The sequence below is a fragment of the Mya arenaria genome, chromosome 17, assembly GCF_026914265.1.
Source record: "Mya arenaria isolate MELC-2E11 chromosome 17, ASM2691426v1".
Classification (NCBI taxonomy): domain Eukaryota; kingdom Metazoa; phylum Mollusca; class Bivalvia; order Myida; family Myidae; genus Mya; species Mya arenaria.
In genome coordinates, this window is record NC_069138.1 from 33,762,235 (window position 1) to 33,822,286 (window position 60,052).

The 60,052-nt window shown below is 34.4% G+C and overlaps 2 protein-coding genes across 2 annotated transcripts; both read left to right on the forward strand.

Annotated features, from left to right (window-relative positions):
* The first annotated feature begins 397 nt into the window (after positions 1-397).
* LOC128223405 (uncharacterized) lies at positions 398-28,727 on the forward strand. The gene is made up of 24 exons (XM_052932684.1): positions 398-452; positions 2,519-2,557; positions 2,868-2,900; positions 3,683-3,814; positions 5,044-5,160; positions 6,097-6,264; positions 7,277-7,447; positions 7,929-8,102; positions 8,690-8,814; positions 9,927-10,023; positions 10,675-10,839; positions 11,424-11,673; positions 13,936-13,994; positions 14,474-14,512; positions 14,850-14,882; positions 16,304-16,435; positions 17,242-17,382; positions 19,059-19,226; positions 20,702-20,857; positions 21,318-21,491; positions 24,115-24,239; positions 26,525-26,621; positions 27,494-27,658; positions 28,330-28,727. The coding sequence occupies exons 1-24, from the start codon at positions 434-436 to the stop codon at positions 28,587-28,589; spliced, it is 3,039 nt and encodes a 1,012-aa protein (XP_052788644.1). The 5' UTR covers positions 398-433; the 3' UTR covers positions 28,590-28,727.
* Positions 28,728-30,795: 2,068 nt separating this feature from the next.
* On the forward strand, positions 30,796-47,039 carry LOC128224086 (uncharacterized). Its single transcript, XM_052933740.1, has 9 exons — positions 30,796-31,489; positions 34,979-35,169; positions 35,793-35,972; positions 37,507-37,608; positions 39,360-39,427; positions 43,260-43,450; positions 43,824-44,003; positions 45,271-45,372; positions 46,824-47,039. The coding sequence occupies exons 1-6, from the start codon at positions 31,454-31,456 to the stop codon at positions 43,343-43,345; spliced, it is 663 nt and encodes a 220-aa protein (XP_052789700.1). The 5' UTR covers positions 30,796-31,453; the 3' UTR covers positions 43,346-43,450; positions 43,824-44,003; positions 45,271-45,372; positions 46,824-47,039.
* The last annotated feature ends 13,013 nt before the right edge of the window (positions 47,040-60,052 follow it).

The following is a 60,052-nucleotide window of genomic DNA, read 5'->3' on the forward strand; positions in this document are numbered from 1 at the left end:
TCATCTTGAACACAATCTTTGATTTCTTGGTCCTTATCATCATGCAGATATAAATAACTGAAGTCCGGAAAAATATGCCGACACAAATAAGGAATGTTAGTTTTCAAGCCTTTCAGCAGGTTTCACAATATTCATGATTTAGGTTTCTTTGTACTTAAAAGTGAACACTCATTGCTGCCGTAAATGCTTTATGTTGATGAGCAATTGTTTGAATATCAATATTATACGTTCAACATGCTATCACGTTTACAGTTTTGGTATTTTAAGTGCACACTGTTTTCAAGATATTAATAGTATATCTCCGCCACACGGCAAACTTTGTTTTGTATAACATTTTTTTCGGAAGTCCGATTGTAGACAATGCGCGATAATGCAGTCCAAATCTTATCTGATGACAAGACAGTCTTTATCTCACATAATTATTTTCGACAATATGGTGGACTTGTTGCCAGGTAAATTTGATTTTATAAATACACATGGAGATGGTATACTTGTTATTATAATTAGTCATCCAATACGTTTCCAAATTCATAATTGTTCCAAATATCTTAAATATTCCTATAAAACATTGCGCAAACAGTTTTCGATATATATTTTTAACAGTCCTTAAACAACAATATGATAATAAATCATACTGAAAAAGTGCGCTTTAAAAACAGTACGATACAAGTATGTACATAACACGAAATGAACTATTGACATGGTATTTTTTGTAAACGACATGCACACATAATGGAAAGTCTTCAGTTGCGACAGACCGCTACACATGTAAGCTACAAGGCATATGAATTCGATTCATCTAAAAACGGTACGCAAATAAACGCTACGTAATGAGCAGTTGTCATCAATAATGGTAATTTGGAAGCGCTACACAAATAACCACTACGTGTTGAGAATTCGCCATCAGTAATGTTAATCTGGAAGCGCTACACAAATAGCCACTACGTGTTAAGGATTCGCCATCAGTAATGGTTATCTGGAAGCGCTACACAAAAAGCCACTACGTGTTAAAAATTCGCCATCAGTAATGGTTATCTGGAAGCGCTACACAAAAAGCCACTACGTGTTGAGAATTTGCCATCAGAAATGGTTATCTGGAAGCGCTACACAAAAAGCCGCTACGTGTTAAGAATTTGCCATCAGTAATGGTAATCTGGAAGCGCTACACAAATAGCCACTACGTGTTGAGAATTCGCCATCAGTAATGGTAAACGTTATAAACTGTTGTACCAATCAGTACCAGTAATAGAAAATAATACACATATAGTAGTTACGTTGTAAAATGTCGTCTCAGTAAGAGTTGTATAAATAGTAACCTAAAAACGTAACACAAAGAGATGTTACGTAATGAACTGCCAACATCAGCATAAGAAGTAAGAGTAATTTTAAAACGCTACTCAAAAACGTGTTACGTAATGAACTGTCGCCATCAGAAAGACTAAGGTTAGTTGATATTCGCTTACTTTTGTTAGTTTGCCTGACATATCACTGCATACCTGGATGCCGCTTCACTTAAAACACAGCAATAACATAATAATTATACACGTACAAGTAGCGTTTATGATCTCCTCTATTGCATCCTGAATCTGTCTTTTACCTATTATAATTTTCTTTATTTTGAGACAGGTCTCAATCATTCGACTCGGTGTTATGCCAATTGACTTAAGTTCAATGAAATGCTCGTGTCTTTCATATTAATGGCCAATTGCTTGGCAGACCTTTTTTTATCAATTCTAGGTTATCACTTTAATAGCTGACGGTAAAATACTTATTATCATTTAAGGTCTATATACTTGGTTACATGAAGTTGTGCAGCATGCCATAATATTAATATATTTCATACGACCCCAGTGTACAGTTAAATCACGCCTCCAACATGAATGACGCAACGCAATTGGTCCAGAACGAGTCACATGGTGACTCCATATTTTTCCATATTTGGTCTATAAATTATATCGTACCAAAATGGTTTCTTTTTTACGATTGTAATGAGTAAATTAAGCTCTCTCGCTCTCAACCAATATGGTTTCCTCTACCCCCCTCGCCCCCTATAAAGGATCACCTACTAATTGTGTGATGACACTGAACAACAGTTACTGTGTTAAGCATGATATCCATTACATGAACATTATTTTAGATCTGAGTTAACCCACTAAGATGCCCTAAAGCTCGATCAAAGGCAATAGTATACATTTAGGATTATATGGAGTTATGTAAACTTATCGAATAACCGTACGCCTATGCCGAAGCCGACGCGTAGGCGGGAAGTGAAGCCGTACTTATTCTTCGAATACTCGAGCTTTTTATTCGACCAAAGTTACAACTTCACTGTGAATGATATGTTGGCGATTCAACCTTTAGGTACGTCAAATGAAACGTTGTTCAATATGAATATCTAATATGCTTCAATAAAAAAAAATGAAAAATGCTGTAATCCAATCGGTCCCAAAATGATAACAACCATACAATCTTGATATATAACAGAATATGTGACGTTTTTTTGTTTTCTTCTTTTCAGGGGCAACACTGTTCGTTTTATTGCTTCGAACAAATTCAGGTAAAGTTGTTCTAAACTTTCTTTTTGGTAAGAAAAGCAATATTTTGTATTAGGATTGATCTTATTTTTATGCGTTCATGTAGAATGAAGGCTCGGTCGCGATTTTGCAAATTCATGAAGCGCTCTAGAAATTCTTAGAAAATTTGCAATACTATTACAATAAATTACACATCTTTTGTCAAGGATAATTATAGTAACGATACTATGTAACATTTTGAAATTCACAAACTGAAATGTGGACCCATTTTCCTGATTAGAATTAGTTGTCATATGCATCGTGTGATGACGATCGGATATCTCTTTGTTTTAGCTTTTCTGTTGAGCAACACTGCTGGCGATGTCAGTAAGTACTGACCTTATTTTATTCCCGACCGAATATAATTTAGCAATAAACTGCTTGTCTCTTTCCAATGCAAACAACGCTATGATGAAACATAACTTCGTATTGTTTTCGACATTACGACACCAGTTTACATAGGTGCAAGCATATGTGTATATGATTATAAATAAAACAAATTAATGTCGATTGAAACTCTCGCCTGTGGCTTTTCACGTATATACACGGTATATTAACGATGAGCTCAAGTGAAATGGTGTAAAGAACAAATGTATGTTTTTCTACCACTATTAAGTCTTATTTTATAAAATTTACTTTTGTGTAAAATCAGTTTTCCCCCTGAAACAGTATGATTACAGTATGTATATCATACTTTATTTTTTGTCAAAAGATGTAAAAGGGTATAAAAGCCAAATAAATTCCGGTTATGAGAAAGGGGCGCAAGTTACGCTCCTAAGTTACGCCCCCTTTAACGTCAAATCCTGGAGCCGCCCTTGTATACAGCCATTTTATCCATCCAACATTTTGTAAACGTCTGCATAAATATAAACGTTTTTCAAAACTTCTTTTCTCTATGTGTTACTTATTTAAAACTATATAATTATATATCCAGGTCACCAATCCATTATTATGCATTGTTATATTATGTATGTATGCAATTCGTGTCGGAAAATAGTTCATTGAGCTTATTATGTTTACATAAGCATACACATAACAAAACTGTTCTCCATAGTGCATCTTCCTTGTATTTCCTCATTGATGTACTTGTAATTTCTTTCATTACACAGCTTTGCATAATTGCACGGACAAGCTGGACAATTGTGACGAGTATGACGGTGGAAACTTGTGTACGGACCCGACGTTCCATGTGTGGGTGCTTGACAACTGTCAGGGCTACTGTGGACTGCATGGGTGCAAAGGCAAGATGATAAATATGCAGTCGAAACTCGCTATGTCTCTTTATCTCGAATGTCTTCGGGTTTTTTATGGATGTGTTCTATTTACATTAAATCGAATGTTGGCTATCTTGGAGTTTTTTTCGAGAGCCCAACGACTTCGACATAGCGTGTTTTGACTGTATTAAGGAATAGCCCGATTGTTCATAACTTAATTTTAATGTTTACAACGTGATTTAAAGGTAATATTTTATGAGGTGTGCAAATATTTAAATAGAACAAGTACAGCTGAATCAGTTGTCTCAAATTGTGTTTGAATACTGCAGAAGATCATAAGTGTTTCCGTGAATACAACGTTAACTTGAACAAAGTTCTGGATAATCGAGCCATTTTATTGTTTTCAGCTAGTTATTCAATTGCAAGGTTATAGTTAAAATAGCAATTGAACATACGTAAGGTATGGAGCATTCTGGCAGTAAACAATCGTGTTTTGTAGTTATACTAATGCAGTAAGACTACAATTAATGACTTGTTTGACCTTAACGGACTAATTGCTTAAAAATAGCCATGACCCAAACTATGCTTTACCTCTTCAGTATTAACAATACATATACATTCTAACCCAATATGCTGGTAGGACAGGGTCAAGCCAAATATAGTTCACTTCTGGCCTAATTCAAAAATATTAATTGATTTCTGTAAAGAATGCAAGAATCGGAATGTTACCCATTTACTTTTAATTACGATCAAACGCAGAAAACATTTAGGCCAACTGTTCAGTATGCAGTTAAAGTTAACAACGTGAATAACGCCATCGTTGTTTACTTTCAAGTTGAACTAGTGCTCACATATTTAAATAGAAACAAGTTCAGTTGTCTCAAATCGTTTCAGAATTACAGAAGAACACAAGTGTGTCCATTAAACTTCCAGCTCAGTAAGGATTTGAAAAGTGATAGCGATGATGTTAAAAAGGTTAAAAACCTTTACAAATTTTAGAACAATCTTATATCATTCGAGAGCGAAGCTCTATACATATACATTTGCGTAAGAAACAGCGAGTAACAGCTGTAGAAAGCCGTTGGTGAAACCTGCTGACGGGCTGCATCGTGGTGTTTATAAACTGAGGTTTACCATATATGAAGACGTGTCCCATAAGGGAAGATTGTAAACGTTATCATGAACCATAAAGGAAGGCAAATTTGAACGCGTGATTCATTAGAGGTTTTGAACAAAATGTTATGGTAATCTTTTAGAGGCGTGTGACGACAATGAATTCCTCCCCACATGCGCTGATATTAACAGACCACTTAACTGCTCCGACGCTTCAGTAGCAAGGAATTGCAGAAGATCGTGCGGCTTTTGTTCCTTTGGTAAGTCTTACAGACACCATTTGGTCATATGGTCTTAATATAGAATCATTGTAAATATCAAGCCCCATTTTTATTTGACTAACTGTTGAAGTTTTGTCTTCTCGTCACAAATATATAACTTGACGCTGAGCCATTCTGCTAATGACGATTACTTGCGACAAGATACCATAGTTGTACAGTGAATGATATTGGGTGTGCCACAGAAAAATTACCAGTCATGTTTTGCTACTGGCTACTGGCTACTTGTCGAACTTGATATGCGTTGTTTGTTCTGTCCCATACGCACAGGGCCACTATGTGATAACTTAAAATTAATGTTATAACATTTGAATATTGGGATAATCAAACGTCCATTTCTGAAATATATGTGCATAAGATTGTATTGTTATCGTATGACAAAGCATTTTCGGCAACCACGGTACTTTCTGCCGTTTCTTTCCATACATACCGTGGGGCAATTGACTGACAAAATCTCGTTTTATGAATATGCATGAGGCGGGAGAGACAACTCTTCTTCTAATGAATTCGAATGTTATACTCAAATACTGTTTAATAACTGTTCTGTGTCTGTAGCCCCCGTTGCCTTGTGGTCTTAACATTACAAAATATTATTGCATTGAGAAGGCGGAGTCGGTTCAACTCCGGCAATTGGTAGGACAATTTTCAACCATAAAGCATCAGGTACTCTGAGGAACCAATGAAACTGCCTCATTAATTATTCATGATTTAATGATTACGAGATTTTCTTAGCCAAATTGCCCACGGAACACAACGAAGCGTGGAGTAGTGTATATCGGGGGTATCCGACGATGATGACACAGTAAAGCAAGTTTGTTCGCGTATGTTTCTGTCATATAACTGAACAGTCGAAAAAGATGTTTATAGAAACCGAATCACCTTCATAAATTACACGTGCAATCGGTATCTATTTTTAAGATGATGGTGGCTGGTCCGAGTGGGGCACTTGGAACGGATGTGACGTCACGTGCGGTACCGGCACGCGCCAGCACGAGCGCTCGTGCACCAACCCTTCACCGCATTATGGGTTACCTTGCCTTGGGAGTAATAGCGAGACAGGCGTGTGTACATTGTCGCCTTGTCCGGGTAAAAGAGCATGTCATTTATTTCAATCGTACTGATAGTGTATGTGATTCGGCGTATTCATATTGTATTCATAAAGCTCATTATTTGTTTGAATCTTAGTGAGCAATGTCTTATAGTTTAGTATGCTATATTTATTTTTTTAAATATTTTTGTTAACGGCTTACACATCAACTTTGTCCTCGTTTTTCACTAAATCGAGGCTATCGGTTTCAGGCGAAAAGTATCGTGACAAGTCAGATTGTGTATACTAGATATTATTACATGATCTTTAGAAAAATAGTCCATGATTGGACGGAGAACAATTTTAAAAGACAAAATAAAACTTGCCTATTTATAGACCAGAATCAATTTACCTTATTACGTCATATTTATAGAATAATACATGGTTGACCATCGCTTTTGGTTGATAATTGCCCCAGTGGGAATAATTATTGCCCGCGGGCTGTAATAATAGTAATACAAATGCTATGTCATTTGTCAATGATTTGAACTGGTTTTGAAAGTTCTATTGTGGAATATTAAAGGATGTGATTAACATGATCTCTGAAAGTTTATAAGGTTTTTCATGGCATTAGCTGTGAAGATTAACGACTGTCTGGAAATTACAAATGCTAACCTTTCTTTCGTGTTTTCGCAATAAGATATTTCCATTCTTTAAATATTTCCGGTTTTTATATCGGCTGATTTGTATGTACATTTCAATAGAAGACACTGCTAGGGTCGATCAAGCCTAGGAGCAGTTTCATAGTAATCTCGAATGAAACTTTAATGGACATTTTTGAGGGAATGAATTTCAATAGTGAAATGTTACTATAAATAGTAGCATGTGTATTATTATTTTATAAACGCCATAGTGACATGTCTATTTAAAGAAGGGGAAACACTTTATCATATGACGTCGAAATGTATCATGCTTTATAATGTTATAAAACAGCTATTTATTAATTTCGCAGGTAAAAAGTGAATAATTGTATACAATATACTTTTCATTCACCGTTTCGCTATTCGAAAGGTATGACAGTAAATGGTGTATGGAGTGCTTGGGGCTTGTGGGAGTCGTGCTCGGTTACATGTGATGGGGGAATGCAGATGAGAATGAGGAGTTGTACAAGTCCTGACGCCGGGAACCATTGCCCCGGGAAGCCATCAGAGCACCGTGTGTGTAGTCTGCAGGCGTGTCAAGGTATTTAGAACAGAGATGCGTAAGACACTGTATGAAATCCATCGTACGGAAACCAGTAATTCTATAAAGATTTGCTCTTAAAGTGTGTTCTTGGTGTAAGTGTGAATTTAGATCGATACTAACAGGACAAAGCCGTCGACAATTCGATCACACTATTAAATACAGGTTGTCTACTTGCATACCAGCTTTGAGATTCTCTTAAAGAACTATTTTGTATTTGTGTGAAACTACAGACCGTATTTTTATCAGGATCTTATTTATAAGGATATATATGTGTATGCAATTTCTGTCATTTTGTCTGGCCAGGTTCGAAGAGGGCTAGACGATATGTCAATACAATAAACATGTACATGTATTTGAGTATATGCAAATACAATATGAACATAAATCTAGTAAACATATATTTGATATCTTTTAAAAAATAATTATGCCAATAACCTTTGGCCCATCAACAAATATATGGAATTCAACTTTTTAACAGATGGAGCTTGGTCTTCATGGGAAAGATGGAATGTGTGCTCTATAACATGTGGAGGAGGAATCAAGCGCCGGCAACGACATTGCAATAATCCCCCACCATCCCCGTCAGGGCGATACTGTGACGGAAGCTCGGAACAAACCCTGATATGCAACAACAATCCTTGTCCTGTCAAAGGTAAGGTGTGCATTTCGATGCAGAATGATTTCAAGTAGTTTCTGTACTATCGAAAGGAAACAAAGCATTAAGCCGGGTTGACAACAGATCAAAGTTTATAAAATCACATTGGCCATGTTTAAAGTAAATATATATTACCTTCCTTGAGGAGAACAGTACAGCTTGTAAATCTTAAGTCACTTTAAAGTAAGTATCATTTTATCTCTGGTATGAGACCATAACTTGGTATAGCAAGCAAATCGAGGATTCGAATTGCTTCTCCAGTGCATTTGACTTAGAACGTTTTCGCTATTACCTCTCGATGTACTAGCATAATATTATTATAATTGTCCATACGTCTACTATATCCGCAAATTTTAGCAATTCGAGTATGAACGGTCCTTTCTGCGTCTTTGTGAACATACGTAATAATGATACCGAGTGAAAAAACAAACAACAGTTCATGCAGTTTGACGCTAAAACTGTTTTTAACTTTCCTAAATATGTTAATGTTCCCCCTTCTTTTGATAAAACACCCATTTGCGTTTCCTTCTAGTCCACAAAGTCTTGCGTTGCGCCTTCGTGTCGGGCTGTTCTTTTTTCTGTAGATTGCCGAGACATTATGAAGTACAGTGTTGGGGCTTCGTCAGGAGTATACACGGTGTATGCGCCTACGACCTATACGAGAGTTCAGGTGTTCTGTGACCTAGATACAGATGGAGGTGGTTGGACTGTGAGTATATTTAGATCAATTTATACTTATTTTGTTATACTTTTGGTATACCCAAGCCAGATGTAGAATTACTTTGCAGATTAAGATTTAAATTTCTGATCTGCCTTATTTGCCCTTTTATTAAACCCTTTGCACCTAAAAATTGCATTGATCTAGCATTTTGATCAATCTATACAATTGAACTAGTTATGGCCCCTTTCGAAAAAGCTGTGGGATATTGCTTACTTGTCTCTTGTCGTTCGATCGGTCGGTCGGTCTTTCGATCGCTCGATATACCAAACATGGTGTGATTGATAACAAGAGAACATTTGGGCTTTAGGTCCTTAAACCTTGAAGGGAGGTTGATGATGACCTGCAGATGTCAGCAGGTCAGTGTCTTATTGGCTTTGAACACAAAAACCTTGTCCTGTCAATATAAATAGATCGCTCGGATCTTCGATCCTTAAACTTGTTAGACACATATTATTCATCACTTCAATCAGTCATTTGGTCAGTTGGTCCCTATATTGCAAACATGCGTTGCTTCGTTCATTGTCTGATGCCGTCATACCGCACTTTGACGTTCGGTATGTGTCGCAGGAAAATTGTATGCAAACAAATAAAAGGGTCCCTAAAAGGTTCAGCAAAAAGGTTTTGTAAGCCAACCATAAGCAAAACGTTTTTCTTTTTTAACGAAATTGTCAGTCGAAACATTGACGCCCATGTGATCCAATGCCGAACTCGATTGAGAAATGATGTGAAAAATATTTTCTCTTTGTGAAACTTGTTTTCTTATGTCTTGGTTTTGCCGGCAGAAGTAACCCCCGGTGTCCGTAACGATAAACACAATGTATTCATATAGATATATACATTTCGTTATTATCGGAAATTAACTTAAGAAAACGACTTAAGTTAAGAAATTAATCAATATATTTTATGAACACCAGCCCAGGTCAATAATTGATCTGCCAGATCTTCTGTATAAATACTAGAATCGCAATGGGCAGCTTCCTCAAAGTAACACGTAGACGTGGTCGCTTGCATTTTGCACTGCTATTCATTCCTGTATTAAACCAAAGTTTAGAGTTGAAATAATAATGATACCTAATGGAATATTTTGTTGGTACATTTAGGTATTCCAGAAGCGATTCAATGGTTTAGTGAATTTCTACAGACCATTTGCAGACTACGAAGAAGGTTTCGGAACTGTTCATGGTGAATTCTGGCTCGGTAAGTGGTGACTTTATTAAAATATTTGCAGCATAACATTAAAGGTGTTCTTTAAGTATAGGCTCGTTTGCATGTTCGACTGAGGAAGCATCTTGCATCTTGTTATGTTTTTCCTACATTCTGACCTTCAGGCTTGCGACAGTTGAACGATCTAGTTATTTGTTAAGATCTCAAAGAAATGTGCCAATGCATTTTACCTTGAAAGCAATAAACAGTGTTCGCCACCTGGTTACATGTGCAGGCTTATGATTTTTATTATTTATAAATAATAAGGTCATCCATGGTGGATCCGTGGTCTAGTGGTAAATCATTGTGAATTCGAGTAGTCGGAGACAGGTTCAAGTCCCTCTTGTAAGATTTCACTGTATTTTCTTTGGCGGTAGCCCCGCCATTAATCGATAAACGTTTTATTGAGATTAGAATGGAATGCGGGTTTTTTGTCATTCAGCTTTGGTTGTCGTTTTCCCATTGAAAATGTGCCTTCAAATGGGATATATGCAACGTGGCTCGACCGTATTAATTTTTTTTTTCAATTCAATTATGTATTGAGGATTGATAACACCATGGATCTAGGTTTCGGTTTTTCTTCCGGGTGATTCACAGTACAGCAACTGTAATTTAAAAATAGCAATGAATAACTAATTATTTCAGGGTTGAAATGGTTACACGAGTTCACTGCGTACGGTTCCTTTGAATTACGGGTTGACATAGAAACAGCTAACGGCACGACGTTTTCTGATCACTACCGCTCGTTCAGAGTAACAGAAGGGTCAAATTACAAAGTTTATCTCGACAGATGGGATTGGTCTCCTGGTGGTAGGTGGTTGCCAAATGAGTATTTATGCATCAGTTATACCATTTACATAAAATAACAGGGCTTACCTGAACTCGGTTTTGTACAAATATGATTTAATTTTATTTCCGGACCGTGGATCGCCTAGGTTGACATAAACTTTCACAGGTTCATCGACAGCCATTGTTTGAAAACTTGAGGTATGGTTTTCAATCTGTTATCTGTTAATCACTTATAAAAAGGTAAGCAGAGAAATGTTAAGGTTACCCCCAAAAATAAAAATCGTAAAATATGTTAAAATGAAACACCACAGGAAATAAAAAGCACCACAGGAAAATAACTTGCCTTCTCAAACAGAGCCATATTCTGCTTTTAATTCTATTGCACAGTTTTCTTTGACCTTCTTTTCCCAAAGCGATATCCCAATATATGTTCTAATATTTTTGGCCTTATAAAGGTCCTTGACCTTACGTTTTAGACGTTTGAGCAAATAAAAAAAAATATATTGAAATTGAAAAATTGTCTTTGGAAATCGAGGTAAATCTTTATGGTTACTATTTTAAATAAAAAAATGATGTTTTTAAAAACAATCACAGATTGATTTCAGTGACTTCAAACAGTAGCCTTTCGAACATGAACCGGATGAGTTTCAGCACGTATGATCACCAAACGCACCATGTTGCCGGTAATAACTGTGATTTGCAGTACGAGCCTGGCTGGTGGTATTATAGCTGCTACAACGCCAACCTCAACGGAAAATATCTTGTTCCCGGCACCCACAGCATAGTCGGCATGTGTTATGAAAACTATGACGGAAATCAACATGAAAGTCTGAAATCAAGCAAAATGATGTTTCGGCGCAACTAATATACGTTATTTGGTATTAAGACAAAGGTAGCTCACGTGTGTAAACATTAAACGATTGACAATTCATAAATTGATTAGTCTCTCACTTGTAATTGACTTTTAAATAACATTTGCGATCAATAAAGGGTTATATAGGTATGTTGTGTGTTTATTAAATAACGTTGCACAACAAATAATGATAATCGATTTTTATTTCATGTAAAACATCAGCAGCCAAGTGTAAACAACTGGTTATTGCTTTGAATTGGTTTAATTTAGCCAACATGTTTTTTGATTGGTCAATCGTTATTAAATTATTAGACACACTTAACACGAAAATGTGCACATAAGTAATAAATAACCTCTTGATATCTTATACAGCTTTATACAATTTGGTACAGTGTATTACTGTTTTATAGTTGCGTAATTCAATAACAGACTGACAACGGGATACCATTGTTATGAAAAACAATGAATAAAGGTTTTTATTCAATTAAACGATGAATAAAATGTCTTGTTTTAAGCGAGCAAGTACAGAGGATACTGTTACGGTGGACCGTCAATAACTTATTTGGTTATGTTGCATCATTGTTATAAAATGTTATAAAAAAATGTTATAAATATTGGGTGTTCCTTAAACGTCAAATATATAAAATACAAACAAAATTCATAACTGGTAATTTTACGAGGACAAACAGCAATCCAGTTATCTGTGTTATTACCAACTTCTGAATAAATTACTCAAGTACTATTAGAGTTCAAGTCAAGCTAAATCCGGAAATTTGTATTACTAGACGGAACATACACCAAAGAAACAAAAGCCTTGCAAGGGTTTTGAGCCCAACAAAAACAAGATACATTACTTTGACATTTAACGTATTTATTAAAAAAAAACTGTAAAACATCGAAAAGGTTGAAAAAATATCGAAAACAATGATCCTTATGAACGATACCGTGTTGAATTTGAAAGAAATGTGGGGGCAGAAAACACAGGATTTCTACCTCATTAGACGATAATTATTTGATCACTATACATATTATATCATTCATCAGTCATTTAATAGTTGTGCGTATTCAGCTATAAAATACACTGCTACAATCTTGTTATTAATAATTAATATGTTCCATAAATGCATTATTTAGTAAGTTGTTTAAGATTTATTCCTCAAAATTTGTGTTTGTTATATATGTGCATATATTGATTTTAAATACGAGTGTCACTTAAAGCATGCACAATATTTAACTGACAAAGACAAGGCAAGTAGGTAGCAAATGATGATAAAACAAACAAAAGGAGCAAAGCAGATACAATGGCATGGCATGTATTACAGAACAAAAAGTACATATACAAATCAAACTAAAAACAATTGGAGACATACGTTTTGTAAAGCAGGCCTTTGAACTAAACTAAGTAGGCATCACCCTCCCTGCTATGTTACAGCACAAGATGGGTATGATCACATGGAACTGTCCCAGAAACTAATCAGTAATTTGAATTGAGACAGGTTTAATTGTTATCTAACATGATTAAGCAGCGATTTCCATAGCTGCTGAACACTTAAAAGGATTTTAACTGTATGAAAAATGGGCTCATCGAAAACAGAGCTTAGGGTTAATTTTGAGGAAACAAAAAAATACCGTGTATAAGGATTAAGTTGAATCAAGTTTGCGATTTTTAATGGGGAAAAATGGATTAATTTTATATATGTCAGAAACATGTATTTTTTCATCATTACACCTCTCGTCAAACTTTACTTTCGACTTGTGGTCAAAAACCGTGTTGATGCATGTCATAACTTGGAAAAACAGCATTTTACACGAACAGCCTAACGGTTTAAACGAGAAAATAGATAAAAAATATTCGCTGTGTTTTCAGTTTGGCTGGTCGTCGGTAATACGTGTTCGTTATGTTAGAAATATTCCTCTCTTTCTGTGAAAAGGATTTATTTACACGTGGTGCTAGTAAGAAGGCATTTCAGAATATACGGATATATTCTGAACAATATTTTATCTATTTTATAAAATGCTTGAACACGAAATTATGATGAGCAATTGTTTATACTCGAGTTATATACTTTCAACATGTTAACACGTTAACAGTCAGATTATCCATTATTATCGAAGTATTTTTTATTTTATTTTAAGTGCACACCTCCTTCATGATATGATTTTAATAGTTCTGTCACACAGTGCATTTCATTTTGGATAACATTTATTTCGGACGGCAAGTTTTTTGACCATGCACGATAATGCAGTTCAGGGGTTATCTGTAGGACAAGACAGTACATATTTCACCTAATCATTTTCGACAATATGGTGGACTTGCTGCCAGGTAAATTTGCTTTTATCAATACATTTGGAAATGGTATACTTGTCGTATGATGTTAATTAAATTATTCATTCAAAACGCTTTCAAATTCACAATTGTTTCAAATATTTAAAATAGTTCTAAAAAACGTTACACAAATGGGCAATATATTCCGATAAAGGATAATGGAGTAATAAGTGAACATGCCAACCTGCCCTGAACCTTTTACCAGACACCAGCGCCGACACCGACCCGAGGGCCAGAAGCTTTGCCGTCCTTATTTTTCTATTAGTCAAGCTTTTTATTCGACCAACTACAAAGATACAACTTCAATATGAACCTTTAAGTACATCAAATGAAACATCGTTCAGTATGCAAATTAAACATCATTAAATCGATTTAAAAAAAACACACTGTAATCCCATCGGTTCAAATATGATTACAACTATGAAATTTATATATAAGAGACAATAATTTGGCGTTGATTGTTTCTTTCTTTTCAGGAGTAATACTGTTCATTTTATTGCTTCGAACATGTTCAGGTAAAATTGATATAAACCTTTTTTTGATGGAAAAGCTATATTTTTGTATTAGGATTGATTCTTATTTTTATGCGTTATGCAATTTAAGGCTCGGTCGCAATTTTGCAAATCCATGAAGCGCTCTAGCAATTCTTTTTGGAAAATTTGCAATAATTTTACAAATATTTACACATCTTTTGTCAAGGATAATTATTTGAAAGATACTATGTAACATTTTGAAAATCGCTTTTCTCTGTCTGATTCTCGAACTGAAATCTGGAGCCATTTTCCTGATTATGATTAGTTGCCATGTTTCATATGCATCGTGTGATGACGATCGGAATTTTCTTTGTTTTAGCTTTTTTGCTGAGCAACCCTGTTGCCGACAGCAGTAAGTACTGGCCTTATTTTATTCCTGACCGAAAACAATTAACAAAAAATGTCTGTTTGTCTCTTTTCAATGCAAAAACATCGCTATGATGAAACATGACTTCGAATTGTTTACGACATTACGACACCGGATTACATAAGTACAGGTAGTATTTGTCAGAGATATATGTGCATATGATTATAAATAAAACAAATCAATTACGATTGAAACTCTCACCTGTGCCTTTTCACGTAAATATACGGTAAATATACGGTTAATTAACGGTGAGCTCAATTGAAATCGTGTAAAGAAACAAATTGTATGTTTTTCTATCACTTATTTTACCAATTTTTCCTTTTTTTGTAAAAGTTAGTTTTCGCACTACAACGGTCTGATTTCAGCATGTAGTTCATATATATGTTTATCACCTTCGATTTAATCACTAAACATTTTTACACAGCGATACGTGCGGATTCTGTCAGGGCAGTGGCCTGGCAGAGATTTGATGGTAACCTCAAAGGCCAAACTTGACCCAATCATTGGAGCAACCATGTCTTTGTATATAACTTTTTCTCTTAATTTGGCAAAATATATAAGCACCTTAGATTACATAATTGAATAGGTTCCTCGTTTTAGGAATACTTTTCAAAGACACTTTTTTATCAAGCAGCAATAGAAAAAAAATAATGACAATTCTTTCCAACTTAACACTACTAAACCATGCTGTTTGTCGTATGTACATACTGCTACTTACAACTTTGCTTTTCAAAATGTCCACCTCTTTTATTAATCTAATTTTTGAAAGAAACAACCTTGATATAGTTGTTTCTCAACTATCGGAAGCGTGCGCTTGTGGACTGGCCCTACAGCCGGGAAAAACTAGTGGATGTTAATATTGTATACCACTAGCGAATCTAGGTCGGCTGGAGCTCACCTGGCGCTCCTTCCACTGAAATCGTCCAAGTCTACTATTTAGTTTCATTCAGGATAAAAAAGTAAACAAATAAACATAAAATATTAAGGCACCATTTCGGACTATAAGTTGTAAAATATATCCCCAAAATCCTCTGCCAACTCTTTAAACCAAATAAAATTTGAGAAGCGCAAATTACGCCCCTAGGTTACGCCCCCTCTAACGGCAAATCCCGGGGGCGCCCTTCTATACAGTCATCTTGTACATCTAACAATTTTTCATTGTCTGCATGAATATATTATAAAATATTTTTATGTATGTATTACTTATTTAAAACTATGCTCATATTTCAAGGTCACCAATTCATTATTATGTATGGTTGTGTTATGTTTGTATGCAATTCATGTCGGAAAATGCTCATTGAACTAATAATGTTGACATTTGCATACACTTGACAAAAAACTGTTGTCCAAAGTAAAACTTCCTTGTCTTTTCTCCTTGATTTGTACGCGTTTCTTTCATTACACAGATCTGCTCAATTGCAAGGACAAGCTGGACAATTGTGACGAGTATGACGGTGGTAACTTGTGTACGGACCCGACGTTCCATGTCTGGGTGCTTGACAACTGTCAGGGCTACTGTGGATTGCATGTGTGCAAAGGCAAGATGACAAATATGCAGTCGAAGCTCGCTTTGTCGAAATCCTTTATCTTGAATTTCCGATTATGACCATTTATGTTGAGTGTTCGGTTTTGTTAGAGATATGTTGTATTTCGATTATATCGAATGTTCGTTATCTCGAAGTATTCCTCGAGGTCCATATGATTAATCATGCTGAAAGCAAGCACAAAATTTTATCCAGCCGAATATTTATTTTATCGAGATATTCATAGAATGTTTCTCTTTAATTGCAGGTATTTGGCTGATTCAAAGCATAACAACTATAAATTATGTGCAGTACTCCCTGGACCACATCTGGGCACTTGGCATTTAATTATAAAGAAAATCCAATCAGCGCCGATTAGTTTTCTTCTGTGGTTAGATTTATAAGCTACTTGACTAGCGGATTCGTGATCTAGAGGTTACACAATTGACTGTCAATCTAGGGATCGAACTTTCGATTCCCCACAGCACCACCACACTGGTGCGAAATAAAAAAAAACATATAAGCTTTAACCAGGGTTTAATCCTATCTTTGCACTATGCTCCAACAACCTAAAGTGACTAGCAATCTTATCGGATCACTCGCCGAATGAGCAAGACCAGAGTGCGAGTATGGATAAGCCTGTATACCCGATTCATTTATTTGACCCATATGTCTTTTATGATTAACGTTTCATTTACTGTCCTGTTGTTTGAGATTTCTTTAGCAAGACCAATATTGAATAAATTAGAAAAGATTTAATACATAGCTTTAACGTTTGTTTTTAATAATTACATCTTAACTTATGAAGTTCTTCTCCATAGAGCTCAATTACCAGCTGAATTGCACAGACAAGCTGGACAATTGTGACGAGTATGACGGTGGAAACTTGTGTACGGACCCGACGTTCCATGTGTGGGTGCTTGACAACTGTCAGGGCTACTGTGGATCGCATGAGTGCAAAGGCAAGATGACAAATATGCAGTCGAAACTCGCTATGTGTCTGCGATCTCGAATTTCTGTTTATGTCATATTTTAGAAAGTGTTCGGTTTAGTTAGAGAGAGACGTGATGTGTTTCGATTTTATTAAATTTTCGTTATCTTGAAGTATTTCTCAAATGACTCCAAATGACTCCGACATAGAGAGTTTCGACTGAATGAAGGAATGTCCCGATTGCTCATCACTAAATGTTACCGTAAACATTTTGGACATCGATGTTAACTTTATAAAGTGAAATATGGTGTGCTCATATATTTGAATTAAACAAGTATAACTGAAACAGTTAAATTTTGGTTGGAATACTACAGATCATAAGTGTAGACGTGAAAACAACGTTGTTTTCTTTAAGTTCTGGGCATTCGATCTATTATATTGTTTTCAGCTAGTTATTCAGTTGCTAGGTTGTAGTTAAAAATAGCAGTTTCTTTAAAAACGTGTTTTTTTCCGTTCTGAATTGCCAGAGGAAAAGCGAAAATAATGTTTCAGTATCTCATCAACAGTCCGCTAACAACCGACCTCAACAATCACTCGCCTAGAATGTTCTGTCACTCTGCATGATAATGACACTGGCAAAACCATTCGCCAGTAAATCTGTGCACTTACCCCACCCACAAATGCTAAAAAACTGTGCAGCGTTCAAAGATAGTATATACCATTTCTGTGGTGAATGAGAAAAACTTACTACAGAACTGAATTTTCTTTTTTGCCGGAGCAGTTCTGAACATCCAACACTTTACCCGTTAATATCGACATGAATAAAACCATTTTACATATGGCGATTGTTTGTACACTCGTGATTTTGAACCATGACCATTGTAATCTGTGACTTGCGGACTAATTGTTACATTATTGGAGTATGTTTGATGGCTGGTCCATGTTCATGCACTATTAAAATCTTAAATGTTTTGAATTTATAATGACGTATTAAAAGCAATTACTTTGACAATTAGCGTATCTTTTTAAATTGAAACGTTTTGAAAACTTTTTTGTGTGCTGATGTCAACAGGGAAACTATTTGTCCACCTTTTCGAAAAGGTACTTGTTAATTTTGTGGTAATTTATAGTGTTTTAGTAACCAAACTAACCAGATAAATAGAAAATACTAGGTTAGTGCCGTAGATGGAGAAAGTTTATCTGGCTCGGCTAAATATCCCAGCCCTGCCAGATAAACTTCCTGTATCCACGGCACTCACCTAGTATTGTCAATTTATTTGACTTACTGTTGCTGTTTTTGTCGTCAAAATATATCACTTGAAGGTGAGCTATACTGCTAATGGCAATTAATTGCGACATGAAACAACATTTGACATTGGGTATGACATAAAAATTAACACTCAATGTTTGGCTACATAATGGCTACAGGCTACTGGCTACTGGTCGTACTCGACATGCCCCTCTTTTGCAAACGCACAGTTAAATCACTTAATTTTATTTAATTTGAATATTTGGAGAAACAAACATTATGTTCCGCACTTTACTGGCGTAGAATGGTGCTGTTAACGTTTGACAAAGTAAAGAAAGTTTTCTGTTTATTGACAATTATGTATGTGTCTCTCATATACTTTAATAGTCGAAAATGATGTAAATAAAAACCGAAACACGTTCATAATTCGCAAGTAAAAAAAGCATCTTATTTTTAAGTTGATGGTGGCTGGTCCGAGTGGGGTGCGTGGAACGGATGTGACGTTACGTGCGATACCGGCACTCGCCAGCACAAACGCACGTGCACCAACCCTTCACCGCAGAATGGGTTACCTTGCCTTGGAAGTAATAGTGAGACAGGCGTGTGTACATTGTCGTCTTGTCCAGGTTAAAGAGCATATCATGTCTTTCAACCGACTGCACATGTTTAACAATTTAGATCTTAAGATGTCAATTGACCATACTCTCCCCCAGGGAGAATTTGAAGGTTATGATATCTTAAAGCTTAAGCAAAATGCCACAAAATGAGATATGTTAACGCTCTGAGTGAGGGGGCATCAGTGAGTAACAGTCTTTTAAACTGCGGTACCCTAAGCAGTTACTTTTAAGTTTTATCTGTACTATTTCTTCTATGTTTAATGATCATTAATAAGATAAAAATTGGTAAATCATTAATCTTAAGTTCTACGAAAGTTTTCTTATAATTCGTACCGCGCGAATTGGTGTAAAGTACGTTACTGTTTAAACGTTACATAAAAGCAACGTTTTTATAAAAAATCATATGTTACACAGAGTGATTATACTAATAAAGTCAATATATTTTGCTTGATGAAATATACATCCCATATTTTAAACACGTATTAGACGATTTTCATCAAGAAATCCATTAACTAACTTATGATGGTGCAGATAACGCATGTGTATTAACGTTAATGTTAGTTATATTGTGCATTACACACATTATATTCTGGTTTTATTTCTTATTTGAACCTCTGATAAAACCTTCGTAATGATTACGTTACTTAGGCTAAAGATTCAATGTTATTGTTAATTTTCATATAGAAAATGAGTAAGAACAAATAGAGTTGCAAGCAAGTAAATATTAAAACGCAATAATATAAATATAAAGTATTTGTTCAACAGAAATTGTAAAAATGCATATAAAATAGATTTGACAATTACATAACCGAAATGTAATGTGTACCTGTCGACCAGTGGAAACTGATTACTTTGCAGAGAAGTTTTGAGACTCTGTTGTTCTAAAAGAAATATATTTGGAGTGATAAACCTTTAACTACATAAGCAATAATGCATTTTGGCAGAATAATAATAACTGACAACACGATTGTAATAGTGTGTTTAGTATCTTAACACACAGTTTTCTGAGATTGGTGACCAATAAAGATTTACTGTGATATACTTTCGTCTTTTAAGGTAGAAATACCGTGTTATGTGCACCTTAATTTCAAATTAAACTTGGTATCCTTCATAAGAACAATTGTTTTCAACATGTATACATCCTTTTTGGTTTAATAAAACATTTGTATTATTTGTTGTAAATCTTATATGGGGGTAAGAGCACATCTTTTTAAGTATTACTGAACATTAAATGAGGTTACTTGACTTCATGGATTGCAGAATGTTTTTCAAAAATTAATTATATTGAATTATTTTAGAAACGTGTAGACACGTTGAATGAAATGTCAAATATGGAATTCAAATTGATCGCAAACTCATTATTGACCTCGTCTTTCGCCTCGGAGAAAAATGATTTTTTGGTCAATATGACAGCATATTTACCAGATAAGTAGTAAATAATTGTATAAATTTCACTCTTCATTAACCTTGTCGGTATTCCAAAGGTGGGTGGAGTAGTTGGGGCATGTGGGAGCCGTGCTCGGTTACATGTGATGGGGGAATGCAGATGAGAATGAGGAGTTGCACCAGTCCTGTCGTCGAAAACCATTGCCCCGGGAAGCCATCGGAGCACCGTGCGTGTAGTTTGCAGGCGTGTCAAGGTATTTAGATCAAAGCTACGTTAAACATTGTACAAAATCAATCATGGACACCCAGAATCCTTTAAAGATTTGCTCTTAACGTTATCTTTACGTGTTTTCTTGGTATAAGTGTGAATTTAGATCGATACTAACAGGACAAAGCTGTGGACAATTCGACAACAGTATATAATACTGGCTGTCTACTTGCATACTAGCTTTGAGATTCTGTTTAAGAACTATTTTGTTTTATTTATTTGCGTGACGCTACGGACCTTTTCTTGTATCAATTATTTATAAGAATATCTATATGTGTGTAGTTGCTGTCATTCTGTCTGGCCAAGTTCGAAGAGGGCTAGACGACACGTCAATTCAATAAAAATACAAATACAATATGAACATAAGTCAAGTAAATATATATTTGATATCATTTAAAAAAATAATCACGCCCCTCAACACATATATGAATTCAACATTTAAACAGACGGAGCTTGGTCGTCTTGGGAACGTTGGAATGTGTGTTCTATAACATGTGGAGGAGGAACCAAGAGCCGGCAACGACATTGCAATAATCCCCCACCATCCCCGTCAGGGCAATACTGTGACGGAAGCTCGGAACAAACCATGATATGCAACAACAGCCCTTGTCCTGTTAAGAGTAAGATGTCCAGTATGAGGCAAAATTATTTCAAGAAGTGTATACTAGCGAAACGATACAAAACATTACGCCATGTTAACAACAGAACAAAATAATCACAACATTACACTGGCCAGGTTCATAGTACATGTATATTAAGGGGAACAGTGCATATTGTCAATCCGGGGCAACACTGTCCATCGATGCATTTTATTATACCGTGGAATGACTTTATTTATTCATTTATTTCTATCGCAATTGCTGTCTGCAACCAAAATAAGAATAAATCGTCTGAACTGCACAGACGAATGACCCCGTATCAAACATTACTATGACGTCATCGGGTAGGCTTCGCGTTACATTGTGGGGTAAAGTGAAAGCTGATGCTCGCCGATGTTCACAATATAGTGTATAGGGTACAAAACAAGTCAATGTTGTATCAGAGTGGGTCACGTGATCAAAGTGGACCAGCCAACATTATTCTTGCAATATAAAACTATAAAATAGGTTATAATAAAAACAACCTTTATAAACAAATAATTGTGTAAACTGATTAAAGAAAAAGGCAACATCAAGATATAATCACGTATGTTTTACCGTTTTAATAAACCTTAGGACATATATGAAAGGCATTTAATAACTTGTCCCCAAACTTGCAGGCTACGGGTTGATTACAGCTTGGTTAACGAACCGGTTTCAGATCAATATATGAACACATTACGTATGACCCAAGTCCCTCAAACTTCGTAGGCATGTTAGTCACACCCAGCAGATAAATCCTATGGCTTTAGAGGTCAGTGGGTCAAAGGTCAAGGTCGTTGTGACCGTAAGCTAAAAATACGCAGTTTCCTATCAATGATTGAAATGCCTTTGCCTAGAGGCCTCGAACATTGTCAAGGTCCCTTTAACATGACCAACACCCTTACTATTTTGACCTCAGTTGGTCAAGAGTCATGGCCGTGGTTCCCTTGAGCTGCAAGTCCGATTTGTTTTCAAAAAATGAAGAATGCTTGTATCCAGGTACCTCAAACTTGGTATACTGGTGAACTGCATCTGTTTTCTTTTAATCATGTTTTAAAATTAAACGCGGCGTCTTTGATGCTTTGCATCAAAATTAGTCTTATTAGCTCTGGTATGTGACAATTACTGGGTCTATCAAGCATATCGAGAAGTCATAGTGCCCCTCCAGTACATGTGACTTATAACTTTTTTGCTATTTTCTCTCGATATATTCTATTATTATACGCAGTTGGAGCGTATTTTTTAACTGCGATAAATTCATTATGTATAAAAAAATATTTTTAATTATACAATGACAACTAAGGGGCCTAGACAGATATGTATTTAAGATATTATGCTTGATATAGTTTATTAAACAAATTGCATCATAAAGTATTGATTTTGAAATAGTAAGAATTTTCATTAAATTCCCCATAAGATGTCAAATGTAACTAACTTACCTACATGTTCCGCAATAATACCTGAAAAAGAAGAGAAACTTAAAAGGGAATAACTCGTGAGTTAGTCATGTACATCAGTTTAGAAATGCTATACGAGACTACAACGTTCTAGGAAGTCATGCACTTAGAAGCCTGAAACAGGACAGGGGAAGGCTGACTATATTAACATACGGAATATTGTTAATAGAGCATGATAAAAAGCTGAAATATATTATAAGTTTTCTACACATACTGGATTATCGAACTTTGCTGATGATAATGATGTAGAGTTTTTGGAAAAGTACTTGAACCTGTGGTGTATGTCAGAAATGTAAGAATTGTAATACACTTGCACTTGTGCTGGGCGATGGGATGTTTCCCACAATGTTAGAGGATTTATCGGGGAGATGGATCAATGATTTTTTTCAGTTTTTTAACCAATCAAGATTCTACTCCAGTGTCCAGTGTGTTTGTAATAATGTTGGCGCAATTCATCATCAAGAATTCAATAGGCCGTTGTCAATATTTGAAGTAAAAGCAGCCATTGATCGACATAAGCCATGGTGGTACATTGTCACATCTGCTGTTCAAACTCTTCTTGAACAACTTTGCATATAAAGACTGTTGGTAAAGGAATTATGATTGATGGCGAACTTGTATGTTTTTGGTGTTTTGCAGATGATCGTAGGTTAATGTTTACAATGTACATGTTATGAATTTTAAATGTAATTAGCCAATGGTGTCTTAAAAAGTATGGCGGTAAACATAAACAAAAGTAATATTGTACATTTCAAACCAAAACATGTGCCAAAATCTCATTTCATATTTAATTGTGGAGAACATGTTTTGAACTATTTAGAATGCTACTCTAATCTAGTGTTTTTTCCATAACATTTAAATAATTCTGTAAAGGCTGTTTCAAAGCATGCTTGTTAAGTCCTTGGTTTGCTTGTTGTAATATGTAGAAGTATAAGATGAATGAGGTTTGCAGTGTTTGTCATATTATTTAACTCAGATATATTTCATGCAGCAGCTATTTGGCCATATGATGTTTATTTGTGGTAGGAATTAGAGTTTTTTGTTTCTAACTAGTCGACAAAAACTTGCACCCACTTAAAATGATCATTCCTTTTTTCGTCACTTTCTACAAAATAAATGAAAGATATTAGTTGCGCACTCAATTTGGCCTGTTATATTTTCTATAGATTGTATGGACATTCTGAGGTACAGTGTTGGCGCATCATCAGGGGTTTACACAGTGTATGCGCCTACGACTTATAAGAGAGTTCAGGTGTTTTGTGACCTAGAAACAGATGGAGGTGGTTGGATTGTGAGTATCTTTAGATCAATTTATACTTATTTTGTTATACTTTTGGTATACCCAAGCCAGATGTAGAATTACTTTGCAGATTAAGATTTAAATTTCTGATCTGCCTTATTTGCCCTTTATTAAACCCTTTGCACCTAAAAATTGCATTGATCTAGCATTTTGATCAATCTATACAATTGAACTAGTTAAGATACTCACAATCCAACCACCTCCATCTGTTTCTAGGTCACAAAACACCTGAACTCCCTTATAAGTCGTAGGCGCATACACTGTGTAAACCCCTGATGATGCGCCAACACTGTACCTTTATTCTTATTTTGTTATATTTGTAGTTTACCCAAAGCATATAAAGTAAGAATGTCCAACTTTAGCTTAAAATGTCTCAACTACCTTATTTGATCATAGATCAATTCTTTTGCATGTAAACATTGCATTGATACGGCATGTTGATACATCTATACAAATCAACTTGTTATTGCCCCTTTCGAAAAAGCTGTGGTCTATTGCTTGCCCCTTGTCAGTCTGTCGGTCGGTAGGTTTGTCATTCGGTCGATATTCCAAACCCTGTGTGAATAGTAATTAGAGGACGTTTGGGCTAAAGGTCCTCAAACCTGGTAAAGGGGTTGATCATGACCTGCAAATATCAGCAGATCAATGTAACATTGACTTTAAAGAAATAAGTCATTGTCCGATCAATATAAAGATAACGCATGGTCATTAAGATTCTCAAACTTGTCATGAACAAATTGGGTCACCACTTAAATCTGTCTCTCCGTCCGACAAGACCAAAACAGAAACATTTGCCACGTCACCGTGTCAGCTCTCGATTTGTATGGAAATTGTTGTCACGAAATACTAGATGGTAATGTACTGGGGCTGCGTTTATTCCAAAATGTTTATGACTATTTTCCTCCTTGCTACTTTGCCAAATGGTTATTAACAAATAATTATGAGAGTATTTGAAATGCCATGATTCTTCAATTTATGCTAAATCAACAATAATTTTACTTCTTTCTTAATCAGAACAGTAAGGAAGCTTTGATATCATTCCACTTGTCTCATGTTTTAAGGTTAATCTAAAGTTTCATTTAGTAATGAAAACAAATGAACTTATCGCTAGAATAGATGGTTCGATACGCAACCCCTAGAGCAGACCGAGTAATTTAAGTCAAGCAGAAAAACACGGCCTTGCTACTAATGCATGCCGGAAACTGCTGAGTAGTTTTGATATCCACCCAATGAATGTTAGGTCAAAATTGTCTAATTTAGTAGTAAACTACAATTTACAACTTTAATTATTTGATGCCTTATCTCCAAATACATTTTTTTTTGAGTTATGGTTCAATTTTAATTTTTGAATAATAATTAGTGATCTAATAAATCTAACGATTTGCGTTGATAAAGAAAGAGGTCACCTTTACAAAATTATCCGCATCAAATATGTGTGAGAAGTGTAACTTTCTCGGAACCAAAATTTATGTTTGTGAATACTTATTTTGTAAATCATCATCATCTTCATTATCATCATTATCATCATAATCATCATCATCATCATCATCGTCATCATCATCATCATCATCATCATCATCATCGTCATCGTCATCATCATCATCATCATCATCATCATCATCATCATCATCATCATCATCATCATCATCATCGCATCATCATCGTCATTATCATCATAATTATATCATCATCATCGTCATCATCATCATCATCATCATCATCATCATCATCATCATCATCATCATCATCATCATCGAAATCATCTTGTCAACTTTCTCATGTAATCGTTTACACCACCAGCACCATCATCAGTATCAGCTTTTTAAGCAAATTGCACCAATTTGGTTGTGGCAGTGGTGCTGTTAGTGACATATTATTAGATCCATCTATTTAATGGCCCAGTCGTCGGATTTTGTTGATTATTTATTGTCGTTGTTGTTGTTGTCGATGATGAATCATAATCAAACAGCGCCCAATATATAATTACAATGGTCTTGTTAACAGTTAGCACCGTCTTTTATTGTTAACGTTAGTATAGTTGGTTCAATAATAGGTTTTAATGATATCACTACCCAAGTGTACATATAAAAAGTGATAGTTAGCCTTCCCACAAAACCAATCGAGATATGTTTTGAAATTCTCTTAATTTATGGAGGTCATGTGGTAGAATAAATGGACTTAAAATCATCTTAAATGATAGGAGTTCTAGCCCTAGTACCTGATAACGATTTACGCAAACATTCTATATAGCAAGAATATTTGGTTCGTACTTTTAGGTATTCCAGAAGAGATTTAATGGTTCGGTGAATTTCTACAGACCATTTGCAGACTATGAAGAAGGTTTCGGATCTATTTATGGTGAATTCTGGCTCGGTAGGTGGTAAATTTTTTACCATATTTGTAGCATAACTTGAAGTGTGATCTTTAAATGAAGTCTCATTTACATATTCGACTGAGGAAGCATCTTGTTATGTTTTTTTCTTAATTTTTACCTTCAGACTTACAACTGTTGGACGATCTAATTATTTCTTAAGATCTCAAGGAACTGTGCCAGTGCATTTAACCCTACAAGCACATGCACAATGTTCGCCAGAAGGTTACAGGTTAATGGCTTTAATAATTTATAACTTATAAGGTTATGCGTGGCGGATCCGCGGTTTAGTGGTAAAACAGCTGCAAGTCAATCCAAGGTTCGCAAGTTCGATTCCCCGCCGCACCAATAAAAAAACTAGTCTTCTACCGGGAGGGCTGTTAAATGGCAGTATCGTGTGACAGTGTTATACACTGGCGCACGATTGTGCACTTTGCTCCTAAAACATAATACGAGTTACATTTGTATCGGATAACTCGCCGAACAGGCCTTGTCCGAGTGCGTATATAAATACACATATAAACACATAATGGCGTCAGTGTGAATTGGGATACTCGGAGACAGGTTGAACTTCCTTCTGCAAGGTTCCACTGACCTATCTTTGTATATTACTACACAATTAAATAATATACGATTCATTGCCATTTATACGGAGTGTGGGTTTCTTTGTCATTCAGATTTGTTTGAGGTTTTTCGTTTGAAACTGTGCCTCTAAATAGATATATGCAAATTGGCTCGACCTTATTACTTCGAATTGCATTATGTATAAGCAAATTGATAACACTATGGATCTAGGTTTCGGTTTTACTTACAGGAGACTCACTGTACAGAAACTGTTGTTTAAAAATCAGCAATGCATAACTATTTATTTCAGGGTTGAAATGGCTACATGAGTTCACTGCGCACGGTACCTTTGAATTACGGGTTGACATAGAAACAGCTAACGGCACGATGGCGTACGATCACTACCGGTTATTTAGCGTAGCAGAAGGGTCAGATTACACAGTTCATCTCGGCCTTAGAGTCTTTTCTCATGGACGTATGTGTTTACCAAATAACTATGTATGAATCATTTATACCATTTCAATAAGTTACACGGCTTACTTGGAAAGCGCTTTGTACAAATATGTTTTATTGAATTTCCGCACCGTGGATCGCCTAGGTTAACATTAACTTTCACGGATCAACATCACATGCTATCACCTTCGATGGGATCAGTTATCTTTTTATTTATTATACCAAACAAATAAAATCAATTATATTTCTAAAATCATTGTTAAAAGCATTGAGGTATTTTTTTCAATATGTTTTCACCTATAAGTCAGTTAACAGAAAGGTGTTTAAGAAGGCTAACACCAAAACTAAGAATCGCAAGATTTATTTAAAAGAAACACCACAGGAAATAATTTTCCTATTAAAACAGAGCCATATTCTAAATAACACCTGAACAGACTCAAATAACAGGGTACAGTTTTCTATGATCTTTTACTTCAGAACTGATAGCCCCACACCGTATTGATATTTTAATGTATTTTGTACTTTGTAATATTATGTGACTTATAACAGACCTTACGTTTTAGACGTATGATGAAATGAAAATAATAATTATTGAAGTTGAAAAATTGTCCGTTGGAAAATGTGGTAAATCTTTATGTACATTTCTTCAAAAATAAACATGTTATTTTGATTACATTTACAGTTTTATTTCAGTGACTACAGAAAATCAGCTTACGTACATGAACGGGATGAATTTCAGCACGTATGACCACGACAGAGACAATGCTGGCGATATTAACTGTGCTTTTTCGCACAAGGGTGGCTGGTGGTATAATAGCTGCTACCACGCCAATCTCAACGGACTGTATCTTGTCCCTGGCACTCATGACATGAACAGCATGTGTTATGGAAGCTATGATGGATTCCATCACGAAAGTCTAAAAACAAGCAAAATGATGTTCCGGCGTGTCTAAAAATTGTTATTTGGCATCTAGACAAAGGTATTTCACGTGTGTAAACAAAGAACGATTGACAATTTAAACAGTACATTTATCTCTCACGTGTAATTAACTGTTAATTAAATGTGCGATCAATAAAGGGTTACATATGTATTTTGTGTGTTTATAAGGTAACGTTACACAACTATATAAATAATGAAAGACTAATTGATACTTCATCTAACACACCAGCAGTCAAATGCTATCAGTTGGTTATTTTTTTTGGATAGGTTTAAATTAGCCAACATGTTTATTGATCGGTCAATAGTTATTTAATAATAATAATACACACACTGCACACATAATGATACATCAGTCAAAAATAATCTGTGTATAACTTAAACAGCTTTTGATGTTATTGTTCAGAACTGTTACTTCTTTGAAGAGGTGGAAATAAGCCAACATGTTTTTTATTGGTAAATAATTATCTAATAAGATATGTGCACATCAGTCAAAATATAACCTCTGAATAACTTATACAGCTTTATACAATTGGCTACAAGCTATTAATGTTTTAAAGTTGCATAATTAAATAAAAAATGACAATCACATATGGAATACCATTATTATGAAAACCAAAGTATAAATTCATCAATTCATTTAAATAATGAACCAAATGTATTGTAATAAGCGAGAAAATACAGAATATGCTGTTACGGTTGACCAACAATAACTTATTGGGTTATATTGCATCATGTGTATCCTATAAATGGTTGAGAAAAGCATCGATTCGACGACATGTACCATACACGTAATGATCATAAAGTCCAAACAAATTTTCATAGCTTTCAATTTTAAGAGAATAAAAATCAATCCAGTTTGCTGTGTTATTATTTCATTACTAAGGTCTGAACTAAGTTCTCAGGTTCTAACAAGCCATGTACATTTTATAACGAAATAACGTTGCTATGTGAAAGCTTTACAACAGCTTTAACGTTTAAACATCAATAAAAACATATTTGGAATTTTCCAAAATTCAACCGTTAGATGTTCAACTAGTGAGTACACTCAATAATCATATATCAATATTCAATGATACCCATTCAGTCGCGTCTTTGATGCTTTGCATCAACATCCGTCTTGTCTATCGCTGTATTGCTAATTTCATAACACAAATGCCCAGTGCCTAAGCTATGTACCAATGATTTATATGGTCAGTGTCACATAATTGTTTCTTGGCCCTGCTTCTTCTGAGCTGTTTAGTACTGCATACATTTCGTCACCGCATACAGTTTGCAGCGAACAATATATATGCATTATATAGTCCTATATGTGGCGAAAAGGCTAACACAGCATAAAAAATAACTATGGACTATTTGCTTCCTTCATAAAAGGTAAGGAACGGTAACTCTTCCTCATATAACGAATGTATTTATACGCGTTAACAGAAATAACCACTCACTGTAAAAAACGTTTTCGTAAAATACTTTAGGTTATTGAAATTTGTAGAAATAGCAGGTTTTAATGTTTTAGTGATGATGATCATGATAATGCTGCTGCGGATGCTGCTGCTGCTGATGATGATGATGATGAAGTTGATGTTAATGATGATGATGATGATGATGATGATGATGATGATGATGATGATGATGATGATGATGATGATGGTAATGACGATGATTATGATGATGATGTGGATGATGATGATGATGGTGATGATTATGATAATGCTGCTGCTGCTTCTGCTGCTATTGCTGCTGATGAAGATGATGATGATGATGATGGTGATGATGTTGATGATGATGATAATGATGATGATGATGATGATGATGATGATGATGATGATGATGATGATGATGATGATGATGATGATGATGATGATGATGATGATGATGATGCGACACATACCACCGCAAATAGGGCACCACGAAATATTCATTACAGTTCCCCCAATTAAGTTCACAGACGGTGACAAGCCGTATTCTGCATTACTATGTTCGACCTCGCTTTTTTCAAGCACATTTTTCACACAATGTTCATTTCAAATGTTTTGTGAAAGCCCCCGATAAAGCATTGTGATTGATCTTCATATTTCGTTTTCTGTATCAGATAAACAAGACCATCTTAGCAATTAATGATGCATGACAAGACAAGTGTATGATTAATGCACTTAAATACTTGAAATAGTTTTTCCTGTACCATAATCTTGCAGTCATATATATTAAGAATTTAAGTACTCATCAGCATTTTGTATATTGCAATTCATATTTATAATTTGATGTATTTGATACCATGTTATGCTCAATAAACGGAGTGCCCCGGTGTCAAAAACCAAAATAACGGAAAAAATGAGATTTTTGTGTTTCCGTGTAATAGAAAATGTGAATGAATTCAGTGAGATAATCTAGAAAATTGGTTAAAAGCAGGAGAAAGTGATGAAATTGCGAGTGTCTTACATTTGTCTCTGGTGCAAACAGAGCAAGACATTTTCGGTTTAAAAATCTTAATTTGACACAAAATTGTAAATGCATTATAATCTATACTTAAAAATGAATGGATAACAATGGAATGTAATAATAGTGGTTTTCATCTTTTTAACATACAGCATATACAGTTAAAATATTAACGTTGAAACTTTTTTTAAAATTCTGGTTGAAATAATATTGGATGTTTTGTTATATATTTTATTGTGGTTTACAGAGTCAACAATTTAATTATGTCAAAACTGTCAATCTGTGAGAGTGTAGCTTTAAGACATAAAGCTAAGACACACTCTATACGAGACAGCACAGACTTTTTGGAGAAATCTAAACCCAGGGGCAAATAAACCCCACGAGAAACGGGCCATATCTGCCCCCGTTGGTAAATTTACCTCCGTGGGTATTTACCCCACCTCAGACATGATGCAAATTTTCCCCGTCAGCATTTTATTTCATGTATGTGCAACAATTCATACTACACGTGGGTATTTCATTTTTTGCAGGGTTTTACATTGAATAATGAACAAAAAACATGAAGAAAGGAATTTGTAAAACATGCATCTTAATTTATTGTATCAAACTCTTTTTACATATTGCTCGGCAGACTGTTTCTACACTAACTGAAAAATCATATTTTTTGTTCTATTTTGTTTTCAAGTTTGGCTTTTTGGTCTTTATTTGATTCCTTGACACTCAAATGCTATCAAAATGGAATGCTAAACCTTTCAATACTTTAATATAACGCTATCGATAACACTTCTATTTCAGCAGATATTTTGGAAGTTAATTTAAGTCAATTTTAAACATACTTTTACTTGATTATTATTTATTATTTTTTTCTATTTTTAAGAATGATACAAATATAAAGAAGTGCACTTATATTTGTTTTCGAAAAACATACACATAATTATTTATATTTTTCCGTAATGACTGCAAAAAAATCTAATTGAATAAGGGTGGTGTGAATTAAAAATATTGGTACGTTAATGGTGTAAGCTTCATTATTATGTTCATGTACTTTTTCACACAAACCATTAGTATCTTATTTAAAATATTCTCTCAATTGCCATATTAACGTGTCTCAAAATACTCCAGCGACAAGGGCAAATGTTTGACATATAAATGCAGTATATTTCTGATTGTGAACCCACACGGTATTTCAATCTGATGATTGTTTTTATTGTCCATGCGTCCTGCAAGTTTAAAAACATGCATGCCATGGACCAAGTCTGATGCAACAGGTTGAGCTTTCCTATAACAATTCTAAAAGCACAAAAATAATGTCACCAAAAAATAAACTTTTCGAGTATTGTCAATTGTTGCGTTTATATCACGATATTTATCCTTGGGGCAAAATTAACCTAAGATGCAAGAATATGCATTTAAAGATGTACTCTTATTCCCAAATAAGATTTACCACAATTAATAATATTGTTTTAATATTCCTAAAACTATTAATAAATGTCGAAAACAATAGTTATTATGAAGGAAACTGAGTTTAATTTGAAAGAAATGAGCATAAAATACGGTATTTCTACCATATGAGACTATAGGTGACCACAGCAAATCTTTTAGCATTCACCAATCATTTAATACTTTTGCGCTTTCTGCTATCAAATACACGGTTACAATCTTGTTATCAGTAATTAATATTTTCCATAAATGCATTATTTAGTAAGTATTTTAAGATTTATCAGTCAAAATTGATGTTTGTTATAAATGTGTATGTAGTGATTCTGAATAAGAGTGTCACTTTAAATACTCGACGGGGAAACATTATCCCCGAAGGCATTTTTGCCCAAGTATGGACTAGATGTAAATTAACTGGTATGTTATGTATAATAAACGCAAAAAAGATTTGCCCCTGGGTGTAGTTTGTATTTTTATGGGTTTTACAGTAAATAATCGATAAATAAAACGAAACTGAGGACGGAAAAATGTTACATATATAGCTTTTATTCATTCTGTCACACTTTCTACAAAGAGCTGAAATGTTGGAAAAACAATGTTTATGTCTGATTTAGCTATTCTATTTTCTAGTTTAGGTATTTGGCCTTTCTTTGAGACTCGTTTGCTATCAAAATAAAAATCATTTATTTTAAATCAATTACACTCCTATTTCAGCTTATACTTTTGAACATTCAAATACATCTTATAAAATTATATCGCACTCCCATTTCAGCTGACACTTAATAAAAGATATTAAACACATTCTTGATTATTATTATTTTAATGAAAAAATCTTGAATACCTGCATGTTGAATAGTTTTCAGACAGTATGGTATGTTGATTTATATTTTAAGAACTAATCTTTATTTATGACTTTTCTGAAATTACTCAATATCATATCCATTACAGGGGCGCCCCCAACCCCCTGTATTCGCTAGTTGCTTAGTGAATAAAAGTTGTTTTGAATATTGCTATTAATATCATACGTAAGTTATTTTAGCCTCGTTATCTGTTCAAATTTTCTTTTTAACAAAAGTATTGGAATTTGATTAGATAAAATATCACTGTATTTAGGCCGATTTATTTGACAAGTTTGATTATCTTTATACAATGGAAAATATTATATTTCGAGATTAAGCGGAAGTTATGACAATGACGATTTACTGTGTGCATGCTCATTGGCTAAAACGCTGTATGCATTTGAAATTTTAAACATACGCATAAGGTAATAATTAGTTTAATACGTTTGATTATGATAAAACCTGCTGAAATAAGAGAGAGAACAAGGAAGTGAACCGCCGCAAATGACGATGCGAACAATGACGATATTCGATGTACTAGACGTTTGACATAGCATTGAGCCATTTGTATACATGTTTAATTTTGATGCCTGGTGACTTCAAATAATATAGGTATACTTTCAAAAGTAGTTGATGACTGCTAACTAAATGACCGAAAAATGTTTTTTTTTTTTTTATAATTTTAAAGTTATTGTAGTTTGTACTTATTTCCCATTTCGACTGAAATAGGACGCCAAATTACCCATTTTGCAATCTTTCAATGCCAAAATAGCTTATTTGGAATACTTATTGTGTTTGTATTGCTTAAATATTCTTTATCATATCATAAAACCCTTTCAAATGATACCAAAATTACACTGGGTAAGAATGCATTCCAAATTCCATATACATGTACACCGGATTCTTTAATGACTGTCATGAGGGGAGCAATTCTTGTCCGCGCGGTGCTTTTAACTACTAGGATTACTCTACATGATTTTGGACATATAATATTGAGCCTGTTAATGGAAAATGTTATAACGCATTAGAAAAGTAAAATTAGGGTATTCAGAAAACCACTTAATTAACTATTTTAGGTGATTGCTAGTAATTATTTCACACCATACATTAAGAGCCTTAAGGAACTGGATTCTAAACAAAATATCTGTTTTTTTATAGGTTTACGATCACAAATTATTATTAATTATGTTTGAAGACACATTTATAGTAGAGAAGATAAGTAACTTGATAGTATGGTAAGAACATTCGTGTGACCACCTAATGTTTCCAAATTCCGTGATATGAAATATAGGGACAAGGATTTGTTTACTCGAATCACTCAAGTGTACAATAGTATTCACCCTGGAGTATCTCGTCTGTGGCACAAGCATAACATATTTTATAAATACGTCGAGTTTTATTTGAAACGAATTGTAATACTTTATAAATAACCTACCTATAGAGTGAATGAAGCCATTAGAGCTTGGCAATACGATTTGCTTTAAAAGTTTCAACCCCAGCTCCAAGCGGTAATCAACTAATGCTAAGATTATCGACGCATTATTTTGCTTGAAAGTTTTTGACTTTTACAATGGTGTGTGTATATAGTTTGTGTTGTTGTAGTCAGGATAAATACATTTTTAAATTATTTCTAAATGAAATTTTGTTTGCTTGCATATCACTGTGAAAAATAATGTTTTATTTTTTTATTTTTAAGGCCTCAATGACACTGGTGATTGTGTGGGCTTTGTCGATCGTTACTTCATTTGTTGTTGAACAAGAGGGAATCTGCGACTTAAAAGAAGATAGGTGGCCAGCAGATTACAAAGTAGACAGTTATGTAAATAATGTTGTCCAAATAAAGGTTGACATCACTTCCTGTGCCAAGCAAGCCGGTCCTGGTAAAAGGTACACATTATATTGATTTTAATTTGTTTTACCTTATTTTTTTCTTTGAACAATAAATGTGGGTCATCTTAAATCGCGCTGAAAATGTAATCTTTCAAAGAGATGTGAATCCTAAAATTAGTAGATTTAATGCTTTGCCAAAGTTTTCTGCAGATTCCTTTCTCGAATTTATTGCTCTTGGTTGAAATCAAGGTTTGCATGTTTTGGCTTTTAGAAAAATATTAAATGCACATTTGGCAGCTGTTAAACCATTTACATTTTAGTAAATAACATTAAACATCGAACTGACAAACATGTGACGTGCAAACAGAAAATGAGATGGAATGCATACGTAGATACATAAAACTAGTTTGTCACATATTTTTTAATACTTATACGGTGCAATTTTTATTATATTAGTGAAATTGCATAGGGCGGTAGCAAAGTGGTACAAAGTCCAAGTAGTATGATGATTAAAAGATCAAAGAGAACAAAATTCGCCCATAAATATATGAACATGCCAATTTTACCTTTGCATTTTTGCAGACGACGTCACATACATTACAGTTGTTTATCCGTCTATAGAAACGCTATGAACAAAAGTATATTCCTGTAAGTAACATCTGTCTGAATTTCTCCTTCAGCTATGAAGAGGTAAAGGCTTGCGATGACATATCATTCCCGAGTTTTGACGAGTACCTTTCCCTTCTAAAGGTTACATTAAAGTCAAAGTCGGAGTGTGAACTTACAGGCAAAAGCGATGCCTGCCAGGCTGTTGACGCACATGGCAAGCCAAAACATGATAAGGACAAGTGTTGCAGGACGTAAGTAGGAACAAACATTACCTCTTTCCGTGTTTTTAAATCATTCGACCATCCCATACCGGAATGTGTTTGTGTTTATACATTTATGTCATTTACTTTCATTTATGTACGTCAACACAGCAATATACAAAACATGATATAATTTGACCCTTTAATTTAGTGAAGCAGATAGAATCGGACTCTTAAAGAAATTATGTTCATTTGCATTGTACGTTTTTAAACAATTTCAACACATTTTGATAATGTTGTCCACTTGAAAACATTTAGAAAGTCCATTCAATGTATATGTGTTGTTATATCCTGGGTGTTTATATGTCGTCTTGAGTTTCTAAATATGCTTCACATACTGGTGCAAACTAAAACTTCAATAGGGACCGTTATCCCGACTGAAAATGCAAACACTTATTTGCCGCATTCATATAACCAGATTACGCCGCCGGAATAGGCGGTCGTAATTGGTTGGACAGTTTCAGTTTTCCGTCAGTCAATATACAGAATGGAAAACCGATTAATATTAACTTCATGCGCATGGCATGTTTGGCCGCAATGTATTAATGTACATGTACAAAGGAGTTCTAACTAAAATAATATAATTTTTCAGACAAGACCAAATCCTTCTGCTCTGTTTTTGATAAACAAGAAAATGATGTTTATGTTTGATGGTCTAGATTTAACGTCCAAGTCACGCTAATAAGCATTGCTGATATTAGAAGGTCCCTCGGGTAAAATGCGCAGGGCTGTATTCTTCCCTCGGATAAATGTGCAGGGCTGTGTGCTTCCCTCGGGTAAATGCGCAGGGCTGTATTCTTCCCTCGGTTAAATGCGCAGGGCTGTTAACTTTGGTAAATGCCATGGGCTAAATACGTTTTGTCCAATTTAATGCTCAATCTGAGAACAATCACATTTCAGTTTTCATTGTGCTCCTTTAAATCAGACATTTCTTTTTCGTTTATCTTTGCTGTTTTTCACCTTAAATTTGTTATGCACAAGTGTTGTAATCTTTCCCAACTATTTGGCTGTTAGAGCAGATTTACTATGCAGTCTAAAACGTTTGAAACGACACACAGTGATGTATCGTGTGCGAAATTTCATTTGTCACGGACGTTTGAGACAACTCTCATACGCACAGTTCTTGCCTTTGTATGGTTTCTGTCAAACATAGCCTTAATATATGCACTGGAATAAAATACAACAATGAAATTTTGGCCAAATTGTAAAGTTTTAGTCATATTTAAACTTCAGACAATTTTGATTTGCGAAAATTAAATAGTTTAGAATGATGTGATATGCTCATTGGTCCTTCTTGTGGTTCCAAAGGCAACCCCTATTTTCACATAACTCTTTATATTAATCATTAAATCATGATTTGGCATGAGTGTGGCCCGTTTAATTGCTGCGCAACTTCCATTTATATACGACAGTCCGACAAAATCATGAATGTTCACTGTATATTTTGCAACTTCTGTAAGGTTTCATGAAGTAGTTGCATTGTTTTGTTTACCTTTCTAGCTATATTGAATGTATTTTTAAACAGTTACTACGGCGTCGTTCCACACAGTTCTGCGAAACGTATAAAACGAAATGCGACTGGAAGCTTGTGTCATATCATACAGATGTTTTCCATTGGGGAATGTAGGTATGTATACATGACGAACTGCTTTTTATTCAAACAGTTTGTCAAGTAGTTTATATAGGTGTACAATAAGCCTGTTTTTCATTGTTTGAAGTACAAAAACACAAGAAATCGACATCAATTCGTATTTTGAAGTTAATGATTGGTCGCTGCTCGCTTTTCTGCTATACTGTCTCGAAGATGTGGCCCTGAATGATACTATGGACTTGATAAGACGAGCGTCGACCAAACTTTAACGTCTTTAATACGTTTGTGTTATCCTTTATGCATTAAGTTGTATATGTGTATTTCTATTAAAAGGACTTCCCGTATCTAGATCGATTGTACTCTGTTATTTTAATTATGATCCTAATTTCTCGAAAAAAGAAAGAACTTTAAATGAGTTAATGTCTTTTTAACGGCACTCAGCGTGAGCACGTTAATCATTTGTATTTCGAAATTAAATAACGAATCCAATAGGTAATTGAGCATGTTGTTTTAGTCCATGTAGTTAACAAACGTCAGTTATTCTCTCTTTAAACTTGGTCGCCATTAAACGTCGTCTGCAATGTATATTCTAGAGAATGGGGCTCTCACCAGTCCAAAAATGATAATGAAAGATACGTTTATATATTATGCCATTTTTTATATTCCCGAAGGGTGCTTGTCCAGGCAATATCTTGGAAAGTACTCAAGAGATTTAAATGAAACTGAAAATATATTGAGATGGCGATAAAAGGAATTGCGGTGAAAATGAACCTTTAACCTGATCAACAAGTTTCTAAAGTTAACTCTCCTTTACCTGATATTTTTCGGAAATGGGTTTATGTCCAGTCCATATCTTGAAATAAAGTTTGAATGAAACGAAGATATATGACAATGTGAGAAAATGCCATTCTCAAGAACCATATTCCTGCTGTGCATCTATTCTTGAAACTTTTACCTGATATGTTTTGAAGATGGGTACTTGTAAGAACCTTATTTTGGAAAAAAAATCAATTTATCGGATTGAAATCAAACTTACTAAAAGTTCATTCATCATCATTTGTTACTTAAGGGCAATGATAATGAAACTTGATGTATAGATATACTAGTATGGCAGTGATATAATAAAATGTTTGAGTATCAATACCAACATTTAATTGTTCCTTTTTCATTACAAAATGCGAGCAACAGAAATGATATTTTTTTTAATTATTCATGCATTATATATTCACGATGTCTCGGTGAATATAGATTTATACTTTATCGATTGATGGCTGAAATATGATAAATAGACATATTAACATATGTTTAATTTCCATCAAATAACTCGAAGTTAAAACCCGATCCGAACTTGCATATTCGGACTGCACCGTGGTAATTATAACTGACTGAAACCTCACATTAACTAGAAATTAAAGCAAAGATGCATTCTTGAATGTTTTCTTTATTTTATTGATATAAACGAACAGTTTTATTTTTGGTGAGAAACTTCATATATGTTATTGAATCGTTTCTCACTGATGTGAATAAGACTGTCAAGAAAGCATGCATACTGTAGATTGGTATGAATATGTATATATATGAGCATTGGTGTATTAGCATGGTCAAATTTGAAGTAAGCTGTTATAGAATAACGCAATGAAAAAACAATTGACCATGTATGCGACAATTGTATTGTTCTAGATAACATTATGAGGAGGTCCAAAGTAATATATATATATATTGTAATTGCAAATTTTGCTGAGAGTGAGGGATTATACATGCATGCTTATAAATTTTGTATATTTCAGAGATCCTTCGCCAAACCTATGCAAAGATTGTGAAACCGAGAAATCGCTACAATTCTTGCAGGCATATTGTGAGACCGATAATCTTTACTACAAGAATTTATATGGTTTTGAAATTGAAGCCTACTGCTCTTGTAAAGGAATGGATGATTAAACGACGGAACGCAAAAAAACAATCATAAACATATATTGGCTGTGTGTAGGTTCTCATATTAAAGTAACGTAAAATCGTATGTCGGTTGGCAGAACAATCACGTACGGTTCATCCTTTTAACAATTTTGAAGAATACGAATATTTCTTGTGTTTATTCGGGATTGCAACACTGGTGAAGTTGGTTTAATGGACAATAGCAACATTGTCACAAAATCAAGTAATATGTCTTTATACGACTAAGTGTTTAGCAAGCAAATTATACATCCATCTATACTTGTTCTGGTGTTTAATGACCTTTGAAATGTTTTGCACCATGTTAATCAATGTATGTTTAGAAACCATTTACATTCAAACTCAGAAATACATATACAGAATATGGATAGTTTTAGGCGCCAAAATGTTTGACACTATTCAAACAGTAATGCAGTACTAGTGTAGCCTTGTTATGATTGCTTCAATTCTAGGAAATCCTAGGCAGCGCACGCATATTTTTATATTTATTGATTAGAACAACTGTACAACCTGTATTCTGGTCCTAAACTTTACATATTTAAGTCTCTATTTGTTTGTTTGACGCTTGCCTGTTTGACGTGTTTTATCATGCTTGGAGAAATATATCTTTTTAAAATGAACATTTTATGAAAAAAAATGTTGTGAAATACCATTATAGTATATCCCTGCAAGGCAATAATTCTGGACAGTGATATGTGATCCAGATTAAACTTTTGTGATCATCGTCTCAGGAGCAAATTTGTGTGTAAGCTTTCGGTAATAACAAACAACATTTTATACAATCTTAACATATGTTAATAAAACGAATAACAAGAATAAAAAAAAAAAACACTAACACTGAGGTAAGAATGTATCTACTACTGCGGTATGCTAAAAATACATACCATTTGAAAGATTTTATATAATATTACGGACTATACTTAGTTGTTGTTTTTATTACTTTAGGAATCCGAATAACGTAAAGTGTATGAGTGAGGCCTGGCGACCGCATGTTATTTTGGTGCTATTTGAAAGGGCATAAAGTGTGGAGAAATAATTTGTAAATATCACACCGAATACACTACTGCAAACACGCTGACCCTGATAGAAAATCGGTCGACTTACTTCAGTTGAAATACTATATATACTGTATGTACGGTAATGTTTCAACTAATAGTAATTAACTAGCAATATCCTTTCAGATAATAACAAAAAATGGGTCAGAATTTGACATTATGTATTTACATATAGTCTTATCACCATATACAACTTTCAATTTTAATCAACTTATTCTGTATTTCTAACTTATAGAAAAACACCAGAAGTTACAGATTTACAACACATTTTAATAAGCGTTTTCCGCCTCAGACTTGGGAAACCAAAAATGTCTATTTTTAGACACGCGTGACAGTATCATGTAAACTGGTCAAAACCATACTGGATGTGTGTGGCAGTATGAAATTGCCCATAATGGGTATATGAGAATTGGCAGGTCACGTAAGGTATCATAAAAAAATTACTCCATGGCACGATAAAATGACAAGCTTATGTATACCTCGAATACCTTTATTATGCGAAAAAACATTCGAGTTTACATACAATATCATTGGTTATACTATCCCTCTTTCGTCGTATAGCATGTGTACAACGTATTGCGAAATAAAATAAAACACGTTGAACAAAATCATCGTAAAACTATTTACATCCTACAAAGTACTTAAACGCATTAATCATGAGGTATCTGTGGATCAAGGATATCCTGGTTTATCTGATCAAGTTAACGACGAAGACCATCAAACGTTCTACCGCCTCGAGTGGTGAACTCAGATAAGGTCACCATGGAAAGTAGAATACACTGCTATAAACCAATGGATATGAACTACCTCAAACGGATATGTGTCACTGAAATTAATTGAGGACGAATACTATACTTTAATGCATATTCAAGTGTTAATACAGTACTCAAAACATCTTCTTTTAACCCATTGTATGAGTAATGCGATCAATAATGGATTTGAATATAATTTTGTGAAGGTGCATAATTTGCCGTAGTATGGAAGCGTATTAATGTCATCTGACTAATTACATTCTGAAACTCGAGTTCAATATATAAAAATGTGCTATAGCTCAAGATTTATTGTGCACTGTTTTTGTGTACTGTAATTTGTGCACATATTATACACTGTTGTGTTACGGATTTTCAACACAATGACTGATTGATATTATACAATTTACTTCCTAGCAGAAAAAGCCCGTTTTGTTTGTCCTATATGTGCTAGAGTAAAAAGAAAGTTGTTCATGAATGATGTTTAAACAAACTCATTTTAGCTTATAAATAAAATTGGGAAGAAAATGATTGCTGAGATTACATGTTAAATTGTTAGAGACTATTTATCTAAAATGAGATAATTTTAAAGAGATAATTGAAATTATCATGTCTTTTCTACAAGCCTTAATAATATCCTAAGTGGACTATTTAAAAAAAACCTTCGTCTTTACAGATGCACTGCTACTCTCAAATAAGCAGTACCACAATTAATACAATTCTTTTTGTGTACTGAACACGATGAATAGATATCGAAAACAAGTGTTCTTATGAAAGACACCGTGTTTGATTAAAGAGAAAGTTTTGACCTTCTGAGAAGACAGTTAATCACTGTTAATCTTTTAGTACCTACAAGTCCTTTATATATGTGCGTTTAAGCTATTAAAGCTGCACTCTCATTAATTAAACCAGTGATATAAGACTGCTGACAAAAATTCAGATCGCAGATTTTCCTAATTAAGTTCAATTCAGTTTGATGTTAAATGCAGTTTTCTCAAACCGTTTGTAACGGTTTAAGACATAAAACATTAATTTTCAAACGGAAATATAAAACTCTGCGATCTGATCTTTTGTCAGATGTCTTATATCAATGGTTTGCAGATATTTACACATAAAGTGGGTCATTCAAAGACAAAAAAAAGAAGTTGTCAAAACGGTAAATCTGTGATAGTGAAGCTTTAAATACACGGTTACAATCTTGTTATCAGTAATTAATATTTCCCATATACTTGTATGCCTTATTTAGGAAGAAGTTAAAGGGTTATCACTCAGTTTATGTTTGTTATAAATGCGTACACTTTAAGCAGTGTACGCTTCCGTACAAGAATTAACGTATTGAAAATGAGTATCGATAGATGCACGTCGCTTTATTGCACATGCACATTATTTATACAACGTTAACTTGTTCATAGTTCACCGACAATACGCAACACAACTTACGAGTGTCTACTTAATGCTTCCATGGTTTCTTTATATGAAATTAATCTCATTAAAATCCGATCCCCAAACACACGCTTCACCACGTTACGCTATTACATAACGTAATGAAATGAAGTGAACGTCACAAATTTGAGATTGATATGAAACAAGCCCACACGGATGGTCTGATCATATCACACATTTGTACATAAATATAAACCAGTAATAACCCCGTCTTTGACACACCTATTTTGCGGCGGCTATATATACATTTCAATTAGATGAAGTCAAATAATATAACCTGCCTATGTGAATGAAGCCACTGGAGTATGACCTAGCTTGATCCTACCTTCAAGTGTTAAGCATAATATAACGATTTTTGTGACTCGTAAAATGGTATGTGCATTAAGTTTGTGTTATTATCGTCAGGATAAATTAGTTTTGCTATTCGTTGTGAAGGATACTCTGTTCACATGCATATATCATTACCGTAATTATCTGTTGTATTTTTAAGGCCTCAATGACACTGGTGATTGTGTGGGCTTTGTCGATCGTTACTTCGGTTGTCTTCGCACAAGAGGGAATCTGCAAATTACATGAATATCCGCGCCCCGCAGATTACACAGGAGACAAAAATGAAACTGAAGTTTTCCAAACAAACAACAACATCACTTTTTGCGACCAGCGAGCCTGTCGCGGTATAAGGTATATATTATTATGGTTCAGAATTATATTTTAAAACTATTAGAACAAATATTGTATTCGAACGTTTGCCGCTACTAGTAAGGAAAGGCTATTTTTGACACTGAATTTTACTTGGAATGTTGGCTAAGATAATATCGATGGAGATTTGTTATTTGTGCTGTATCTAAAAATGTATGGCAGTGATATCGTTTCACCACATGAATATTTCTCTCTACAGTAAAATAGATTTAATAGCATGTGAGGCGGTGTAGTATGGTGTATAAAAGAAATTATATTTGAAAGCATTACATGTGTATGCATCAAACTTACATTTTGAAACATCTGGAGGGAAATAGTTTGATGCGAACTCCAATTGTATTAATTTCTCTATCAGCAATGAAGAGCTAAAGGCATGCAATGACGGTTCCTTCCCGAGTTTTGACGAGTACCTTCGCCTACTGAAGTATTCATTAAAGTCAAAGTCGGACTGTGAACTTACCGGTGATCCAGATGCCTGCCAGGCTGTTGACGCAAACGGAAATCCAGCTCATGATGGGGACAAATGCTGCAGAACGTAAGTCACACTCCACACTTCCGTTTCCCGTTTATTTATCACTTCCACCACGAATATCACGTGATATTGATCAAACTCACAAGACCTCATTTAAAAAATGAATTGTTCTTTCTTTTGAAATAAATATTTAAGGTTTAATATTGTTAATAAAGCAACTTGATAGAACTCAACTTACACTTTGCATTACTAAGTGTAAAAAACGTCTTTATAACAAACTTGTATTGCGGAAAATCAATTATTTCGTACGGCAGAGATTTTATCTGCTCATAAAGGGAGATCACTGTGTTTGAGATTCACTTTAGGTAGATAGGTCAACAAGAGCCCTATTGCGCGTTTATTTTACGTTCGAATCACCCCCAGCAGAACCAGCTTTGTTTAACCACAATGTATTAATATATGTTATTTACTTCCATATATGTACGTCAATACAGCGTATACGAAAAGTCTAAAAGGTATACCTTTGTATTTCTTCTTGTGAATACAGGTAAAATAGGACGTTTAGAAATATGTGTATTTAAATATTTGGCCACTCGGCTTGTCCTTAAACTTTATTTTGTATTATTTAAATAATTTGAACAACGTTTGAAAAGGTCATTAGCATGAAAGCTGTTAAGGAGTTCCTTCAATGTGTTGTCATGTCCTGTATGTGCATATGCAGAGGGCTGTATACGTCCATCGGGTACACACGCAGTCCCTTTAGTGAGTGTGCTGTGCTGTATTTGTACTATTTTAATGATGTTGAACCTTAAAAATGTCGTGTTATAACGCAACTTTGATGTAATTGGCCAAAATAATCATCATATTAATAGCTTTAACCACCTTAGAATTGACAAATCGACATACGGTGTTCGCCGTTCGATTTTACTTTTCTAATTTAAATCGTTCATAGATGACACAATATGTTTAAAGTAAAAAACGATTTTTATCTTTTCTATCGAAAATAAAAGCATTTGTCACTAACTTTTTTGACAACCTCCATGTAAAGTTATTGTCTATACGGGTTTTCTGTCTATCCTGTTTGCATAAATTTGTACTCAATACAACAATGACCTATTTGGTCAAAGAATGTTTGTTAGTTAACAATTGTAGACACTATGAAACAAATGAGAAAGTGAAATAAATCCAACAGGTCTTAAAACCGATCAATTGTGCCTTTTCGGAAATATCACTAAAAAACATCGTATGTTTCGCAACTTTTGGTAGACATGATGAAGTAGTTTCTTTTTTATTACCTTGTTTCAGCTATTTTTCATATTCATTTGAACAGGTACTTTGGCGTCGTTCCTCCCGGTTCTACAAACCGTTTTCACCGAAATGCGCTTGGGAACTGGTGTTTCATCACTCAGACGTTTTCCATTGGAGAATGTAGGTATGTAAACATGACTTTGCTTCATACTCAGACTGTCCGGAAGTTCCGTTTATAAAAGTATACAATGAGTATGTTATTTTTTATTTACAATAAAACGTATGTTTCGATTATATTGTATCACCAATGTAACCTATGAGCGTATTATACGATATCAACTCGTGCGCGATTGGCAAAAGTTTTCCCTTATTTGCAATGGTACGCGCAATAGTTACAAAATAGGAACAAGCACAAACATCTCATGTGTAACATTGGAGTGTTCAATGACTAGTTTTACTTCATATGATAACATGTGTAGGCGCGGGTTTTGTGTAAACACTTAATGTGAATATTAACATCAGTATGTAGGAATCACTTCTGAAAGTGTTTTGTTTCGTGTATAGCCTCGTCATAACATAATAAAAACAAAACTCTTTTTGACAGCACCCACCTATGTGTGCAAGGGATGTAACACTAGTTAATGAAATTATAGTTTTGCCCGTAGTGATCGGAGACGAATCTGACTTTCTTATTTTAACGCAACAATTGCATTTCCAAAATATGATATAATCAGTCTGAAACTCAACATGATGATCTATCTAGAGCTTTAACAGTATTACTTTTATTGTTTGCTGATAGAAAGATGAAAAGAACCAAATTGCGAATAGGCTTTTATGCTTCGCGTTTTACGTGTCGCACACATTCGCTGGTTGCTTTTCAATCAAGTACACAATCAAACGCCTTCACAAAGCGAAACAATGTTATGCTGTTAGTTTGTTTGATTAATTAACATGGAATACTACATAATCCTACCCATGATTGCTGTTGTTCAATTACTCTGATTGTCAAACAAGATACAGTACATTGAAACTGCTGCGTTAAAATTGTAGTTGAATATTTCAACGAAAAGGGTAAGCATCTACCAATGGTATAAATCTGGTTAGTTGTTTGGTTTGGTCAAAGTTAACTGATTGGTAGATATCTATATTAAGTTAATATTAACCAATCAAATACTTTGATTTTGCAAACTTGGACAACGATAACCTAGGCTAATTGTACAAAATTTGGTTAAGTTATCCGCAGGTTACCCTTTGATTGTTTGCACATGCAAGGAATTCACTTGGTCAACAATCATTATTGGAAAAATATTGATCAATCAATAAATATTTTGACTAATGTAAACCAAGCCAAATAATAAACCGGTTTTTTTTTAATTTGGCTGCCTATTGACACCTTATCCAAACAATAAGCTGCTGAGCCCAAACCATCAAGTGCACAAGAAAGGCATTTATATACACATCAAATTGCACTTTTTACGCACGAAACCGTTATGAGACTGGTATTTAAAAACAAATGATGTACACTTGTTTAACGGAAACACTACACTCGTGACCAACTTTGTTTCTTTTTCATGATTAGCAGAACTACACACTGGAAAATAATAAATGGATGCTAATAAATTGAATATATTTCAGAGATTCATCTCAAGGACAATGCAGCGTTTGCCAAAACCAGACATCACTACAATACTTGGACGCTAATTGTTATGTCGATGGAAATTTAAGTTCTTCATTCTTCTTTTTTGAAATTACAACCTACTGCTCTTGTCAAAAAACGGATGAAAAATTGTTAAACGGCGGACATCATTTGGGGGCCAATAATATGGCAATTATGCATATTACCATTGCTTGTGTTAGTATTCTAAGTAGCCTGATTTGAACGTTATAGTCTTATACTTGGCTTTGTCATGTGTCATCTGTATGGCCAAACGCATTATTTGCATACAAATAATGAATGTAAACATTGCATATTGACATACAAAAAGAAGTAAATAAAGAAAATAATAATGACGTCTTATTATTGTTTATATATATTGATGAAAGCGTTACGCCGAGACGTTTATATATGAAATAACATGAAGTGTTTGTTGTTTTATTTAATATAATCCTATAAACAGTTAAACATCTTTAAACATTCTGAGAAAACCGACCAAGTATGCGGCAAAATATAAGATGTTTATTTATGTAACAGAATTTAATCAAATATCGTTTCTGAATGAATAGATACAAAAACAGATATTCAAAATATAAAGATGCATACTCATGGACTTCTTATCAGCAGGACGAGAAAGTCAATGTTTAAGAGTTTCTTATATAATATTGCTTTATACCTAAGTACATGTACAGTATTTTTATTGTCAGATTACGTAGTTCTATAAATGCATACATACTTGTCCTCATATAGAAACATCTGTTAGTGTGTTTTCTTCTGATGTCATTATAACAATAACAAATTAATATAAAGTGATATTCATCTTCTCAATCCGGAGAATAACAAAAAAAATACAATAAGATATATTTCTAGGAATATTATAAGATTCGTATACGAGTATACCATTTTGATTCTTATAATAATTATAATGAGCTGATATTGATAATCTAGTCACTTGACATCGTCAGTCAGTTAGCAGAACATCACAATAGGGTTCATACCTTGTAATTCAAACTATTTTGATGAAAACGTATAGTTGTGTTATTAGGATTCGCCACAATGGGAATGTGAGTTTGTAGGACCAAACACAACATTGACAGAAAGTCAAATGCAATGTATTGTTAAGGTTCAGTCTTTAGCAAGCATCACATATATCTGTTTATACATGTTTAGATGTTGTAAACGCTTAAAAAAACTCAGAAATGCTACCAGAATAGGAATTGTTTTAGGTGTTGACCATCACAACAATGAAATGCTGGTGTAAAATGTATGTTAGCCTAATACCGAAATAAAACTATACCACAAAATAACAAAGAAATAAAAAAAATGTGCCATTGTTGTGGTTGCTTCTATTGTAAGAAAGATTCCAGTTAGCAGAAACTCTTTTTAAACCGTTTAAGAAAGATTTTTAGATAAGTTTAACGTGATTTTTTTATTTCAAATAACTCGCAGTGGTACATCCTGCAGATACAGCATGTTGCTTCTTATGTCTAAAACAGTTGACATACTTTATATACTAGAAAACGTTTATTGATCTCAGGCAGTTTATATCTAAGTCTCTATTTGTTTGTTTAATGATGTCTATTTCATACGCTTTACATATTCCTATAATACGAGGGATATTTAATGTTTGCAGTTTTTGATTCACTCTACTAGCGCCTCGTGAAATCCGAATCTGAAAGAATCCACTCGATTCGAAAACTACCTCCCGGATCAAAAAGCAATATTAATTAAGATAATGTTTATGTTAGAAGAGCGATCCTTGGAAAAAAACAAAACGTTATGTTGTCCTATCCGATAACTCATTTATCTGCCCCTGATATCACTTCAACCGAAAAAATAGTCCACGGAAATAGAACAGGTATATTTTAAATGCATGGCTTCAATTTTCGCTTGTTTTGGTGAAGCTATTGTTTCTTGTATAACTGTTTGTATTTAAACAAAGAAGTAAGCAAGGAACATTACCTAAACCCTAACAAAGAAGTAAGCAAGCAACATTACCTAAACCCAAACAAAGACGTAAGCAAGGATCATTACCTTCACCCAAGCAAAACAGTAAGCAAGGAACATTACTTAAACCCAAACAAAGACGTAAGCAATGAACATTACCTAAACCCAGACAAAGAAGCAAGCAAGGAATATAACCTTCCCCCAAACAAAGAAGTAAGCAAGGAGCATTACCTAAACCCAGACAAAGAAGTAAGCAAGGAACATTACCTTCACCCAAACAAAGAAGTAAGCAAGGAACATAACCTTCACCCAAACAAAGAAGTAAGCAATGAACATTACCTAAACCCAGACAAAGAAGTAAGCAAGGAACATAACCTTCACCCAAACAAAGAAGTAAGCAATGAACATTACCTAAACCCAGACAAAGAAGCAAGCAAGGAACATAACCTTCACCCAAACAAAGAAGTAAGCAAGGAACATTACCTACACCCAAACAAAGAAGTAAGCAAGGAACATTACCTTCACCCAAACAAAGAAGTAAGCAAGGAACATTACCTTCACCCAAACAAAGAAGTAAGCAAGGAACATAACCTTCACCCAACAAACCAAAAATGTAGCATGGGATTTGAAATAAATTTTCTGCTTCCGGGGACTGAATCTCCTGAATAAAGTGTATTTCAGGGGCAGATGAATGAGTTATTGGACAATAGGGTCACACATCGAACAAATGAATTCCGTGTGAAATGGGAAGAAAATTCTTAATTCAATGATAAAACATCATCAAGAGTGCGAAATAGAGCTTTGTTGTCAATATGTATTGAAACATGTGACAAAACTGATCTATTTGGGCAAAAAAATTACGAAAGCTATTGCAAATCTAATCATTGTAGGCTTGGACTTCCTTGGAATGCTGTTAAAACGAATATCTGCTAGTTGGTTTTTTGGTGTTTATTCATACAAAAAGATAAAAAAGCAGACTCAGAGTCTCGATCTCAGACTCTTTGTAAACACCGATACAATTATTATCTGTGAACAGATGGTCCGTGTCAAGACTCAGATTTGAAACCATTCAGTATCACAGACAAGGAAATAATTAAGCTCGACTTGAAACTTTGGGTGATTGTCAGCTTTGCATTCACTTGACAAAAAGCCTTCCAGTTTCAATAAAAGATAAAAAAAAAGATAGAACTTCGTTAAGTGTCTCTTGAGATCGATCCTTGTGCATTTAAACATAGGTTTAGTTAAATTGTAGGCTACTGTGCTTGTTTCGGAAGTTTCCATTGTTTTATCATACTGCTTTTGGGGAGACTCATTAACATAGTTGATGTTGGCAACAATTATTTTTTGGCATATATTAAGCTTGAAATGTGCGATACACTGTATTACTGTAACCCACTTTTAGCGTTCATTTTCGGCTGTTTTTCCCTCCTTCCGCTTATTGAGTACACAATAATCATTCGGTTTCGGCTGTAGCGCCCCTCCTCCTCACCCAATTCCAAAAATATATTTAGTTTCGGATGTAATCCCCTCTATCTATATGAGTACTTAATAGCTATGCATTTACTATTGTAACCCCAACTCCTCCATGATTAACAACTAGTCATTTTATTCGGCAATAACCCCTTTCTCCCTTCTGAGATCCAAACATTCATTCAATATCGGCTGTTATCTCCTCCTCCCTGAGTACCTAAAATACATTGATTGCCTGCTATAACCCTCTCGTTTTGTTCGTGTTTGGCTACCCCTTTCCACCCTTAGTACCTAAAATACATTGATTTCCGGCTATTACCCTATTTTTGTCTTCTTGTTCGGCTATACCCCTTCCTTCTCCTTGAGTACCTAAAATACGTTGATTTCCTGCTATTACCCTCTCCTTGTTAGCATGTTCGGCTATATCCCCTCCTACATGAGTACCTAAAATACACTTATTTCCATCTATTGCCCCCTCTTTGTCTGTATGTATGCTGTTACCTCCTCCTCCCCCACGAGTACCTGAAATACATTGATATCCGGCTTTTAGCCACTTCTTGCGTTATTATGTTGATATACTTTGACTTAAATTATAAAATAAATGATTTGATTTGTGTACAGAAAAAGAAATACTAGCCTTTATGAACATTTTTTTTTCAATTAAAAGCGGCCTCAAATTCCCAAGCGACACGATTTTATCTGGACACAAATCAGTCGTTTTTATAACTAAGGTCAAATGAGTTTAACATAATAATGCATAAATGCACATTCATAGTCTGTGTCTGAAAGAGCATTTCGTTTAAGAACTGATTCCCCTTAGTTTATATCAATGATAACAGTTGCAGTCACGACTCTGCGCTTTTTGAAGGAATCTTATCTGATTTTTTTTTACATTTTTTTTTTACTTTTTTTATATATTACAGACAGGAATGCAGTGTCGATTGTTTTCTTTTTCAGGTGCAACACTGTTTGTGTTATTGCTTCGAACAAGTTCAGGTTCATTTGTTTTTATCCTATCTATTTCGAAAAAGCTGTATTTGAATATAAATTTTCCTTAATGATTGTGTCCATGTTAAGAGATCGTGTGTGTTGTGTTATGTTATCAATTTTGACAAAAGCTATGAACGTGAAGGTTTGGTAAATATAAATTGTTTTTCATGTTTCATCTGCATCGGATACTGTCGACAACAATAATGGTAAGAACGTGCAGACCTGATGTTATTCCCCACCGAACACATTTATAAATCAACAAATATTTCTTTCAATGTTAACATCGTTATGCTATAACATACGAAGGTCAAGGGTTTAACCCTCGGGTAAAGAGAGTTTTGCTCCCACCTTTACAAAAATTTAAGCAAGCTAGAAATTCTTATCTTGCCCACGGGCAAAGATAGAGCAAGTACCCGTATGGAACTCCTTTTACATGGTCATCATATTGTAATTACCTCCCTTGTTGAAGACTGTCGACATAGCATCATAGAAACCTTGTCTTGTGGCATTTATTTATTGCTAATTAATTATTTCTCGCTTCAAATGTCACCTTTAAAAAGTATTCACGCACCTTCCAAGAAATAATGCTTCACTCTTTTATCAGAACTATTTAAAGGCCGATTTGACTATTAACATAATCTGAGTCAATGCGCGCATATCCATGACAACCACGAAATATCACATATCCATACGCATTTTGTTCCCATAACGCACGAAAGAGTACATTTTTACTGAATTTTGTTTAACTGAGATTGGACAAAAAGCCTCTACCATAGCCGCTCCTGTAAGACAGGTTCATCCCAACCCTCGCGCAAGGTGTTTTGCGGAAACTCGGTAAACCTCGTTTCTTCAAGACACCATACGCTCGGGTTGGGATGAACCTATCTTACACGAGCGGTCATGGAATATTCATATAATAATAGTTACCCTCGGATAACTTTCTAAAATGTAAATAAAAACAAATTATCGTCTCTGCCTGACACTCCTGCCTGTTTACGAAATATCAACGGTACACTCAAGTGAAAAAGTGGAAGCGTGTAAAGGACAATATTTTTTAACTACTGATGGCTCTTATCTTACGTAAATTACACAAACACCTTCCTTATGGTCGGCAGAATTCCACTGCATTTAATTTTAGCGATTTATTCTTTATCATTATTGTGCAAAGGTAAGATTTTGCCCCAAAACAATCTGATCCTTATGTCATCATGTACTTCATGCTTAATCCTTTTATCAAAAGATGCTACACCCCACGACAGATGTAGAAGAAAGCTATTTTAGATTCATAATTAGGAAATCTGAGGCACAATATTGTTAACTTTTTGGTTTTTTGCTCTGTTTTCTGTAGATCGTGAACATTGGACTCTTTCTTATTTGGTGTTTGTTTGTGCATTTGTCAAAAAATCGATCTATGTTAAACTAAAGAAAATTCTCGATTTTTGTTAGTCCACACAAAAACGCAAACACAAAGTAAATGTTATATTTAACTACTGACACTAGTTCAATAAGTAAGTCTTGGTGGAAACGTAGACTGACTGAAATATACTCCATGAAACAATATGCTGGTTATTCCGTCAGATCCAATCTACGTTAAATTAATTAACATTTATGACTATCATGGTCGATAGAAAAAGGCATAAAGAAACTTTCAAAAATAACTCCGACACTGAGTCATTTTAAACATCTCCAGTGGATATTTAACGTTTATCATGACTGAATACAAACTTTAGGAAAACCTGTATGCCTTCCGAAATAATATGCTGGTCGGGTAAGGATAAACAAACCATATTGTAATTCTAGCCTAATTCTAAAATTTGGTCTAAAACGTAAATAGTGTAAAACAGTTATATTATTCGAGAACGTTGCCCTACCCTACATTAACTATGAGCAAGGAACATAAATAGAACAAAATAAAAGGAAATAAAACATGAACGTTTAAAGCTTAACTATCTACCTTTTGTTTGGACAATCTGTTCTGGTTTTATTTCAGAGACATGTACGGACAATTCTGACATCGATTGTGCCCGGTATAATGAACAATTTAACATCTGTTCCGATGCAACAAAAGCACATGCTTGCAGGAGATTCTGCGGCTTTTGTTCCTCTCGTAAGTCTTTCAGACAACATTATGCATACATGTGATATTTTAATGTACATGTTCTGATTGTTCATGTTATAAACCCTTTGGCAAAATAAAACTATCTATCGACCTATTTCGTTTAGTATTCTCGTAAAAAAACATAGATCACTGTGAGCTTTACTGCTAATGACAATGACTTTGTTAAAGGTAAAGGCTTTTATAAGTTGTTTACCATCTTCCAGTCCAATCCTATATTTTGATATTGAATATGTTCGCATACTTTGTGTGTTTCTTTCAAAAGCAAAATATGTTTAAACCATGACAATTACTAGTACTTGCGACAAGAAACGAAACTCGCATAGTCAAATTATATTGGATGTGCCAGTTATAACCAATGTTTACATGTTGGTCATACTGGAATTGTCCTTTAAGTTATAGTGCATGTTGCTTGTAGAATGACTTTAAACTAATAGTATTAAATACTGTTACCGTATGCCTAGTAAAGCGAGTTTGTGTGATAATTGACAAACATAATGTAATGTTTTTCTAATAGCTCTATGGTTGAAAAGGATGCATATTAAAACCGAATCTCCTTCATAATTCGACAAATTCCACGTGCCTACGGTATCTTTTATTTAAGGTGATGGTGGCTGGTCCGAGTGGGGCACATGGAACGGATGTGACGTCACTTGCGGTACCGGGACGCGTCATCACGTGCGCACGTGCACCAACCCTGTACCGCGGTTTGGTTTACCTTGCCAGGGAAATAATAGTGAGACAGGCGTGTGCACATTGACTCCTTGTCCGGATAAAAAAGCATGTCTTATTTTTTCGTCGTGAAATAATGCGTCTTCATATCATATCATATTAAATCATATATATTTCTCATAATTCGTTTAAATCAGAGTTATAAGTGCAATTCACAATAATTTACTGTATGTCTGTCTTAAGTATAGCTAATATTCACCGTACATTCATTGTTTCGTTATACCACCGTGTGACAGTAAATGGTTGATGGAGTGGTTGGGGCTTGTGGGGATCGTGCTCGGCTACATGTGATGTGGGAATGCAGAAGAGAATAAGGAGTTGTACCAACCCTGCACCAGCGTTCACCGGGAACCATTGCTTCGGCGAACAATCCGATTATCGTGTGTGTAATATGCAAGCATGTGTAGGTATATAAAAGCTATGCTGGAAACTGTATGCAATTCATTACTAGTATTATTATAAGTTATTGCTTTTTCAGGTGTCCTGTGTAATCTTTACTTGTGTACTGTATGTAAGAGTTATTTTAGTTCGTTAATAACGGGAAAAAGTTGTTGATACTAACAATACGTATAAATGTATACTTGTTTTGAGATTATCTTGAACTATTCGTTATTTGCGTGACCATTTGGCGTTTTTCGTATCCGATTAATTATGTATAAAAACATCTATATGTATTCAGTTTTTATTATTCCCTGTCGGTAGATTCAAAGAGGGTTATGACGATATTTTAATTCAATAACCATTTAAAAATCAAGTTAAATATATTTGACATTGTTTAAAAAATAATCACGGCACACCATAACGTTTGTTAACAGACAGAGTTTGGTCGTCAGGTTGGAATGCGTGCTAAGTTTCTTGTGGAGGAGAAACCAAGCGCCGGCAACGACATTGCAACAACCCAGCACCATCACTACTGGGACGATACTGTGACGGAAGCTCGGAACTGACCTCAGTATGCAATAACAGTCCTTGTCCTGTCACAATTAAGGTTTACATTATGATTCGCAATGATTATAGCTGTGAGTACTAGCGACAAGATAAAAAAAAAAAAACTTTTGTCGGGTTGACAACAACGTAACATATTGACCAGCAGCCAATTGTATAAACGTGGATAAGTCCTAAACAGCGGTTATCTTTTGGTTATCTCCCTGGTTTGGTCAAGTTATCCGTAAACCGATTGTATAAAAAATAAGTTATCCTAACCAGCGCGTGATTCGGCTAACTTTTGGACAATATTTAACCGACCACTGGGAGTATGGTTAACTGACTTATCCAAAACAAAGATGGCGGACCAGACATAAACAAGCTCGATTCCAAACTTATTTCAACGATTTTACAGACACATAGACTCTGCCTAAATAAAAAAACAAATAGTATAACATCGATATCCATGACAGTGATGAATTTAGAGGTAAGAAAAAAACAATTTCTTATTTGTGACCCAATTTATGCAAAAAACTTATCCAAGGAATCTTGAAACAAAAACAGTGACAACAAGCTGCATTTTGAGAACGATATTTACCTTGTTATTGTGTGCAAATTATTCCATAATCTTACACTAGTCACGACTCTGGGTCGAGACCAACAAGTGCTTGCAGGTCTCGCCCTTACTGTGTATAGATATACCCTCGCTTTAAACATATTTTGTTTCATTTCCACATATTTACAATCAAACTAAACCGCGTGTAAACATTGAGAAAAGTTGACAGCTATGACGTCATTTTCAAGGAATCTTACCCATTCTAAAGTCTATTTCTCCAACTTTCTTTCAATACACCCTGGCTGAGGCACACAGGAGGATAATTGCTACTGTTCAGTAGTATGTTATTATATAATTGAAAACACATAAAGAAGTGTGTGTGTGTGTGTGTGTGTAAGTGTGTGTGGGGGTGCGTGCGTGCGTGCGTGCGTGCTTGCGTGCGTGATATAAATGACTAAATGTAAGCATAATTGTGATTTGAGACCTAACTGTATCCTGCAAATAACATGTTATAGATAAAAAGACAGATACATTATTTATCTCTTATTGTATATAATAAATGTATGTTTCAGTTGAGTGGTTTTACCATCCAAAGTCAGAAGAACCAGTGTTGATAAGTTCTACACATGTCTGCTACAGCAGGGAATGGAACCAACACCAGATATAATACTTCACGAGCAGTAAGGATATATACATTATCAGGTTAGATTGTTAACAAAACTATATTGTGAAATTGAAAACATATTTCAAAAAATATAGCAGTATACTCAGTACAGTCATTTGAATAAAAGAAAATACATTTATATTTATATATAATAATTGGCTTCTTCATAATTCAACCTTCATTAATAACAATGAACATAAATATCATAAAATAAAGTGAGAGCAATACTTAATAGGAATTATTAAGAATGCCTACCCTATCACATGTTATGGGTAATATGTTGAATATCTGTTTGTAAGTCTGTTTGACTGCCTGATTTAAAATTGTCTTGAATACTCCACTTAAGGGAAAGTTTTACAGGAACATTCAAATGTAAAGCATGGATTTTTATACTTCTGTTTTATTGCTTATTAAATAGTTTAAATTTGAACATTTGAGTACTATAGAGACCAAATTGCATTCTGTTGCATTAAAATCATGTTTTGACATTCCAGTTCTTGTAACTTATATAGTTTAGTTTTCATGGTGTTTTAAAGGGGCGTTCCCTTCATTGGCAAAAATATCATTCATCTACCTTTAAAATATGTTCAAATGCCTATTTAAACGCACATATACGATTGTTATGATTTAAAATATTCATTTTACTATTCTTCAGAGTGTAGCGGTACTAGCCACTTGATGACCAAGTTCATCTGACAGACTCCTGTTTTAGGAAACACCACAAACAGGAATTTAAAAGTTCATGAGAGGAATAGAAAACGTTTCAAATTGCTGCTCCCAGAGGGCTTAATTGTCAACGTCATATCTTGTATTGATAGGGTTAAATAAAAAATGATTATTTTAATTATTATATTATCCATCAAATTTGATATCTTAGATCTTTTTCTTGCAATTCAAATTATCATACTAATGGGGAGTGTTATATAAAAGAAATAATAAATACCACTTGCCATGTTGAAACAATGTCTAGTTTGATTATTGTTTTTAATTGGAATGTACCAAAGTAGTCATTTTATATTTAAATTTCACTCTTAATGATTTTCTTTGTAAACTATTCATTTGACAGTTAATGGCTGAATTGGAAAATAAACAACAGTATTTGACATTAATTATATTGACACAGGACTGCATTTACTGTAAAAATAGTTTTTACAAAAGATGTTTGTCAAACATTATGCCCCCCCCCCCTGAGCGCCATGTTGTCAGGATTATATGGACAATTGTATGAAATATGCATGGACCGAAATGACGGCTGATTTGTCACTGACATTGGATGCCGTTGAGGCAGTTTTAAGATTATGACCATTCAATGTTTGAGGATAGAGTGTGTTTTGACCATGACCTTTGACTCTACGACCTCAAAACCCATAGGAGTCATCAGCTGGTCACCAAAAATATAAATGTCAAGTTTAAGGACCATGAGTGCAGGCATTGACAAGTTATCACACAGACAAGCTTGTTTCGTTCAAGGTCACTGTAACCTTGACCTTTAACCCGATGACCCCTAAAATCATAAGGGGTCATCTACAGGTCAGACACAACTCCAAGACAAGTTTGAGGGCCATGGGTGCAGGCATTGTCGAATTATCATTTGAAACATTTTCGCATTCAAAGTCACTGTGAACTTGATCTTTGACCCAATGACTCCTAAGATCAATAAGGGTTATCTCCTGGTCAGGCCCAGCTTCCATGTCAAGTTTGATGATCATAGATTTAGGCATTGTTGAGATTTCACTGGGAGAAGATTTGTTAACTTTTATGCGTTAAAGGTTACTGTGACCTTGACCAGATGACCCCCAAAGTCAATAGGAGTCATCTACTGGTCAGGCCCAACCTTCATGTCAAGTTTGATGACCATATGTCCAGATATTGTTGAGTTATCACTTGGACAAGCTTTGGTCTACCGACGGACCGACCGACCGACATGTGCAAAGCAATATACCCCTCTTCTTCGAAGGGGGGGGGGGTGATAGTAACGAACATTTTGTATAAATGATGAATGGTTGGTTTAAAAAAAATCTTATAACAAATATGATAAAATAAATACATTATTGCTAGAGTGTGGTTTTATTGACTTGTTGTTTGTAAAATGAATTTGCATGTCTCTTCAACACTAACATTAAAGATTTTATTAATCTTAAATACATGTGTGTGTTGTACACACTGACTTTGAATTTATTTACATAGTTTTATGAAAATAAAGAAAATAAATTATATTTCATATCTGTTGATTTTGTGGTCCTGGTAAGTGGAAATGGATTCACGCAATGTTTTATCTAAGGCCATATAGAGAATAAGTTATTAATAATACATTGTATTATGCTGAGAGGGTTAAATTGTAAACTAATAATTTCTCTGTACTGATACTGATACCAAAAGTCACTTATTATATAAATGAGTTTAAATTTGAATAATAATACTAATTTGAATAACATATAAAACTAAACGTTTTAATGTCAACTTTGAATAACATATAATGTCAACATATAAAAAACAAGATAAATATATATATAATTAGTATCGAAAGGAATGGCCCCATACAAAACTCATTTGATTTTTCAGGGACAAAGTTGAAACTGACTATACATTCCGTAGATGGCATCTTCTACAAATAACACACACTTAAATGGACGAAGCTATTGCATTTTAATGAAAGTGACACTTTTTATTTCGGGTTAGCAAATACAATTTATTGGCAACTGGTATTCACTTAAAACTTGTTACGCTATATTAAAGAAGCTTATATGAATGATGTTTGCATGCTCATGCATTTTTATTTGATGCAATATCAACAATATTGTGCACATTAAAAGTTAAATACCCCTGTTTCCGGAATGAGCTTATCCGTTGAGATGTTGCATGTGTAATATTTATCAAACTATTTTTGACAGAAGGAGCGTATACATTGTTGACAGTTTTTTCAGGTATTTGGTTGAATATTTACCATTTTAATATGCTGGGCAGATTTAATGAAGTTTGTCATTAAATCTGCCGATGCACAAAATTCTATAAAGAGGAAATATGCACTTGAAACAGGTAAGTGCGATTTTATTAAATTGGTACTACTGTACCATGATACCATAAGCCCTATATATTGGTGTATATTAAAATAATAGGTACATGTTTACGCTACTTAATGGATATTGGATGTGTAATAGATTTGATGGGTATTTTTTCATTAAAATTCAACAACCTTTTCGTAATGTCGTTGTATATGCCAAACAAGTCTATGATGTTAACAGAAAAATGCGGTAAACACGCACTGACCGGAACCATGTTTATCAGTGCATTGTGGGTATTTTCATGAAGTTTTGGTTAGGTTAAAGTTGTCCAAGTTGGTTAACTTAGCCGTCGCATTTTCTGCCTTTATACAAACGGACAAACGGTTTGGATAAAATGGCCAACTTGGTTCAAGTTAACAGCTGGACAACTTTAACCAGCGGTTAAATCTAACCAACTTTAATACAATTGGCTGCAGGTCTATAAACTGTGATATTAACCTATGCCAACATTCTGGAACTGTTTTTGCATATTTATACGACTTGAAAACGTAAAAATTAATAAAGGTAGGGGTGTGAGGTAGGGCAAATTAGGTTTGAGGTTAATACAAGGTTTTGAATTAAAAATGACTTTTTCGAGTAAGCATAGACAAATCACCTTTAAAGTCAACATCATTTTGAAAGACAACAGCATTTTAATATTACACTTCTGTTATATAGAAACACACGTGATGGCTATATCAAACAAGAAACAAGGTATTACAAAACTGTAGGATTTGTCACGATATTATACCGAAATTTATTCAACGAGT

Excerpts from the sequence above, each read along its gene's own strand:
- LOC128223405 (XM_052932684.1), top strand. Across the intron at positions 14,883-16,303 it reads CAACCCTGTTGCCGACAGCA|ATCTGCTCAATTGCAAGGAC; the intron begins GTAAGTACTGGC and ends TTCATTACACAG. Across the intron at positions 21,492-24,114 it reads CAGCCCTTGTCCTGTTAAGA|ATTGTATGGACATTCTGAGG; the intron begins GTAAGATGTCCA and ends TATTTTCTATAG.
- LOC128224086 (XM_052933740.1), top strand. The coding sequence starts at position 31,454 with ATGATGCAAATTTTCCCCGTCAGCATTTTATTTCAT. Across the intron at positions 31,490-34,978 it reads CCGTCAGCATTTTATTTCAT|GCCTCAATGACACTGGTGAT; the intron begins GTATGTGCAACA and ends TTTATTTTTAAG. Across the intron at positions 35,170-35,792 it reads CAAGCCGGTCCTGGTAAAAG|CTATGAAGAGGTAAAGGCTT; the intron begins GTACACATTATA and ends TTTCTCCTTCAG.